Source organism: Rhineura floridana, chromosome 20, assembly GCF_030035675.1.
Source record: "Rhineura floridana isolate rRhiFlo1 chromosome 20, rRhiFlo1.hap2, whole genome shotgun sequence".
Classification (NCBI taxonomy): Eukaryota; Metazoa; Chordata; class Lepidosauria; order Squamata; family Rhineuridae; genus Rhineura; species Rhineura floridana.
The window spans coordinates 15,320,164-15,384,161 of NC_084499.1; the positions used below are offsets into that span (position 1 = coordinate 15,320,164).

Sequence of the window (63,998 nt, forward strand, 5' to 3'; positions counted from 1 at the left end):
ATATCTAGGCTCATTTTCAGACAATATCTTTGACGTTCTTGGCGCGGGTTGATTGCTCCCATGCTGACATGCCTCCCTTGGAAGCGCCTAGACACACACCGCGGCAGGTGTGTTTTACAGCCCGAGGGCCACGTTCCCTTGTCGGCAATGTCCCAAGGGCCACATACCAATGCTGGAAAGGGCAGGAGGGGAGAGTGCTCTTACACTCACGGCACCTGGTTGGCCACTATGAGAGCAGGATGCTGGATGAGATGGGCCACTGGCCGGATCCAGTGCATCCTTACGTAAACTCTGGCATTCGCTCCCATGAGTGATGGCCACCACCTTGGATGGCGTTCAAAAACTATTAGACAATTTCATGGAGGGTAATGTGGTCAGTGGCTACTAGCCCCGATGGCTTTGCTCTCCACTGTGCCTCTGGATACCAGTTGCTGGGAGGCACAAGTGGGATGAGTTGCTGTTGTGATCAGGTCCTGCTTGTGGGGTGTCCCATTATGGCAGGTGGTTCTTAACCTGTGGTTCATGGACCTCCTGTGGGGGGTAGGAAAAAATCAGTTTCCAATGCAATAAACTAAATTTTATTTAATTATTCATTTATGGGGGTCCATAGCTTTCATTAGCCTATGGCCGTACTACCCTGAACACTCCTGATCTCGTCGGATCTCGGAAGCTAAGCAAGGTCAGGCCTGATTAGTACTTGGATGGGAGACCGCCTGGAATACAGGGTGCCACAGGCTTAGAGGAAGGCAGTGGTGAACCATCTCGGAATACCTCTTACCATGAAAACCCCATGAATATATCCAAAAGTTTCATAGGGTCGCCATAAGTCGTAATCAACTTGAAGGCATATAACAACAAATGCATTTCTTAGCTGGACAACTGCATTGCAAAGTTCAGAGAAGGGTGAATTTCGAAGGACGCCGGTGTTTTGGTTCACGTATTATTTTAAAGTCTTTTGTTTTTAAGATGTTTTAGAGTGCTTTTAGTGTTTTTGTTTGTGTTCCTGGGTTTCTTCTGGGAGGAAGGGCAGGATATAAATTTAATAAATAAACAAATAATAAATCTAGGGACCCAAGGTTGGGAAAAGCCAGTTTAAGTCACTTTTTAAGTTACCTTAAGTTGCTTTACAGCCATACTACCCTGAACACACCCGATCTTGTCTGATCTTGGAAGCTAAGCAGGGTCAGGCCTGGTTAGTACTTGGATGGGAGACCTCCTGGGAATACTGGGTGCAGTAGGCTTAGAAGAAGGCAATGGTGAACCACCTCTGAATACCTCTTACCATGAAAACCCTTCGAATATATCCAAAAGTTTCATAGCGTCGCCATGTCGTAATCGACTTGAAGGCATATCACAACGACAATAGCTTCCCTTGGATTCTCAAAGGGGTCTGTGGCCCTCCAAAAAGGTGAAGAACCACCACACTAAGCCATCTGGCTGGCCATTGTGAGAACAGGATGCTGGCCTGAACCAGAAGGGCTCTTCTTATGTTCAGAGGCAAAAGTGGATGGGGACATTAATGTAAACCTTCCCTTTGTACAATAAGCTAGTTTCTGTGCACGCTCACACGTCCCTCTCTACCCTCCAGCCAAGCAGACGAGAGACATGATCAGATTCAAGGTCACCTTCCAGCCATTAAAAAACCCTGAGGATTCCATCCAGTGCTTCTCCTACTTACAGCAGACGGACCCATTGAAATGATTAAGCGTGATTCACTTATGCCCATTAATTTCAATGGGTCTACTCTGAGTAAAACTTCATTGGATACAATCAAGGATGCCTCATTTTCACAGTGGGATTTGACCCCCAAAATGGGATGCGCGTGCTGGCTTTTGGTGGGGGTGATGGGGCGAAATGGGGCAGAAAGCAGGGGTGGAGCTCTTCTTGGTGGCTGTCATTTTGTCATTTCCCAGCATCCCCACCCTGTGGAGGATGCGATGTAAGGGCATCTTGTGGCAGTGAGTTCTGTAAGTGAACAAAGGATGCACTATGTGAACACGTCCTTTCGTTGGCATGTCTGCAATCTACTACCAATCTATGATATTCCATTGGAAGACCCCCACGGTCTAGCGTTATGACCAGAGAGGCTCTCTCTACACCAGTGATGTCCTTATAAACTTCCAACATATCTTCCCCATATCATCCTGAAACACATTGGGTTTGGTGCCAATGTTAGAGTCCTGCTCAGAGTAGACCCATTGAAACTGGTCCATTAATTAGGACTTAGTTGAACACAGACCTTTGGCTTCAGCACAGGAGACCTTTTTATCATGCAACACTCTCTCTTTCTCTCTCTCCCCCCCCAATTGTCTGCACCCAGAAGATGTGTTAATTTTGAAGAAAGATGTGTTAATTTTGAAGAAAAATGTGTTTAATAAATAGTACCAATCCCAGACAACTTGTCCTCTCGGTTTAGTTCTTCTGTATATTTTGCTTTTAATATATCTGACCAGGGCTTTGTTGGCTGTTCTCCCATTGAAATTTTCACATTCGGGGATTTTGAGGTGAAGAATTAACACCTCCCCCCTCCAATTGCTAGAATATTTGCTTTTTAAAAAATTCTTGTTTGTTGCAATTCCTTCCCTTCTCAGTTTCACCATCGTTCCCCCACCCTCTAATTTCAGGGGCTGCATCCACCAAGCATTCCCAGCAGGCCAGGGGCCGTGTAGTTTATGGGATAACATCAAACCACTATGTAGTGAAGTGGATTTGGCTATGTGACTATTTTACTCACAGCAGGTTAAGCCAATAGAGAGGGAGAGCAATGGGCTTTGGATCAATGACATGCCATCCACCAACTGGGGGATCACCAAAGGATGGGGATGGCATCATGATGCTACATGGGCAATCAGGTGTCACTATGTGCCAATATTCATTTGAAATGTGGTGTTGGAGGAGAGCTTTGTGCATACCATGGACTGTGAAAAAGACAAATTATTGGGTGTGAGAACAAATTAAACCAGAACTATCACTAGAAGCTAAAATGATGAAACTGAGGTTATCATACCTTGGACACATAATGAGAAGACATGATTCACTAGAAAAGACAATAACTTCTGGGGAAAACAGAAGGGAGTAGAAAAAGAGGAAGGCCCAAACACAAGATGGATTGATTCCATAAAGGAAGCCACTGATCTGAACTTACAAGATCTAAATAGGATGGTTTATAACAGATGCTACTGGAGGTTGCTAATTCATAGGGCTGCCGTAAGTCATAATCGACTTGAAGGCATATAACAACAACAACATGTGCCAATATCTCTAAAGGCAAAATTAATTCAGAGTGAGGGCTATGCTCACTGAACAGATGAAGAGTTTCAAAGTGATCATCTTTTTCTGAAAAGGAGAGATTTTTTTCCACTACCAAAAATGTTCATTTCGAAGTGCCCTACATTTAAGTCTCAGATCTTCCAAGAATGACATTCTGAAAAGTAGTGCTCCACGGTAGGCCAGTGAGTCTCCAAGCCAAGACTTAATAGGCTGAGGGACTTCCCAGCCAGCCATCTACCCGATGCCCTTGCAGCTGTTTCAGATTTTAATTCTCAGTAAATTTTGATGCATCACATTTCTTCCTGCTTTGGATGGGCATAATTATGCCCTGCCTCCTTTCTCCCAACGCTTTCTTGTCATCACTCCTGAGAAAACTGAGAAGCTTCCAGGTGAGGAGATACAGCTAAGGATGACACAGCTGACCAACGGTGGTCTGGTTCCCCAGATGCACAAGCCAAAAAGCTACCACGTGACAGAGGCAGGTGTTCCGTGGATCACTTTTGCCTCTGGCTGTTCCACCCAATTGCCCAAGGACCCCAGACTCTCTCGGATGTCCCAGGAAAATGTCAACTCTCTGATATTCTTGTGTAGTTAATACCTGCAGATCAGGGACTGAGGATGCGAGGAAGAGAGAGGGCTCTCTTTGGGCTGTAGCTCAGCGTCAGAGCATCTGCTTTGCATGCAGAAGGTCCCGGGTTCAATCCCCAGCATCCCCAGTTAGGGCTGGGAGAGAACCCTTGCCTGGAACCCTGGAGAGACACCGCCAATCAGTGCAGACAGTACTGAGCTACATGACGCAAATGGTCTGATTCAGGATAATGCAGCTCCCTCTATGCCAGTTGCTAGAAAACCCACGAGGGAAGAGTGCTGTTGCTCATGGGCTTCCCATGGGCGTCTAGCTGGCCACTGTGAGAACGGGGTGCATGACTGGATGGGCCACTGGCCTGATCTAGCAGGCTCTCCAGATTCATAATCCCAGGTTTGAGACACGAGAAACGTGCGTTGCTCCTTGTTTTGATCTGACACGATTCCCATCGTGATAGCAAGATGGAGATTTGTAAGACCAAGGCTCCAGAATAGACAGGAAAGGAAGACAAAGCCAGGGCCATGGGCAAGGACCAAGGCGCTGATTGGGGCCACGTTCACACCATACCTTTATTCCACTATTATTCCACTTTAAACAGTCCTGGCTTCCCCCAAAGAATCTTGGGAAGTGTAGTTTGTGAAGGGTGCTGAGAGTTGTTAGGAGACCCTTATTTTCCTCCCAGAGCTACAGTTCCCTGATTGGCTTAATGATCAGTCCTACTTCCCAGGGAACTCTGGGAATTGTAACTCTCTGAGGGGAAGAGTGGTCTCCTAATAGTGGCCTCCTAACTCATGACTGTTTAAAGTGGAATAATAGTGGAATAAATGTATGACGTGGATGTGGCCTGGGAGTTGAGAAGATTGAGAACCACAGTCAGCGGTCCTGCAACTGAGGCATGAGGACTTGAGTGCTGCATCTGGCTGGTTAAAGAGAGAAGTCTCTCTCTTTTTTGGTGGCCATTGTCTTCTTCTAGACCAGGAATGGGAAACCTTTTTCCGCTCGAGGGCCACATTCCCTTCTGGGACCCCTTTTGAGGGCCACATGCCCATGGTGGGTGGGGCCAGGCAAAACTGGGTCGAGTGACAAATATTGATGTTACATTTGTACAGCCAAATACCTTCGACACACTTCCCACCCTCCATCCAGTCAAGCAAGAGGCATTCTTGAAGGACACATTCCAGCCAATCAGGGATGTGGCTGAGGGAGAGTTCCAAGGGCCAGACAGAGAGGCCTGGAGGGCCACTCTCATCCCCTTGACCCACCCCTGTGAGTGGGGTTACAAGTTGCACCAGAACTCAATTTGTGTTCCCTGGACCCCAAGAAGTGACCTCTGCCACCAGACGTCTCAGAGGATCAGGAGATATGGGGAGATCTCCCCCCACAAGCAGTCCCTTGGAGGCCTTCCCCAGCCACACCCCTCACTGGCCCTGCCTCACATGTGAGTGTTTTTGCCTGGCTGGGGCTCTACTACTGAACTATGGCCCTCCCCTTGAAGGCAAGAACCTCAACCCAACAGCAATGTTTCTGTTTCCTGTTCCAAGCAAACCATTTGTGCTTGGAAGCCTGTTAGAAACACGTCGGGACTGAGGGAAGAGCTTCACGGCGAGGATGGAAAAAATTTAAAATCTGAGACAGTGAGGGTGGAATCAATGACATCTTTTCAGAAAATAATGCCTTTTGTTACTTTTCCTACTGGGAGGTGGGGGGTGGGTAAGAAGGAGGAGAGAGTCTGTCCAGAGGTTTTAACCTCCATACCATTTAATTATCCCATCTCTCTAAAGGTATTTCTCTACAATTAGAATAATCATTCACTCTTCCATTTTTATGGGGATGCATTCAGTTTTATATCAGACCGAGCTCTCTTTTCTTATCATTATTATTGCTATCGCTACTAAGATTCTCATCTTTTGCTTTACATTCGTAGTGACCTGGCAAGAAAACACACACACACACACACACACATATATATATATACAGAGAGAGAGAGAGAGAATGCACCCAGTGCCATACGTTTCTTGAAATATTAGTTTAATAAGACACAAGAATAATATTAGGGACGCAATTCTCTCCCTTATATATTATTTATACGTGCAACATGATTTAGGGATGCGTTTGAATCAAGACAGTCACTGGCAAGGTGGGATCTCTGTGCGTGCACAGATGTGTGTGTCTGTGATTGTGTGTGTGGACACAGACATACACTCACCCCTGTAATATCCACCTAGAAGTTCTGCCCACATCTTTGGGAGATTTTGACTTAACATGCACAGTTTATCAAGGCCCATGCACTTTTCCAGAAACCTGCTATATCCCCATTCCTTTTTTTTTTAATGTAGGGGTATAAATAATCAATGCACAATGCAACTTTAAATTACCGTTAATGCATTGTACTTATGATCCCACAAGTCCGATCCCGGGACTAACAGGGAATTGAGAGGCAGATGTTGCAGGAGGAGGGGGGGGAAGAGAGAAAAATAGAAAAATACAATAAAAATAGAATATATCCATTTTTATTATTTGGAGACATTTCTTATTAAGGCAAGTGGGGTCGTTCACGATATGAAAAAGGGAACGGGTGAGGAGGAGGAAGGATTATTACAAGTGTGTGAAATGTGTGGTCAATGTCCCATTGAACAGCTTTCCCTGCCTTCCTTCAAGACTTGGTGATTCATTCGGACGACAACGGCGAGCATAGCTTGCAAAAATGTCTAAATTAGGGGAAAATAAATAAAATATTAAAATATTATGCTTGAATGACTGAACTCAGTGTCTACATGTTTACCTCCTGCTGCTATCAAACTGCTTGATGATGCAGATGGGATGCTATAATCAGGATTCACCATCTCTTCATCATCAAATGCTGATAAATTTTCACAAGGACTTTTAGAAAAATCACAACAAAATGTGAAGAACTAAACTTAAGGTTGGAATCACAAGAAACTGAGAGAAACCAACACTGACCGGCTCATCCATTCCTACTCTACACTAGAGATGGAAAGATCTGTCAATTTCAGTTATCTCGATTTCTCATTTTTCCAATCTTAAATTCCGTTCTCCACATTTCTCCAGAAATTTGTGATTTTTAAAAAAATATTAAATCCTCATGAAAATCCTCCAGCATTTTAGCGTGAATTTCTCCTAATGCAGACATTTTTTCAAGCTGTTTCTCATCCAATAATGCATTTCTTTAAGTTATTTTCACTCATATATTCATTGTCATGCATTTTTGTAAACACCGTTTGGCTGGCAAACTGCATTGCAAAATCTGAATAAATATTCAGTGCTGATTTCATGTATTTTATATGGTTCTGATTTTTATTCATGGTGTGTATATATTGATCTGTGACCAAATAAAATGTTACTTATTTACTTACTTAGTTACAAATAAATGCAAAATTCAAAGGATGGCTGTATTTCGGGTCTCATATCGTTTAGGAAAGAGTAAATATTTGGCTTGAAATGCGAAGTGAATTGAATTTTTGTCCCATCCCTCTGGGCACACACTGAACTCCAAAATGGGCAGCACCCAGACTCAGAAACAAACCAGAATCTCTGGTTTTTATCAGAGCCTCGGTTCACTCCAAATAACAATCCGTTAGGTGAACTGTTAGGATCCCACCGAACACAGCACCGGGGTGGCAAGACAGGATCATCAAACACATCCGTGATCAAAACTAGCCCCTTCCAAATGCCTTTGCAAAAAAGGTGCATCTTCAGCTATTGGCAAAATGGCATATGTCAGCACCAGACGCTCCTCTGGGGAGGGTAGATTGCTTCAGATGAAAATCAAAGATGGTGTTTTTTTTCTTTTGGTTGAAGAAGAGGATGACTGTGCTACAAATGAATTGTCACCCTTTTGTAATATATAGTAGAGCGGCTGCAGCATAAGCAATGCAAGCTACGCGGTGCATGATGCCCATTTGGCTATATATGCCCTACCTTCTTTAGAACAGGGAGGGGAACCTCACCCCCAAGGTTCAGCTGTGGCCCCTCCAAGTCTCTCCATATGGCCCTCAGAACTCTCCCCAGGCCCTCCCACACTGGTTCTGAATGTTTTTGCCTGGATAGAATATTACCTTAAACTCTGATAATGCCTGTTGCTTGCCTGGAGAGAGGACAGAGAGGGGTGCTTGAATGTGGATAGAAACTAGCATACTGTACAAAGTCAACATTTATGTGACCAGCTCCACCCACTTTTGCCTCTGGCCCCACCCACCTCTGGCATATGGCCCTTGGGAGGTTGCCCAGAAGTCAATGTGGCCCTTGAGCTGAAAAGGGCTTCCCATCCTCAGTCTAGAGCGTTCTGTAGGATTCTCTCAAAAAAGGATCCATAGCAGACCTGATTTGGACTGGGGTCATGGCGTGGGAGGGTATGCCCAGTTTTGGATTTGTGCTGTGGCCCTGATCCCAGCTGAGCTGCTTTTTTTTCAGAAAGGAAAAGACTGAAGGAGTGCCAAAAATGGACAGTGGTGCTCTGACTTCCTCTATGTAAGAGGCTCCCAAAGTGTGGCCTGTGAGCTTCATACAGATGGTTCATGGTGTGTCTGTAAAAATTAAAAATCGTACGGAATCAAAACTCCATGCAAAATTGTGTCTATGAGGAGAAATCTGCACTGAAGTGCTGAAGCGTGCCTGCGTGAAACCGGGCCTTCTCAGTGGCAGCCCCCATTTGTAGCACAGTCTCCTCAAGGAGGTATGCCTGGGGCCATCATTGTCCACCTTTAGGTGCCAGGCAAAAACATTCCTCTTCTCCCAGGTATTTGGTTCTTAATGTTGGCAGGCTTTTGGAGAGCTTCTGTTAGGTAGCCTTCCTAAGAAGGCGCTGCTTCATTGCCTTGTGTACTGTTTTTGTTTAACCTTTTATTAACCTTTTACTTTTTCATTGTATTTTTTCATTAACTGTGAGTCGCTTTGAGTGCATATATTTGTGCAGAAAAGCGACGAACAAATTGAATAAAGAAAGAAAGAACAATTTGCAGGAACGCGGAGGGCTGAATGTAAAGATTGGACATTGGGCTGAAACTGACAGAGCCGTCCCTCCCTGACACTTACAAACCATCGTGGGTGGATTGGTCCTCAGATTGCATGCATTATAGAGAGTGCTTTATCAACATTCACAGTTGTGTGTGTGTTAGTGCAAGGAAATTATCCATTACTGGAGAATTTCTTGGAAGTGAAGTGAAGGGAGGGAGGAATCCGCATTCCAGTGCAAAGTAGTGTTGGATCTTTAATTAAAAAGCAGGGTTCACAGCACCAGGGCATCGACTTCTGCTAGTTAATCTCCATCACTTCATTTTCCCACCAACTTCCATAGTCTACAAAACTGCTGGAGACAATTTTTATTGATTGCTCTTCAAGCCGTCAGAAGCGTCCCTGGCTGATCATACGTTAGCCCTCGACACCTTGTGCATTTCAGATAATAACTTGGTGCTCCAGAAAAGAAATGAATTGAATGTTCAGTCACTAACTGTCCAAGTGAATCATGTTACTATATGTCAGCCACCCTGGCGCCCGCTATCATTTTAACCAAGAGGAATCTGCTATTTTCATGGCTCTTTAAAATTATTTTCCAGATGAATAAGACGTAACAACAACTACTTAGAATCAAAAGAATAATATGAGGCCAGCTTTTTGGCTAGTCAGGAACCAATCTTTCAAGCATAATGCTGATAACTATTATTTAATCCAGAGCTGCAAACAGTAAATACCAGCATAAGGCTGTTGCGATTTGGGGGGGGGGAATACCTTTTCACACAAGACAGGAATCACTCTAGGAATTGGATTCAAGCGGTCCAGATTTCTAACAGACCAGACAAAGGCTTCAGCAAAATCCCGGAGGGCTCATATGCAAGGCAGAGACAATCTCTGCAGTCAGGGATGCCTATACTAGGACGTCGTGGGCCTGGTACACTGTATGTAGATTAGGCATTGCAAATTCCCAACAGCCCCCATCTCCTGGCAAGCTATTGGCAAGAACTGCTCCTTAGATACATACATTACCAATATGGGTAGTTTTGAATCCTTGATAACAACAACAGATGCTTCAGTATGTGCAGCCTCAGAACATTGGTGACAGAAACAACTCTCAGCCTAACCTACATTGCAGGGTTGTTGCAAATAAAAAAGGGAGGGAGAGGACCCAGGATGAACAGTGTGGTGCAAATATATCATGTCATATTCACAAACCGGGGGGGGAATGTGCACAAAAGCAGTCCCCTCCCATTGATTTAGCAGCAACATTTCACAGTCCTGATATTTTACAGCAATATAACAACAAAGAAAAGCTTGCCAGCGCTCTCTCTCTCACACACGCTAAGCATGTGCAGCTTGACTGAACTAACTCTCAACCTAACCTATCTCACAAGGGTGTTGCAGGACTCCATACACACACAATGGAGATGTTGTAAAAAAAAACACCAGTTGATCATTGCAGAACATTTTTTTAAAAAAAAAACATCAGTATTAGTTTCCTGTCAAATAACAGCAGTAATTAAGTCTTGCCTAATTGGTTAAAAACAGAGTGGGAGAGAGGGAGAGATTGCTAACAACACAATCATATGAAATGTCTACTGAAAAGCCCCACTGACTTACAGCACAATTCTAACCATGTCTACTGAAAAGTAATTCCTATTGAATTCAGTGGGCTTTACTCCCAGGTATGTGGCATTAGCATTGTAGTTTTACTCCAGAAAAGTGAGTACAGGATTCAAGCCTCATGTTGGGAAGGTTTTCTAAACAGTCTATGAATTAGACAAATAAACTGCCCTGTTCAATAGCCCAGGGAAATATATACTTAGAAAACCATAACAAACTGTAATGGCATCATAAGCTGCATGTTCTGCATTTCTGTTCAAAAATTATTTGAAAGATAAAATGTGTATGTAATTTTTTTGCAAATAATTTTAAAAAAAACCCTGCTGGTACACTTTCAGTATCTTCATCACTGAAATTGTTTACCGTGCCTGCCTACCAAGTTCCTGCTGTCCTGTGTGTGCTTCTTTGATCTTCTGGACCTCATGCTGGATGTGCACACAGAGAGAAAAGCAGGCCGGCAGGGTTATGTGCTGCTGCTGAAAGATCTAATCTTACTCAGCTCGCGTGATGTGCATATGCATACCGTTAAACAATATGCAGGACAAGCAGGAAAAGGTAGCTCTTTTCAGGACTTGCAAGGGTTTCTAGCTATTGCTTGGGGTTCAATAAATCCCTCGTCAATAGGCAAGGGGAAAAATAAGATTCAGTTCATTTTTAAAGCTGTATTTATCAAATCCACACTTACCAAAACACAGCTATCCTTCAAAATCAACTTCCTGTTGATAGGCGTTCTTTCCCTTGTTGTCTTCCTCTTCTTTGTTAAGAGATGTTGTTCTCTTATTAGTATAATTCTCCATTAAGCCACAGGAGAGAGAAGCCTCTACAGCAGCCTTTCCCAACCAGTGTGCCTCCAGATGTTGTTGGACCACAACTCCCATGAGCCTCAGCCAGCATTGCCAATGGTCAGGAAAGATGGGAATTGTGGTCCAACAACATCTGGAGGCACACTGGTTGGGAAAGACTGTCAGGCTTCTCTGCGAGATGATCCCAACCATGGACTAAATCTACTACCTACTTCTGTCTTTTCTCTGCAAGCTGGAGCCTATTTTTTTCCTGAACATATGAACAGATGTGAGTAAACATTCTTAATTCTTTTTACCAAAGAAGACTGTCTTTGTTGTTTTCATTCAGCTAGTCTGTATGAGGGGAAGGTGGGCTGGTTAATTCCCATTCTGCTTTGCAAAATATATACTCTGCTAAGAAACAGAACTACTGAACTGTTTCTCTTTCATTTTAAAGCAAATTAAAACAAATCCTGGGGACAGGGAGAAAGAACTTCGTACAGAACTTTCAAATGGAAAAGTTGAAAGTTGGGGAAGGGTCGTCGCTCAGCAAGAGAGCACCTGCCTTGTATACATCCCAAGGTCAGTCCCCGACATCTCCAGGTAGGGCTGGGAGACAGTGACTGGGCCAAGGTCACCCGGTGTCGGGAGGATGAGCTGGGCTCCTGGGGGGTTGTCAGAAGAGGATTCAAATGGCTGGCAGAGGGAGGAGGGAGGAACTTACCCTCTGTGGAGCGAAGCCGAAACAGAGGACATGCCAGAGATAGGGTCGCCTAGCAACGGGGAGCCTGAGAGCCTTGAAGTTTTAGAATCCCCCCCAGACATTCCCAGGCCCTCCCTTCTCCGCAGCTCAGAGCAAGAGGGAGGGCTGATCACAGCAGAAAGGCAGAGAGATGGTTTACCCTCAGCTCCTCCTTTATCACCCATAGGGGAATCGGACACTTCAGAAGAAGTGATGCCTCCCCCCTCACCACGCACACGCAGACGGTTGAAAAGACAGGAGAGAAGGGGGGGAAGGCGGGCAGTACCTGAGGGGGAGTTAAGGAGGAGCGAAAGGTTGCGCGCCCGTTTAGCCCCTTCTTAAAGAACAGGCGGGAAGCAGCCCCTTGCTCTGTCAACTTTCTCCCAATGTCGCAGGACCTGTATCCCTGTATTGCTTCATGAGAAAGCGCAGTCTTTGTTGGACATTACTCTAATAAAACACGAATTAACTACAACCTCTGGTCTGGTTCCTGAGTCGCATCCTGGGCCTGACACCCAGTGAACTTCATGGCTGAGTGGGGGATTCGAACCCTGGTCTCCCAGGTCATAGTCCAACACCCTAACCATTACACCACAGCAGGGCCATAGACATGATGATTGCTCTACCACAGAACGTTCTCCTCCTCCTCCTCCTCACATAACTACAGAACTGATCTATGCATTGTAGAGCACAAGTAGGATCTGTAACAAAAAAAAGTTGTGGAGTAAAGGGCTCAGGGTTCCTTCCAGGCAGCCAGCCACACCCTTTCCCAGGATACTCCATTCCATATCTGCTCCCTAGCATTCCCTCCTCCCAACACTCAGTCAGTTTTCCTTGGCCGCAGAGCAAGCTTGATCCTAATTGGGCTACTTTGGGGGATCCCCACCTTTTAGAGTCCCCTCTGATGAAATATGACAGGCTGCATCGGTATTGGCATTCCTCCTGCTCATGAAGATGCATCTGTTTAGACAAGCATTCCCCTGATCTTCTGACCTGAGCCTCCTGATCTGATCATTTTAATTGCTGTTTTAACTGCTTTAATTGTTATATTCTTTTAACAGACATGTTTTATAGTACATTTTAATTATGAGTGTTTTGAACGTTTTGATATAATTAATTACCGTGTGGACATATGTTTACAATTGGTTTGACACTTGTAAACCGCTTGGAAGCCATTTTGGCAGATAAGTGGTATATAAATTAAAATAATAATGATGATACTGATAATAGGTCTTATTCAATGTCAGTCCTATCAGAGTAGACCTGTGGAAGATAATAGACATGTCTAAGGATACAATCCAATACACACTTACCTGGGAGTAAGTCTCATTGAACCCAATGGAGCTTACTTCTGAGTAGCCATGTACTGGATTGTGGCCTAACTTAGGTTCAATAATTACAATGGGTCTGAGAAGGACATAGTTGGATACCATCTAATAATAAGTACTTCTGAAAACTTCAGGTTACATTCGACTAATTCCTACTCAGAGTAGACCCCAAGTTAGTCATGTCTACTAACTTGAATACCACCCTTTAGTTTGTGACAACACAACTGAACCAGAAAAACCAATTTGTATGTGGAATGATCAACCTAAGTGTGGGCGTTTGGGCTGGTAAAAATAAATGCTTCTGGACTTCTCTGTCTGCTTGCTACGCAATGGTGAGTGATGGGCCTCTTTCTTATGCCAGCATTTGATCAAAGAATTCCAAAGCTAAGGCAGAGCAGTCCTGGCCTCGGCTGAAGTTCTCCATCATTTCATCTAGAGCGTTGAAGATAGAAATTCAGATCGAGCAGCTTGACATCCTGAAATGCTTGAGACCATGGATCGATAGCCAGGAGGACAGATCAATTCCTGTGACAGCCTAGACTAGTATAATCACTTTCCTTTCACCTTGTCAAAGTCGCTTCGGATTTACTCTACTCTGAGTTGGGGTAGAGGAAAAGACTCAGCGGTGTTTGTTTTTGGTTTTCACACCAATGCAAACATCATTTCTTAACATTCTGCCGCACTCTCCCAAAAATCTATTGCAGTGTCACGTGACCAAAAAACCAGAACTTACTGTGGGCGCTATCCAGATGCAAGGGTCATCTCTGTTATCTTTTCAGCACCTATTGAAGACCTAACTCTTTCAACAAGCCTTTTAAGTAGAGACCTTATCCCAGTCTGTGTCTGTGTCGGAATTGCTTTCTAATATGCTTTTAAACCTTTTTCTTAAAAAAGAAAGAAAGATATGTTTTTAAAGCTTTTTAAAAATGTTTTTAAAGATGTTTTGCTTTAATATGTTTTTAATGATGGTTTTGTTTTAATATATTTCAAAGTCTGTTTTTATGATATGTTAAAGTGTTTTAGTGCTTTTGTTTGCTGCCCTGGGCTCCTACTAGGAGAAAGGGCGGGATAAAATCCTCATGAAAATTCTCCACCATTGTAGTGCGAGTTTCTCCAAATAAAACACATTTTTGTAGGCAGTTTTGACAAAGGTACCCATTTTTGCAAGCCATTTCTCGTCATTTCATGCCTTTGTGCATGTTATTTTCACTCGTATTCATTTTTATGCACACTTTCCCCTAATAGATGCGTTTTTGTAAATGTTGTTTAGTTGGCGAACTGCATCCCAAAATTCTAATAAATGCGGATTTCAAAGGATGGCCATGTTTTGGTGCTCATATTGTTTCAGAAATTGCAAATGTTATCTATTCTGCTTGAAATGCAAACTGAATCGAAATTCTCACCCATCCCTAACATATGCATATATGCATATGTATATATGGGTGGGTGGGTGGGTGTGTGTGGAAAGAGAGAGGAAGGAAGGAAGGAAGGAAGGAAGGTGTGTGTGTGAGTGAGTGAGTGTGTGAGTGTCTGTCTGTCTGTCTGTCTGTCTCTCTCTCTCTCTCTCTCTCTCTCTCTCTCTCTCTGTGTGTGTGTGTGTGTGTGTGTGTGTGTGGAGAGGGAGGGAGGGAGGAAGGAAGGAAGGAAGGGTTGGAAAAGCCTTGGAAAGGTTTTGATTCTGAATGTCTGGGGTCACCAGAAACAGGAGGCAATAGGTCTCATCACAAGGGTTGCCCTGGATTCATCCAGAGAAGGGCCATAGCTTAGTGGTTGAACATCAGCCTTGTGTGCAGCAAATGCCAGGTTCCATCCCCAATAGCATCTCCAGGTAGTGCTGGGAATGCCCCCTGTCTGAAACCCTGGAAAGCCTCTGCCAGGCACTAGGGACAATACTGAGCCGGATGGACCAATAGCAGTTTATGTTCCTATTTAATTCAGCCCTTTTTCAGAACGATGAGGACTAGAATCTTCCTCTATTTTTAGGGGAAGGGCTGCAGCTCAGTGGCGGAGCATCTGCCTTGCATGCAGAAGGTCCAGGTTCAAATGCTGGCATCTCCAGGTAAAGCTGGTAACGTCCCCTGGGTGAAACCCCCGAAAGCTGCTGCCAGTCAGAGTGGGTAATACTGAGCCAGAAGGACCAGTGCTCTGATTTGGCATAAGGCAGCTTCTTGTGCAGGGGAGGGAACAATGGACAGCTACATCACTAGTGCGAAAGATGGCAGAGAGACCCTCATTGAATCCTGGCAAGCCTTCTGAGAAGGGGCAGATAGGCTATCCTATTTCCGGTGGAGGCTGGTCCCTTAGGGCAAATGAGCTGCTGCCCCACCAGCCTCCGTCTGCCCTCAGCCAGCCCTCACTTGCCTGCCTTCTTGCTTACAACCAGTCCCAGGGGTGGCCCCGGCTGCTTCCTTGTCCTTAGTCTCAGCGTTGCCCATAGCTTGGAAAAGTTACTTTTTTGAACTACAATTCCCATCAGCCCAATCCAGTAGGCATGCTGGCTGGGGCTGATGGGAGTTGTAGTTTTAAAAAAGTAACTTTTCCAAGCTCTGCCGTTGCCCCTTGTGGAACTCAGTGGGGAAGAAGATGGGGACAGGACTTGGAATCAGTTGGATCTACCTGTCATTGGCTCTCGGTCTGCCTATCCGTGGCTCTGGCTCCGCCTACAGTTGGGATTGCTGCCTTCCACCGTACCAGTGTGTTGAGCATTCTAACACGTAGCAAATGGAGTCCATTCCCCTCCCTGCCCACCAATACGTTGACTGAAACAAACCATCCATTATGAAAACAGAGAGTGTCAGCAAATACATCCATTTCTGGCACCTTACCTAGCCGTTCTTTGAGTGTTGCGGGGAGCATAATTTATTTAGGCGATTTATTTAGTTATTTATTCCAGGGCCGGGGAACCTATTTCAGCCCAAGGGCCACATCCCATTCCGGGCAGCCTTCTGGGGTCCACCTCTCAGTGGTGGGCGGGGCCAGAGGCAAAAATGGGCAGAGCAACAAATGTACAGCAGGCTAGATTCTACATCCACCTCTCTAACTTTGCAAGCAAGAAGCACGATGCCATTGACATTCCTTGCTCCGACCACTTTTCCCTCTGGCCCCACCCACCACTTTTGTGTGGGCCCCGGAAGGTTGCACAGAAGGGAATGTGGCCCTTGGGCTGAAAAGGGCTCCTCGACCTGGCTTTACTGATTGTTTATGTTGATTGCATAAAGTGGCAGAAGAATCCGCAGTCCACCATTTGTGTGTGTGTGTGTGTCTTCTGAGACACAAGTCTTGGAATCCTGATTTATAGACACTGTGCCGTACTCCTTGGTTTAATGGTTTGTGGCTGCAAATGAATTGTGTAAACAAAAGGTCTCTTTGCCTCTGACCCATCACCCCTCATTTGCTTCTTTGGATGAAATCATTGCCCCCTCTTGGATGGCCTAACAGGGTCGCATCCAGCCTCGGAGCTCCCGAGGGGAGGTCGGGCCAGGGGGGTACGTCATGACGTTGAGCCACATAAATAATGTGCGGTTGCTGCTGACTCTGAATTATAGGAAGGCGCTGCCTGTGACATCCAGCGAGAGAATGATACAGCTATGAGAATTTACAGGCTGTGGCTAGACAATTGCCCTAGCTGACTGGCACGTGCAAGATGTTGCCACAGCCTGCTAATGACTGGCTAACAGGGCTATGTAGCAAGGCCCAAGGGAAATCCCAGTGGGCCTCACGTCAGAGGTCCAAACTTTCCAGGCAGGTGGAGTTGCTGGTTATTTCCATATGGAGATTTGTTCTTTATCCAACAGGCTTTCATAGTTTCATAGTTGGAGGGGCCATCGTAGGTCAGTGTTCTCCAACCTGTTGTTTGGACTACACCTCCCATCATGCCCAACCAGCTTAGCCAATGGTCAGGGATGACGGGGGTTCATCTGGGGACCCAAGGTTGAATAACTCTGTTGTAGACTGTCTAGGCCAGGGGTAGCCAATGGGGTACCAATGAAGTTGCTGAACTCAAACTCTCATAATCCCTGACCATAGGCCACGGTGGCTGAGGCTGATGGGAGGTGTAGTCCAAGAACAGCTGGAGGTCACCAGGTTGATTCTCCTAGATCTAGGCCAACTCCTTGCACAATGCAGGAAATTCAATGCTACAGCATCCATGACAGATGGCTGACTGGTTTTTGCCTTCTTCCAGTGGGGGAGACCCAACCACTCCTCTAGGCAATCGGTTCTATTGGTAAGCTGCTCTTACCATAAAGGTGTTTCTCCAGATGTCATTGGACTACGACTCCCATCATTCCTGACCATGGGCCATGCTGCCTGGGTCTGATGGGAGCTGAGGTCTAACAATATCTGGAGACCACCATGTTGGCTACCCTTCTTAGTGGAACATGTTAAAAATCTTTTATCTAAGGCTGCCACTGACCTCTGGCCAAAGAAGAGAACTGCAGGGAGATTAATCGTGGAAGCTACCATTAGGAATTGGATCCATTGCCGCTTCAAAAGCATTCCGTTGACCTAACGGGCTGGTATCGATTAGAGTTCATTCTTTGTCTGCTAGCTGCTACTCTAACAAATCCATTTTCCCTCCTCCCAAATGTTGATATTAATATCAATATTTTTAAATATTGATATTTTGAAAGGAAATAATGGTAAGTGAGAGGAAATATTGATTACATTATAGTTCTTAATATTCATATTTTAGAGCCAGGGTGTTTGTTTGTTTTTTTAAAAAAATCCATTTTCGAAAATAGCTGTGGAAAATCACTCCATAAAAATCCCACCCACAACTATAGAGAATAAGTAAATTAATTGAAAATTTGGTACAAAACCCAAACATGGAGGAATTCTAGCACATCCCTAGCTACTATGCACCACAGGCTGCTGTAAAACAGATGTTAATCCCTGAGCCCTCTAGACCAGGGATGGGGAACTTGAGGCTCTCCAAATGCTGCTGGACTACAACTCCCGTCATCCCTGGCTATTGGCCATGCTGGCTGGGGCTGATGGGGGGTGGAGTCCAACACCATCTAGAGGGCACCATGTTGCTGTTGTTGTCGTCGTTATATGCCTTCAAGTCAGTTATGACTTATGGTGACCCTATGAATCAGTGACCTCCAGTAGCATCTGTCATGAACTACCCTGTTCAGATCTTGTAAGTTCAGGTCTGTGGCTTCCTTTATGCAATCAATCCATCCCTTGTTTGGCCTTCCTCTTTTTCTACTCCCTTCTGTTTTTCCCAGCATTATTGTCTTTTCTAGTGAATCATGTCTTCTCGTTATGTGTCCAAAGTATGATGACCTCAGTTTCATCATTTTAGCTTCTAGTGACAGTTCTGGTTTAATTTGTTCTAACACTCAATTATTGGTCTTTTTCACAGTCCATGGTACGCGCAAATCTTTCCTCCAACACCACATTTCAGATGAGCTGATTTTTCTCTCATCCGCCTTTTTCACTGTCCAACTTTCACATCCATACATAGAGATCAGGAATGCCATGGTCTAAATGATCCTGACTTTAGTGTTCAGTGCTACTTCTTTGCGTTTGAGGACCTTTTCTAGTTCTCTCCTAGCTGCCCTCCCCAGTCGTAGCCAAAAGGTCTGGCTCAACGTGAACTAAGCACACGCCCTTGAATGCTCTATAGCCCAACCTTTGGGTCCTCCAATGTTGCAGGACTACAATTCCCATCATTCCTGACCATCAGCCATGCTGGCTGGGACTGATGGAAGCTGGAGTCCAGCAACATCTGGGGCCGCAAAGGCTGGGAAAGGCTACTCTAGACCCTTCCAGATAATGCTTACGTCCTTGTCTGAGCACTAAGCAGGACTCTGCTAGTTCATGCCAAATCTCTCCTGGTCTCGGCCACACCACAGCTGGGGCTGACATCTGGCCGCTTTTACTTGCCGTCCGATGGGTGCCATCGGAAATAACGGATGGCCTACCCAATTGAAGGCCTTAGACGAATCAATTAAGATAGCTGCTAGTCTATCGATTCATGCCCATAGCTATAAAAATATCATTGATTACCTTGAGAAGCGCCAAGCTACATGCACGCCACAGATGGCCAACCTGTCTGCAGACGGATCAATACAGTACATTTTTGGAAACTTTACCCAGGAGTCTCGTTGGATGGGGACGGGTTTGGACTGGGCTTAAAGAACAAAAGCAAAGAATTTCGCTAAGAACAGCCCATTAGGCAGCTCATCGGTTTGTCCCTCATTTCTCCGTGACTTTCGTTTATAGCTACACTGGCAGCAGTCACATTTTTTGTTTTTATTCTCAGCTGGAAGGAAAGTGGCTCGGTGGGACCTGTCATTGAATGCTGATGGTGGCAGCTTTTGCTGCTGCACGAACAGGATAAATGGAATTCAATCGGGGGGGGGGAGGCAGGGTGACAGAGCGGACTGGCAAAGGAGAGGGGGACAGAGCTTGGTGGAGGCAGCACAGTGGAAATAAAAATGTTCTTGGGATGTCCCCTCCTTCTCCCCTGTGGGTATTTTCATCCAGAATACAAGATCCACTTCAGGTTTACGGCCTCTTTTTTTTTTTTTAATTGCTGCCCTGCTAGGTCAGGAGCAGTTAAGTGGGGATGAGCTAAAAGAGACAGGCAAATGCTCATTGCTGGTGTCCTGGCCAACCCTGTTGGAATTGGAATCACTGAGTTCCAACCCTGTTGGAATTGGAATCACATCCATCCATCCATCCATCCATCCATCCATCCATCCATCCATCCATCCATCCATCCATCCATCCATCCATCCATCTATCTATCTATCTATCTATCTATCTATCTATCTATCTATCTATCTATCTATCTATCTATCTATCTATCTATCTATCTATCTATCTATCTATCTGTCTGTCTGTCTGTCTGTCTGTCTGTCTACCGAGAGAGAGAGAGAGAGAGAGAGAGAGAGAGAGAGAGAGAGAGAGAGAGATCTATGTATAGATATAGATATATAGATATAGATATATCCCACCTTTCCTCTGGCCCAAGGTCACCAGTAAGCTACATGGCTGTGACAAGGATTTGAACCCTGGTCTCCCAAGTCCTAGTCCCATACTCCTATCACTACATCACAGTGGTAAGTAGATCAGATAAGACAACTCTCTGCAACTCTCTACAAGGCATGGCTCCTCAAGCAATGACACAGCAATTTGACATGACCCCAGAGACCACTTAAGGAGACTAGGGGTGGGCTCACCACTTGCACGGGGAATGCTTCCTGGATCAGAATAATCATAATATATGGTATGAAATACAGGCTCAAGGATCATGCCCCCAAGTTGAAAAATTAGTGGGTTATACAATTTTACACACATTAAGGGTTGTATCCAATTTAACTTTACTCAGAGTATATCCATTGAAATTAATGTACCTAAGTTAGTTACACCCATCAATTTCAATGGGTCTGTTCTGAATAGGACTAATGTAGGATGTAGCCCAATGTGTTTTGAAATAAAAAGATTTGGCTGAAAGTTGAGCATTTGGGTAAAACAGTGTCACCAAAAAAGTTGGAATGCTGAATGGTTGAGTTTGATCTGCATTTTTAAATGAACTGGCTTGAACTGTACTTTCTAGACTAACACAGAGATCAAAATGTAGTTGTCCTTTAGTTCTGGCAATTCTCCAAATTTTTCAATATAATCCTTGACTCAAAAAACAAAGCCCAAAATGCATTCACAAATCTGTGTTTTAAGGACAAAATCTAGATAACAGCAGATCTTTTAGGGTAAATTATTTAAAATAGAAGACCTCTCCATTCGATTTTTATGCAGGATGGTACAGATATGTGACAGAATGGACTTACGAATAAACATCTGTGAAATGACATAGACCAGGAAGAGACGGATGCGTCCATCCCTATTTAAAAAGTGTTTGCATTCTAATGTGACTATTCACACAAGCCCTGGTCCATCCTGAAGAGTAGCCATTTCTCCAACAGAATCAAAGTGATAAGAGTTCAGAAGGATGTTCTGAAGGCATGCCAAACTCCAGGGAGAAAATCCATCTCTCTTCCCCATGCAAAACCACTGATGAGTTCATGAACTGTGCAGAGCAATAAATCAGTTTGGATCATGTCAGAGAACAGGAAGGTTTTTTCGACCCCTAATGGGCATTCTGACAATCTGATTGCACCATAATTCTTTGTAGCTGTCACCTTTACAGTCCTGTCAACACTCCTAATCTTTTCTCATTGCGATGTCAAGTTTTGGTAAAGTAAAGAGGTGGGTGGTAAAAACCTGCCTGATAATGGAAGCTGGGACCTTATGTGTGACTTTCCAGATGTGGGCTGCTTGCTGTTTCCCCCCACTTCATCATGCACTGGCAGTGGAGTCTGATCCATTTGGGTATATGGGGCACTGCCCCACCAACCTCAATCTGCCCTCAGCCAGCCCTCACTTGCCTACCCTCACTGACCTTACCAATCCAGGGGGCGGCCCTGGTTCTAAGTCTCCGCCTCCTCCTCTGTCGTCTCAGTGTTGCCATCGTAAACTCACCATGGAGGAGGATGGGAACAAAGCTAGAATTAATTGGGTCTCCCTATCAGGGGCTCTGACTCCATCTAATGTTGGCCTCCCTGCCATCCACCCTACCAATCCCAATGGGCATAACATTTCAGAAGGACATTCTGAAGGCATGCCAAACTTCAGGAAGGAAAACCATCTCTCTTCCCTATGCAAAATGACCAATGAGTTCATGAACTGTGCAGAGGAACAAATCAGTTTGGATGGTGCTGGACAACAGGAGGGCACTGATCAGGCCCCAACTGGAATGCTGTGTCCACAAGCACAAACGTATTATATATTTCCACTAAAAGAATGGATGTTCGAACCCGGTGAAAGGATGTGTTCTCTCTAGTCTTTCTTACCCAAGCATGAAAAACTAGGACAAATGATCAAATTGAGGCAACTACTTTAGTATATGTGCGTGTGTTCGTATTTGTTGTCATTATATGCCTTCAAGTCGATTACAACTTATGGCGACCCTATGAATCTTTTTTGGATATATTCATAGGGTTTTCATGGTAAGAGGTATTCAGAGGCAGTTTACCATTGCCTTCCTCTTGTTGGAAGTGGGGCAAGAGCAACTCCTGTTTGGGTTCTTTTGTGTGCATTCCAGAAGGAAGATAGAGTTAGTCCTCCAGCTGGCTAGCCTTGCCTACCTTGACCTGTGCTCTTCTCTACCTGACTTCCTTCTGTTGTAAACTGATATGCTCAGGGAAGCTGGCCTTCCCCTCCTTCCTTTGTCTTCTTCTTCGACTGTCCGAGGAGAGTGGAGACATCTTTGTCTTTGCTCCCTCTCCTGAGCCATGAGGGCAATACCCACATCTGGGCATTGCGCCTCCAACTTAGTTAGTTAGAACTAGGTATGCCTTTCCCATCTACTATGTATTTCTATAAATAAAGTAGCTTTTCTTATTTTACTCTTAAGCCTCAGTGATCTAAATGCAAGGTAAAAACCTGCTACTTAGGTAAATACACAAACTGGCACACATGCATCTCAGACTGCTGACGATCTCTGCTTATATATACAAATTTCCATAATATCTCTAAGCCTACGGCACCCGGTGTTCCCTGGCGGTCTCCCATCCAAGTACTAACCAGGCTTGACCCTGCTTAGCTTCCAAGATCAGACAAGATCGGGTGTATTCAGGGTAGTATGGCCATAGGCGTGTATTTATATATCTATATAAATAATTTTGATAACATTTGAATAAATAAAGGAAACAAAGAAAGAGTCCTACTCCCAGATCACATTCCCACTATTTTATTTATATATGTCCCAGTGGATTCAATGGGGCTATCACGTTTGGTCTTGGGATTTCCAGAACTCACCTGAGCAATGTCTATAGTTTTATCAAAACTCTCCAAACCAGGATAGGAGCTTCCAAATTCAACCTGAAATTTATCATGGCAGTGTTGATAAAAAGTCTGATGCCAACAGGGCTGAACGCCTGCAGAGAAGCTGCTACCCAATGCTGATGTTAGGACTGTGGTTCAGCAATAGGTGAGTTCAGAGATCAGATGCCTAGGAAGCAAGCAGTCAGCAATGGTGTGAAGCAGAAGTCTGGCAGGCCAGGTATCAGCACCCTGGACAGAGCACAGCAGAGTTCAATTGTCATCTAAGGATGACAAACAGGTAGTCTAGGTCAGGAGTGGGGGACCTTTGGCTGTCCAGATGTTGCTGAACCACAACTCCCATCAGCCCTAGCAAGCTTGGATAGTGGCCGGGGATGATGAGGGTTATAGATCAGCAACATCTGGAAGGCCAAAAGTCCCCCACATCTGTGGGTTCTCTGCTGGGATGCCATGATCCCAAACATAATTTGTGATCCCCCCCAAATTTATTTTTTCTACAATAAAAAAACATTTAAAATTTTTAAAAATAAAAAGTTTTTTTTACTGACTGCCCTCATAGTTCCTCTGTTGTGATCCTATGAGGCTAAAAGGTTTTTTGTGGGGCCCCTAAGATATACCTGCCAGTTGCCTTAGGCTTGGGATTGGCATGAAAGCCACCACTGAAAAGACGTAACCTGCATCAATTAGAACCTGTGGTTCTCTAGAGGTTGTTGGAACTCCAGTTCCCATAAGTCCCAGCCAACTCAGCCAATGTTCAGGTGTGATAGGAAGTCCAGCTTCATCTGGAGAGCCACAGATTCCTCATCCCTGGATTAGACAGATTTATGGATAATATGTATATTAATGCTTAATATATGTCTATTAATGTCTAAAGTGGCACAAGACTAGAGAATATGCAAGCCTTTGGAGTAGGAGCACCCCTTTTCAGAGACCTATTGGTGGGACAACTATTCTGTTGAAGAATTGTTTTTTGCCCCAAGTTTTGGAAAGGCTACAGTGAATTTAGTGGGAGAATCAAGCCTGGCTGCCGTTCAACCCAGTAGAGTCTTCTGACAAAGTATTGAAATAGAAACATAATCCAGAGCATCCATCAATATTTACTGTACTGTTATAAATAATCACTCTACTGTTGAAATCCATCTTTCATTGTTTAGATAGATAGATAGATAGATAGATAGATAGATAGATAGATAGATAGATAGATAGATAGATAGATAGATAGATAGATAGATAGATAGATAGATAGATAGATAGACATGCATCTCTATATTTGGTTTGTTTTTTTCCTTGCTTCATGTCTTGGGCTTTTTGCATGTGTCACTGAGGGATCCCCTCTTTTGGTTTATTCCCTTATGAATGTCTACTAGTCATTATGGCTGTCTTATGCAAACCCGAGGCTGAAAGGCAGCCTGCCACTGACTATCAGTTGCTAAGGAACAACAAGAGGAAAAGGCTCTTGTACTTATGCCCTGTTTGTAGGCTTCTTGGAGGCATCTGGATGGCCAATGAGGGAAACAGAATGCTGGACTAGATGGACCTTTGGCATCACCCAAGAGGGATTTCTGTTACATTCTTATGGAGGCCAATATATAATGCCAGCAGATGAGTGGGGTTTTTTGGTGGGGGGGTATGGATGTCATTGGTACCAAAGGATCTTGGAAAGAAAACTCCTGGGCAGGTCCTCAAGGAAGCACATATTAAGAACATGAGAAGATTCCTGGTGAATCAGGACAATGGCCTATCTAGTCCAACATCCTGTTCTCACAGTGACCAACCAGATGCCTTTGGGAAGCCTGCAAGCAGGACCTGATCACAACAGCGCTCTCCCCATTTGTGGCTCCCAGCAACTAGTATTCAGAGGTGTACCCTCTCAATAGTGGAGGTAGAACATGGCCACCATGCCTAGTAGCCTTGTCCTCCACCAATTTGTCTAACCCTCCAAATTTCTATGACCCTCCCTTGAAGTCCAGCTGTTTGGTGGCCTGGAAAGCTTATGACCCAAGAACAAAGTCTCAATTAATTAACTTTCAAATAGCCTGTTTCCTGAAAAAAGAATGGGAGGGAATGGGAGAGGAGAAGTTGGAAACAGCCGAACGAACCTCTCCTTTCAACAGAGTATTCTCTATAAAGTTGTCTCTTGCTGGCGTGCTCTTTAATAAAATTGGCTTAGATTTGTTGATAAGCCTGAAGCAAAGTCAATGTGAAGTGTCAATCTTGTGGTACAAGAGAACCTTCAGGGGTCAAGCCGCTTCCTCTATATGATTGCTGTATCAAAGATATGTCAGCTGCGTGTTAACCGTTTCTCCTTATGGATCTTGCTAAAGATTGGGCAGGAGGTGCAGATTAAAACATAGTCTGGTGGCAAGCTTCAGAGCCCACCCAGAGCCCAGGGCAAGAAAGGGTGAAAGATGCTCCATCCATGTGACTTGCTGAGACTGAAAAAACAGGCGAGGGTCAGCAGCTCTGTAGGAGGGATGGGGGTCTTCAGGCCCAGGGGCCAAAGGTGGATCTCCAGGCCTCTCCTTGAGGGTCTCCACAGGCCACACCCAATTTAAATTTGATGGCATGTTCCAGTTTATTCGTTACCGGTCAACCTTTAACCATTTGCATAGTTCTCACCCCGCACAAAAGCAGAAGCAGCTGAGGTGTGTTCGTCCCTCTTCTTTCTTTTAAAAGGGGGTTAATTATGTTTGTTGTTGTGCCTCCAAGTCGATTACGACTTATGGCGACCTTATGAATCAGTGACCTCCAAGAGCACCTGTTGTGAACCACCCTCTTCCGATCTTGTAAGTTCATGTCTGTGGCTTCCTTTACGGAATCAATCCATCTCTTGTTTGGCCTTCCTCTTTTTCTACTCCCTTCTGTTTTCCCCAGCATTATTTTTTCTAGTGAATCACGTCTTCTCATTATGTAGGAATTAATATTTATGCAACTTCATCTCTACATTGTAAATATTAATAGGAAAAGCCAAGGAGCTGGGCAATGCAGGGACTGCAGAGCCAAAGAGTTGTGGAGATGTATGTGAGAGAGTGTGAGCACAGAGTGTGGCGCACAACATCAGTCTCAATAATAATAATAATAATAATAATAATAATAATAATAATAATAATAATAATAATAATAAAATTTTATTTGTTAGTCGCCTATCTGTCTGACTTAACGGACACTCTAGGCGACTTACAGGAATACATTAAAATACACTGTACAATCAAAAACAAAATCATCAATTATTCTAAAACATCAATTTATACATCATAAAACTAATCCCTCCCGAGAATCCCATAGGCCTGCCTGAATAGCCAGGTCTTTAAGGCTCGGCGAAAACCAGTCAGGGAGGAGGCATGTCGGAGATCAAAAGGGAGAGAATCCCAGAGGGTGGGGGCCACAACCGAGAATGCCCTCTCTCTGGTCCACACCAGCCTAGCTGTTTTGGCTGGTGGGACCGAGAGGAGGTCCTGTGTGGCTGATCTTGTCAGGCGGCATAATTGGTGATGCTGGAGGCGTTCCTTCAGATAAACTGGGCTGAAACCGTATAGGGGATGGAGCATCTCCCCTATGAGGAAAAGATGCGACATTTGGGCCTTTTTAGTTTAGAGAAGAAGCGAGTCAGAGGAGACACGACAGAGGTGTACAAAATGTTACATGGCATGGAGAAAATAGATAGAGAAAAGTCTTTCTCCCTCTCTCACAACACTAGAACTTGTGGACGTCCAATGAAGCTGACTGTTGGGAGATTCGAGACAGACAAACCAAAGGGCTTCTTCACGCAGCTCATAGTTAGACTGTGGAGCTCACTCACACAGGAGGCAGTGAGGGCCATCAACTTGTGGCTTTAAAAGAGGATTAGACAAATGTATATGGAGGATATGGCTATCAGTGGCTACTAGCCATGATGGCCACACTCTGCCTCCACTATCAGAGGCAGAATGCTTCTGCACACCGGTTGCTGGGAACGGCAGGAGGGGAGAGTTGCTCTTATGCTCAGGTCCTGCTTGCAGCTTCCCATTAGAGCATCTGGTTCACCACTGTGAGAACAGGATGCTGGACTAGATGGGCCATTGGCCTGATCCAGCTGGGTTGTTATTATGTTCCGCCTCCTTCATTGGAGACAGTATGGTCTGTGATTGCCAGTTGCTGAGCATCACAAGTGGGGAGATTGCTCTTGCACTCAGGTCCTGCTTGAAGGCTTCCTTATAGGCATCTAGTTGATCATTGGGAGAACAGGATGCTGGACTAGATGGGCCATTAGCCTGATCCAGCAGGCTCTTCGGATGTTCTTATATCTGTTTCTCCAGTTTTAAATCAAATGTGGAAGGGCTGTTGTTTTTTGAGGGCATCTGCTAGTACCCAGAACTTGTATCAGATGGGACCTTGTTGGAAGAAGAAGGGAGAATACCCCACCAAAACTGGTGGATGTTGAGGCCAGAAGGAGTTGACTCCACCTTTTGGGAATTCCAAGAAAGCTGATCCCCTTGGATCCTGCTGAATCTGGAAATTTGAGCAAAAGTCCAATGGCCACGCCATGCCAAGATTCCTTCCTGCCACTGAATGCTTTGTCAACACCAGGGGTGGGGAACCTTCTTGAGCCTGAAGGCCACATTCCCGCCTGGACAAACTTTGGGGGACCACGTGGCATTGATGAGTGGGGCCAGAGACAAACATCAATGGAGCAATGAATGTAAATGTAACCTTTACGTAGTTCCTCCATGCCAACTACAGCTACCTGCCCTTGTAGAAGCCCCGGGAGCAGCAGCTGAGCGAGTCCGAGGACACGGAGAGGAAGACAACGTTGAAACAGCAAACAGCTTCGCTGTAACAAGTGCCTGTCGCCCTTCTGCCTCTCGGGAGCTGCCGCCCCCGCTGACACCACCCCCTCTTTCTTGCCGATAATGATAAATGTTATTTGTTATTTAATTTTATTTGTTATTATAACGTTATTTAATTTAATTTTTGTAAATTGTATTGCTTTTATTGTATTTTTATATTGTATTTTTATACCTGTGTTTATTTTTCTTTGTAAGCCGCCTTGAGGGCCTTTGGCCGAAAGGCGGGGTATAAATAAAATTTAATAATAATAATAATAATAGTAGTAGTAGGAGTAGTAGTAGTTTCTACACGGACACTCACACACTCTTCTCTGCTTTCCACCCAGGTGTGCAAGAGGCATGCCCAGAGTTCATGGAGAGCGTGGAGCAAGGTCAGTGGGGAGAGGGGGTCTGAGGAGAGCGAGTGTGTTGATGGGGAGGGTCTATAGCCTGGGAAGAGTCCCAAGGGCATGAAAGAGAGGCCTTGGGATGCCTACCCATGGTCTGCCCTGAATACAAGCTTTGGTGATGGGCATCGTCTTGGATGACTTTTCAAAGAGATGGATAGGAACATAGGAGGCTGCCTTATTCGGAGTCAGGCCATTGGTCCAACTAGTTTAATATTGTCTGTACCATGCTTTTTCCAGAGCCAGATTTAATTGTCTCCCGTCAGAAGGACGTTATCAAGGTGTGCCTTATGAAAATCGGTTATGTTCCTGTAGCGATGCAGATGTCGAATCCCTGGCTCATGTCTTTTTTGCTTGTAATTTTTATAAGGAAGAACGTACTAGATCCCTTGGTCCTATTATGGAAAATTGCCCTGGTAGGTCTTTGGACTGGTATTTGAAGCATCTTTTGGCTGATACCAACAAGTTGACCACAGAGCTAGTAGCTAAGTTCCTTTTCTCAGTTCAAAGAATACGTAAGATGGTCCTCTTTTTCAAACTGTAACATTCCATTTTAAAGTCATATTTATATTTTATTGTATATTTTAAATGTTTTATAGACTGTTTTCTTTTATATGATGATTTGCCTTATTGGGTCTGTGACCGCACAATAAATTGAATTGAAATTGAATTGAATATTGTCTGTACTGACTGGCAGCAGCTCTGTGGGGTTTTCAGGCAGAGGGCATCCTCACCTCTACCTGGAGACACCAAGGATTGAACCTGGGTCCTTCTGCATGCAAAGCAGATGCTCTGCCACTGAGCTACGGCCCTCCCCTGAAGTTATGAGCATAGGAAGTTGCCTTACATTGAGCTGGAGCCTTGGTCCCTGTAGCTCACTATTGTCTGCACTGACCGGCAGCACCTCTCCAGGGTTTTCAGGCCCGGAGACTTTCCCAGTCATACCTACAGATGTCTAGGTTGAACCTGGGACCTTCTGCAGATGCTTTGCCACTGAGCTATGGTCCTTGCTCTTAAGATTGTGTGGGGCAAACAAGAAGCCACTGTCCATCTGCCATGGGGTCATTCCATGAAGTTGAATGTTGGAAGATTCAGGGCAGCCAAAAGGATGATACTTCACACAGCTCATAAAACGATGGAATTTACTCACCTCTCGTTTAGACTACTGTAATGCGCTCTACGTGGGGTTACCCTTGAAAACGGTCCGGAAATTACAACTGATACAAAATGCTGCGGCTCGACTACTCACAAATTGTCGCCGCCGGGAACATATCACCCCAGTGTTGTTCGATCTACACTGGCTTCCAGTTATTTTCCGGGCTCAATTCAAGGTGTTGGTATTAACCTTTAAATCCCTACACGGTTCCGGCCCAGTTTACCTGATGGAGCACCTCCAGCGCCACCAATTATGCCGCCCTACAAGATCAGCCACTCAGGGCCTTCTCTCGGTCCCACCAACTAAAACAGCTAGGTTGGTGGGGACTAGGGAGAGGGCATTTTCAGTGGCGGCCCCCACTCTCTGGAACTCCCTCCCGTATGACCTTCGGCATGCCCCTTCCCTGAACGTATTCCGCAAAGCCTTGAAGACCTGGCTCTTCAGACAGGCCTTTGGGACTTCCGGGGAGGGTTAATTTTTTAGGACTAATCGCCTATTCTCTGAACTGTTATTGTTCTTTATTCATTGTTTTATTATATGTATTTTATGTGTATTTTATTATGATGCATTTATTGCAACTAAATTGTACGTCGCCTAGAGTGGCCATCGGCCAGATAGGCGGCATATAAATTAAATTATTATTATTATTATTATTATTATTATTATTATTATTATTATTATTATTATTATTATTATTATTATTATAGCAATGGTCACCAACTTGTATACCTTTTAAAGAGGTTTAGATAAATTCATGGCGGATAAGGCTACCAGATTGTGCAGTGCAAACCCTCCACATCCTGCACCCTCCCTCTTCCCCAGACCGGTCCTACCTAAACAGACTTGCATTTTCCCTGTGGGAAGAGAGTCTTCGCATCAAGCAGTTGTTAAAAGTGACACAGCCAACCTACCTAAGGCCTCTCGGAGCCTAGTAAATCTCTAGCCACCCTTAAATAAAACTTTATGCTGGCTAATAAATTTTAATGCTACTTGTCAGCCCTTGATAACTGCAATCATTTCGCTGGGCAAGGTAAAATGAAAAGGTGAGGAAAGGCAAAAAATGGGAAATCCCAGGTTTGTGGCAGTGTGTAAAACAAAGAGCTTCTGCCCACATGCAGAGCTCAGTGGGAGAACATCTGCCTTGAATGTAGAAGGTCCCATGTTCAATCCCCGGCATCTCTGGGAAAGATGAGGAGAGATCCCTGCCTGAAACACTGGAGAGCTGCTGCCAGTTAGTGTAGACAATATTGAGCTAGGTGGACCAATGGTCTAAGATTATAAGGCAGCTTCCCACGTTTAGAAGTGAATGAGAGGGATGGGAGCTGCAAGTTGCCCTGGGCAGGGTGCTGCTCCGGAATGAAGGGGAAAGTCATTGTAAGAAGCCCAAATGCCTTGTGACCTTTGGTCTGAACAGTTGGGATTTCACGTTCTAAGGTGGATTCATCCACTTGGAATGCTCAGCTGCATTACAAAATTAACACCATTCCCCAAGAAACTATCCTGTTGTTAGAGAGAGAGAGAGAGAGAGAGAGAGAGAGAGAGAGAGAGAGAGAGAGAGAGAGAGAGAGAGAGATTCCTTGCTGTTAGGCAGGCAGACATACAGGCAGATCGATCGATTGATCTCTGGTTTGGAGTATTATTGTTTTTACTGTTTTATTGAACTAGATTCAAATATTCAACATGCACAGGTCAGCAAGGGGCCCTGGGGCATGTCATTTCCCAAGGCACCAGTATAGTCACTAAGGTCATTGGAAACCTCCCCACTCCAGAAAAAAAATGTCCCAAGTCTCCTTGTTCTCGGGTCACTGTCATAAAACAGAGTCCACTGGGAGCTATCCATGGTCCTGACTTCTCTGACTTCTGCCTAAGAGATGTGACCTGACTTGGTCTGCCTAGAAAAGACTCCTGACTGTATCCACTTTCCCCACTAAACTTCCAGCCCCTTGGAACGGGATCACATCAGTGCTCCAGGCAGCTGAGTCTAGGCGTCATTTTAATTTCACACATGCCGCCTGACATAGCAACAACTCTGGATCATTGTCTGATCAAGATTCTTTCTGCTTCCTTTGACAAAGTCATTTGGACTGAGTAAGAAGCAGCCAAACTGACCCCAGAGTTGACCCCACCCAGCTGTCCATCTCTGACATTGTGATGACAGCAGGTGACTGATAAAAGTCCTGTCTAGCCATCAAAATGATCCACAGGGGTGTGGGAAGGGTCTGCCTCACCAGTGCATTCCCCACAGGGAACACCCAGGTGAAACAGGCCCCCCAGCAGGATTGCATGCTCTGCTCAGTTCAATCCTGCTGGCTGCAGGAGTCTGTTCTGCCAGTACATTCCCCGCAGCACCCAGCAGGATTCAACTCTGCCCTCTGTCCATTAGTTGGTGTCACCCAGAGACAATAGCCACTGATGGACAGGTGGGTGTGGTTTGGGGGAAATGGTCTTGCAGGCCAACTTGCAATCCCTTTGCTGGGTCCCCGCAGGCCAGAGGTTTTCCAGCCTGGTATATCTCATAGTCATCAATCTCATTTGGATGGCTTCTATTAATACAAATATATTTAAATTCTAATTGGCGGGTTATTCCTATTGAGCAGACATTCCTATTGAGAGGGAGAAATGCAAGGAAGCCTTGCCAGTTCCAAAGGGAAACCGCAGATTGTGTCATCCAGAGCAAATGGACTGCTGAAGGAGAGGAGCCTGACAATTGCTAAGAGGCATTTCTCTTGGAATACCTCTGTCCGTCCAAGCATCTCCGCACCCCCGGAGTGAACAGCGCTTGCCCCTTTGGCTGTTGCTCGTTTCCTTGCAAGAGAGAGAGAGAGAGCGTCGGAAACTCGACCGGATTCATCTGTTCTGGTCACAAGGGGGCAGCATTGCCACAGCTGCCATTCGCTCACGGTGGCTTTCAAATAACGGTTCTCCCTTTCAAGAAAACATGCATTGTCTTTCCCCTCTTTGAGAGGAGCCAGGAGAACGGCGGTGTTTCCATAAGTGAATGCGAGGGTGGGCTGGAAGGAGACCGGTTTGAAGGGGGGGTAATCATCCATTTTGAGGCTGAGCACTTTTCCAGTTGGCGATTCAAGGGCATTGCAGAAACCTAGTAGGCTGCCTTGTACCAAGCCAGATCATTGGCCCATATAGTTCAGTGCTGTCTACCAGGGATGTAGTCATCCAGGGTCTCACGATGTCTCAGAACCCTCACTTTTTTGGGACCAGGGTCTCCAGCAGGTTCCCTATATCTCCAGCATCCTATGAGCCAATCTGCACGAAAGGGGGGTGTTAGCCACTGAGAAGAATCTTCTAACATGCTTCTTTGTCTTTTCCTGCCAATCAGAGTGAAAGGAGATGAGTCAGCCTCTGAGAAGACTTTTGCCCTGCACTGAAATCACTGAGACTTAAGACAATAAAATAAGAAAAGCTACTTTATTTATAGAAATACATAGTAGATAGAAAGGCATACCTAGTTCTAACTAACTAAGTTGGAGGTGCAACGCCCAGACGTAGGAGTTGCCCTCATGGCTCAGGAGGGAGAGAGCAGAGACAAAGGTGTCTCCTCTCACTCGGACAGTTGGAGAAGAGAAGGAAAGGGTGGAAGGAGGAGGGGCAGATAAGCTTCCCTGAGCATATCAGTCTAACCACAGAAGGAAGTCACTCAGAGCATCACAGGTAAAGATAATCAAGCCTATCCATCTGGAGGACCCGAACTCTATCTCCCTTCTGGAACAAAAACAAAAGAACAAAACAGGAGTTGCTCTTGCCCCACTTCCAACAAGGAGGTGGGGCTTATATTTAGAGCAGTCAGAGACTGTAGCACTGCCAGGGGCTTTTCGTTCTCCAGTCAGAGCTTGGGAAAGTTACTTTTTTGAACTACAACACCCAGCTACAACTGATGTACAACTACATCAGCCCAATCCAGTGGCCATGCTGTCTGGGGCTGATGGGAGTTGTAGTTCAAAAAAGCAACTTTTCCAAGCTCTGGTTCTCCTTGTCCTCTCCCTCCCTTGCTTTTAAACATTTTTTGCTGCTATTTTGCCGTGGTGGCAGTCATCTTCCATCTGATGAAGGGCAGCTGTGGCTAGAAGGGCCTTTCCTTGGGGAAGGGCCGTAGCTCAGGGGCAGAGCATCTGCCTGCATGCAGAAGGTCCTAGATTCACCCCCAGTATCTCCAGGAAGGGCCGGGAGAGACCTCTGCCTGAAACCCTGCAGAGTTGCTGCCGGTCAATGTCAACACTACTGAGCAAAATGGACCAATGGTGTGACTCAATATAAGGCAGCTTCCTATATTCTCCTGTAATTCGGCTGGTCTATTCAGACCCATGAGGACTAGAATCTTCCTTTTCTTTTTAAGTGAACTGCAGCAGCATGGCATTTGTTTTGCGTGCGGGAAGTCCCAGGCGCAATCCCTGGCATCTCCAGGTAAATCTGGGAATGCCCCTTTGTCTGAAACCCTGCCAGTCCGTGTTGACAATCCTGAGCAAAATGGAGCAAGGGTTTATGACAGCTTGTTCCTGTATTCCAGGGCTGGGGAACATTTTGGCTCTGTAGGTCAGATCCTTCTCAGGATCTAGCCTCACAGGCCAAATTCGACAGGTAGGCGAGGATTCTCCCCTGTCTATCACCTGATGTAACAATGACATCTGGTGGCTGGATGCTTGGAAGTCAGGACTTCAAAAGACCATGCACAGCCAATGCAGTAGGCTTCCGCTCTACCGCCCATCAGCCTTGCGGGCCAAATTTGAACCCCTGGCCGGCCAAGATTTCCTGTGAGCCGGAGGTTTCCCACCCCAGCTTTATTCCAATGAAAGATTTTGAGCCATCATCACTGTTTTAGTTATCTTTTAAATGCCTTTAATCATTTGTTTTCAGCCGTTGTTATTGATCATTTTAATGTTTCTTACATGAAAGAAATTTCCTTACAATCAGGAGGCGTCATGACGTTTGTTAAATAAACAGCAATAGTAGAAGACTCTCAATGTGCTGCTATCTCAGTGTGTTGCTGTTTCTGGCTGCTAAAACTAAAAGCGTACATCCCCTGCCCCTGAAAGTGTCCCCACCCCCACGCACGCACACAAATGGGCTCCAACATTTCTCCTGAGAACTTTTGGCACAGCCCTGCAAAATCTTTACTTGGGCATGATGTGGAATTGTGGCATATCACAGCCCTACCTTTATCCTATTTGACCTTGCAAAGGACAACCTAGTTGTCTTCCCAGAGCTTAGAGAAGAGGTCCACATCATAGGCAAGAATGAGTAGGCGTGTGTGGACCAGGGATGGAAAGATAAGTCCATCTCGCCCCTCTCAGTTTCTCTTTTTTCCAATCTTAAATTGAGGTCTCCACATTTCTGCAACAATTTGCAAACCTTTATATATATATATATATATATATATATATATATATATATATATATATATATATATATATATATAATCTTCATGAACCTTCTTCAGCATTTTAGCATGAGTTTCTCCTATTAAACACATTCTGATACATAATTTTAACTAATGTACACATTTTTGCAAGCAATTTCTCTTAACACATTTTATATGTTGTTTTCACTCATATATTCATTTTTATGCACACTTTCCCCTAATATATGCATTTTGGAAACCACTGGTTGGAGAACTGCATTAAAAAAGTTGGATAAGTGCGAATGTAGAAGGATGGCTGTGTTTTGGTTCCCATCGTGTTTTGGAAAGTGCAGATTTGATAGATTCAGCTTTAAATGCAAACTGAATACAGTTTCTCACCCATCCCTAGTGTGGGCTCCTATCCCATCCTTGCTGGAAATGTTGTTCTAGTCTTACTGAAACCTTCTTGGCTTCATTCAGAATTTGGCACAGGGTTATTGTTGTTGTCATGTGCCTCCAAGTTGACTATGACTTATGGCGACCCTATGAATCAGCAACCTCCAAGAGCATCTGTCATAAACCACCCTGTTCAGATCTTGTAAGTTCAGGTCTGTGGCTTCCTTTATGGAATCAATCCATCTCTTGTTTGGCCTTCCTCTTTTTCTACTCCCTTCTGTTTGTCCCAGCATTATTGTCTTTTCTAGTGAATCATGTCTTCTCATGATGTGTCCAAAGTATGATAACCTCAGTTCCATCATTTTAGCTTCTAGGGATAGTTCTGGTTTAATTTGTTCTAACACCCACTTATTTGTCTTTTTCACGGTCCACGGTATCCGCAAAGCTTTCCTCCAACACCACATTTCAAATGAGTTGATTTTTCTCTTATCTGCTTTTTTCACTGTCCAACTTTCACATCCATACATAGAGATCGGAAATACCATGGTCTGAATGATCCTGACTTTAATGTTCAGTGATACACAGGGTTACCAGGCCTTTTAAAGACACGCAATGTTGGCTTTGGGTTGGGGTCCTGCTAAAGGCCATTGCTTGGTTCTGAATCCACCGTCTTCTACAAGGGGAGATGGAACTGCATCTGGGGACTAGGGATGGGTGAGAATTTCAATTCAGTTCGCATTTCAAGCAGAATTCATCAAATTCGCAATTTCCAAAACAATATGAGAACCGAAACACAGCTATCCTTAGAAATTCCATTTATTAGAATTTTGGGATGCAGTTCGCCAACTAAACAACAGTTACAAAAATGCATCTATTAGGGGAAAGCTTGCATAAAAATGAATACATGAGTGAAAAGAACATGCAAAAAGGCACACAATGATGAGAAATGGCTAGCAAAAATGTGTACCTTTGTCAAAACTGCCAAGAAAATGTGTTTATTTGGAGAAGTTCACACTAAAATGGTGGAGAAATTAGGTGGAGAAATTCGCACTAAAATGGTGGAGAATTTTCCTGAGGATTTTTTTTTTTAAAAAAATCGCAGATCACTATAGAAATGCAGAGAATGGAATTCAACACTGGAAAAATGAGAAACCGCCCAGAGAGCTTCGGCTATGGGGCGGTATATAAATACAATAAATATATAAATAAATAAATAAATAAATAGAAACCGAAACAGACCGATCTTTCCATCCCTACTGGGGACCCATCCCAAAGGATGTTGGCAGGACCACATCCTGGGATACAGGAATGGAGGTACCTGCCTTACACTGAGTCAGACCGTTGGCCCATCGAGCTCAGCATTGTCTACACTGACTGGCAGCAGCTCTCCAGGCTTTTGCTCAGGGGTCTCTCCCAGTCCTACCTGCAGGTGCTGTTGAGGATTGAACCTGGAACCTTTTGCATGGAAGGCCAATGCTCTACCACTGAGCTACTGCCCCCTTTCTGGCTGGAAGGACATGGAAGAAGGTATTGAAAGCTATACCTTTTCTTCATCCAAGCTTTCCTGCAGGGCCCAGGAACTGGGGTGTGTGTGTCTGACATTTATGCCCATTTTATGGCAGTTTTCTCCCTGCTGCCAAATCCAAGCATGCAACAGACGCGTCGTTTGCCTTGGCTTCTGAGTGGGGTGCCTGCTCTGTTCGCTTCTGGCTGACATTCCTATGGATTTTGCACTAATTGTCCCTCAGACATTTTAGCGGCAGTCTGCAAAACAATCAGCGCACGATAAAGCCCTACGCTGGCAGGCCGATCAATTAAAGAGAAATTAATCAGGTCATCAGCCCATGCATGAAAGCCAGCGATGGATGGTTCAGAACCTGCAATATCGGCGTGGGTGTTTTTGCACCTCTAAGGGTGTGTCCTTGTTGCGCAGTTGGTTTGTTGGTTTCTAAAGGGGGATTCCAGAGAAAGAAAGATTTGCCTACAATGGAGAGGGATCAAATTTTGAGAGGAGGAAGCGCTGTGTGAAGCCCATTCTTCTAACTCCTAATAGCTTGCCATGATTCAGGTGGCCTCCCTGTCGCGTTGAACTCCATGGCTCTTCTGAGAAGACATTCATTCCAAGTAGGATTGCACAGTTAATTGGCCTTTTCCTGATTTAGATGTGTGTGTGTGTGTGTGTGTGTGTGTGTGTGTGTGTGTGTGTGTGTGTGTGTGTGTGTTTTAACAAATCCCAATTCTTGATGCTATTGGATTTTCAAGGGTTCAGAAGCATAGGGGACAAATTTGTGCATTTTATAAGTTCACACATTATTATCTCTCATTCACTCACTGAATCTGAATCTTGACGAGATGGAGGCACTCTTGGGGGGAAGGGTCTCATGTCCAGGAAGTGGGAAGATGTCCTGTTCTGAACAGAGTCACACTTACTCTGAAGGAGCAGGTGTGTGGCTTCAAGATGCTCCTGGACCCAACTTTGTCAATCAAGGCCCTGGCGGCCAATGGCCAGGAATGCCTATTTACAGCTCTAGCTGGTATACCAGGTACAGTCTTTCATTGACAGCCTCACCACAGTGATCCATGCGCTGGTAACCTTATGCTTAGATTACTGTAGTGTGCTGTACATGGAGCTACCCTTGGAGACACCTCTAGAAATTGCATCTAAAGCAAAATGCAACTGCTAGCATGCCTCGGTGGTGGTGTGGGGGGGTATGGTATGACATGATTTGCGCTGGCTGCTTACTTTTTAAAAAATGCAACCTCCCTGCATGTGGACATCTAGCTCTACTAAAACACGCATCCCTAACATGTTAGCTTTCCATGTGTGTGGAGTTTTTGACACTTGCCCTGTGGAAACCACATGTGGCTCTTCCTGCCACCTGAAGTGGTTACAGTGCAGCTAGGAGAATGTCTTGCTAGATTGTACTGCAGAAGAATTAGGGAAAAGAATTAGGGAATTGGGGAAAATTAGGCACCCTTAGGATTTCATTTCGCCAGCCATGCCTGCATTTCTTCCTACTCCAGTTTTCTCCTTTCCATCCTTTCCTTCGCCTTTTTATGTTCAGCCTAGAACATTTAGCTTCTTTCATCGTATTATTTTCAAACACTGCAGTCTAGAAGCCCAGCATTTTTCACTGTCTAAGAGCCCAGCTCACTAGAAAAGACAATAATGCTGGGAAAAACAGAAGGGAGTAGAAAAAGAGGAAGGCCAAACAAGAGATGGATTGATTCTATAAAGGAAGCCACAGACCTGAACTTACAAGATCTGAACAGGGCGGTTCATGCTATCAGAGGTCACTGATTCATAAGGTTGCCATAAATTGAGATTGACTTGAAGGCACACAACAACAACAACAAGAGCCCAGCACAGGACATTCTCCCTGTTTCTGTTCCTGCAGACCTTTAATCCAATTTACTCATCTCAATAAGGTAAATAATACACTCCCTTTTAGATCCTGAGAGTTTACAAATGCCTGAGACTTCCATAACTGGATAATTTCCTTAAAAAAAAAATTCTCCTCCTTAATTTACAATACAATCGGGCGTCTGAGACTTGTACACAAAGGCTAGGCCAATATAACTTCTTAAGAGAATAAAGGCGCAGTAATCATGGATTTTAAACATGTGCCAATTTGTGCAGGGCCAGGAACCACAAGATGTGCACTGTTCATGTCCTAGGAACATAGGAAACTGCCTCACACTGTGTTGAAACTTTGGTCCATCCAGCTCACGCTTGTCTATATAGACTTGCAACATGTATGCCTGTAGTCAGAATGACTTTATTGAACACTAAAGTCAGGATCATTCAGACCATAGTATACCTGACCTCTATGTATGAATGTGAAAGTTGGACAGTGAAAAAAGGGGATAAGAGAAAAATCAACTCATTTGAAATGTGGTGTTGGAGGAGAGCTTTGAGCAAACCATGGACTGCAAAAAAGACAAATAATTGGGTGTCAGAACAAATTAAACCAGAACTGTCACTAGAAGCTGAAATGGTGAAACTGATGTTATCATACTTTGGACACATCATGAGAAGACATGATTCACTAGACAAGACAAAAATGCTGGGAAAAACAGAAGGGAGCAGAAAAAGAGGAAGGCCAAACAAGAGATAGATTGATTCCATAAAAGAAGCCACAGACCTGAACTTACAAGATCTGAACAGGGTAGTTCATGACAGATGCTACTGGAGGTCACTGATTCATAGGGTCGCCATAAGTCGTGATCAATTTGAAGGCACATAACAACAACAATAAACCTTCAGCTTCTTAACTCTTTCAACCAACAGCCTTTGCCGACTGTTTATTTCCACACACCGCTGCGATACATACCAAACTCCAGTGCCATGCCCTTCCTTCGGGTGACTGCAACAAGGATCTTCCTGTTAATCTGTCTTCTCCCCTTAGCAACCCATGCCTGCCACTCTCACGAAGCTCAGCAGCCGAGGAAGAGTTGAGGTAAGGCAGGGGGAGCTCCCGGGGTGAGGGAGATGCGATCGCATCCTGTCACAAAGCATTTGCTGACCTTTCTGTAAATATTTCTCGGAAAAGGCTAAATGGCTCGGTCAGTTCAGAGGGGGCTGCGGCATGATCAGTGCTGAGCTTCAGGCCCCAGCAGCGGCTTCCTCTGACAAATAGCAATTGACCTGCCTGATTCGAGGCACACACCATTATGCTGGGAGAGCCCAGCCAGAGGACGGCATATTTTAAATGCCGCGGTGCTGTGCTTCCTGACTCTCATTTGGTTGCGGGTTATACGCCTCGCTGTTGGTCTTCCCCCTTCCTCCCGTGGTGCATTTCTTTCTAAAGGAACACACGAAACGATATTCAGGCCAAGACACACATAATGTAGCCACTGACGATGCCAAGTCCATTGCGCAAGCAAACCAGGGTGGCTGCTCAACGAGGAGACGCGTCGCCCCCAAGAGATGACACGAATTGACATCATGTTGGCATAGGGTAATTCATTTATAGAACAGGGGTGGAGAAGCCTTTTTTCCTCCCAAGGGCTGCATTCCATTCTGGGAAGCTTTCTGAGAGCTGCATGCCAGTGATGGGCGGGGTCAGAGGTAAAAGTAGACGGAGCCATACCTGTGAATCTCACCTTTGCACAGTAGACTAGTTTCGACACACACTCACATTCTCATCTCTGTCCTTAGTCCGGCAAAGAAGAGGCATGATCAGAGTTCAAGGACACTTGGAATGAGAAGAGGGGTGCCATCTTGACCTTCACCTCAGGCATTGAGATGTCTTGGGCTGGCCCTGAATACAGGCCAGAAATTCAGCTCAGGCAAGATGGTTTCTGGAACATCTTAGAAGAGGACACGGAACAGGACAGTGAAGGTGCCAGTGAAGCCTGAGGCCTGTTGTAGCCTAAAACCTGCATGAGAATTAAGACCTCCTTCTGGATTCAGGATTCTTAAGTGACCACAGTTGGCGCCAAGCATGACTGGATCCCTGGACACCAGTGGCCCGCAGCGCCATTTGCCCCAACATCCCATCCCCCTATGTAGGCCCACTCACCGCACCTGCCTCTAGTGACAGTGCGCACATGCTGCACACTCATGTCTGCCATTGCCCAAGACGGCCTAGATGGGTAGGCACCCAGCAGCCCTCTAGATATTGTTGGACTTCAACTCTCACCAGCCCTGGCCAGCATAGCCAATGGTCAGATACGATGGAAGATGTGGTCCAACAACACCTGGAGGTTTGTTGACTCTGTATTTCTCAGCAGCTGGCTGTTGTTATCTGCATATTTTTTGGTTGGAATGCTGGGAGTTGTAGTTCACCAGTATCTCGGGGGGGGTCTACAGATTGCCCACCCTTCCTTACACAGAATTAGGAATGGGGGAGACATTCAATTCAGTTCACATTTAAGCCAAATCTATCACATTGAAAAGAGCGGAAAGAGATCCCACCCTTTCCACACACCGTAGACAGGGCCGGCCCTGCCGTTAGACAGAGCGAGGCAAGCGTCTCAGGTGGCAGATCCTAGGGAGAGGCCTGCGGTGGTGAGGTGCCGCAGGACAGAGCTGTGTGAGTCACACGGCCTGCCACAACCTCCCTTGGGAAGGGCTGTCGCTCAGTGGTTAGACCATCACGCAGAATATCCCAGCTTCAATCCCCTGATGGCATCTCCAGTTAGGGCTGGGAGAAACTCCCTGACCAAAATCCTGGAGGGCTGCGGCCCCTCAGTGTAGGCCAGCCTTTCCCAACCTTTGGGTCCCCAGATGTTGTTGGCCTACAACTCCCATCAGCCCCAGCCAGCATGGCCAACGGTCGGGGGTGATGGGAAGTGTAGTCCAGCAACGCTGGGAGGCCCAAAGGTTCTCCGTTCCTGGTGTGGACCATATTGAGCTAGAAGGGGCAATGGTCCGACTCAGTATGCAGCAGCTTCCTGGGCTCCTAAAGTAGCCTGCGGCCTGCAGATGTGGTGGAGGATACTCTGCTGCCCACCAGTACCAAAGTAGGATTCATCTACTAGCCCAGATGGCATTGCTGCATGGAACTGTGGTGGGGGCGAGGAATCTTGTCTTTTCCTCAGGCAAAATGTCTCAGGTCTGCCCTCACCATAGGAGCTATGATTCGGTAGATGAACAATCGAATCAATCCTGCCGGCTGCGGAGAACGCGCTGGCGAAGTGGCACCCAGCAGGATTGAAACCTCCCCGGAAGAGGAGCTGACGGTTCAATCCTGCTGCCTGCAGGAGTGTGCTCTGCCAGCATGATCACCGCAGGGAATGCACTGCCGAAGTGGCACTCCAGTCGGATTTGAACCCCACCCCATCACCTGACATCACCCAGCGATATGAGCTGATTGACAGGTGGGTGTGATTTGGGGGAAATGGCCGTGTGGGCTGACTAAGACTGCACACATCCGTCGGGGCAAGATTGGCACCCCCACCATAGATAATTACAATGGGATCACTGCAAACGTTCTGCAGCCGTTATCAGCCAGATGCCGTCAGCCTCCACCGCCTGCAGTCTCTCCTCCAGGCACATCCAGCCAGCCTGTATCCAAGAAGGCAGCCGAGAGGGGGGTTGGCGGGTGGGGATCGGAAGACATTGTTGTCAATGCATGAGAGAAATAGGTTCCCCTCCATCCATTACTCTCTAAAATGGTCTCCTTGTGATGTTTCCCAATCCCACTCTAAGATGATGTGCGAGGATTCTCACCCCACGCTAGCCATGTACATCACTTACTGCCTGCTCAGCCGATTTCTCATTTCATTTCCTGCAACCTAAAAAAACAGAGATGGGGGTGCAGTGTGTGTGTGGGGATCTGACTGGCTATGAAGCACATGTTGCTCAAGACCCAATCAATGGAGAGGCCAGTACAGGGATGTGTGGAGCTCCCCACCTAACTGATTCCAGTCTGTGTCTTTATGGTTTCAGAATGTCCCTCTGCACAGCATGTCACTCCTCGCAGGCTGTGTGCGCAATGTGCATTTAAAGCACATGTAAAGCGCATGGCTTTCCCACCCCAAAGAATCCTGGGAACTGTCATTTGTTAAGGGCAGTGGGATTGTAGCTCTGTGAGGGTAAACTACAGTTCCAAGGATTCTTTGGGAGGGAAGCCATGTGCTTTAAATTTACGGTGCGCATGCAGCCTTGGTTTAACTAGAAGGCTTTCAGAAATTAATTCCAGAATTGGGATGTGTAAGAACATCTGAACATCAGAAGAGCCCCCTTGTTGGTGGGTCAGGCCAAGAACCATCTAGTCCAGCATCCTGTTCTCACAGTGGCCAACCAGATGCCCCAATGGGAAGCCCCCAAGCAGGACCTGAGTGCATTGATTTGCCACATCTTTCAATCTCTCCTCTACACACACTTGATAAAACGTGGCAGAAATGCTGTCTTGATTTCATCATCTTCAAGTGGGGCCTGCAAGAAAATGTTGCAGTGTGGACTGCTCCTTTTCAGCTTTTTTTTTTTTTAATGCATTTCTATCCCACCTTTCCTCCAAGGTGTTCGAAGAGGTGCACATGATACTTTCCCACATTTTATCCTCACAACAAAGCTGTGAGGAGGGTTAGGCTGAGAGAAAGTGACTTGAGAGAAAGTGACTGAGTGGGGACTTGAACCTGAATCTTCCAAGTCCTAGTCCAACAGTTTAGCTGTAAGAACATAAGAACTGCCCTGCTAGATCAGGCCAAAGGCCCATCTCATCCAACGTCCCGTTCCCACAGTGGCCAACCAGAGGCCCCAATGGAAAGCCCAAAAGCAGGACCTGAGCGCAACAGTGCTGTCCCCTCTTGTGATTGCCAGCACCTGGTATTTGTGGGCATACTGCCTCCAACAGTGGAGGTCGAACATAGCCATTGTGGGTTTTTGTTATTATATGCCTTCAAGTTGACCATACCTATGGCGACCCTATGAATCAGTGACCTCCAAGAGCATTTGTCATGAACCACCCTGTTCAGATCTTGTAAGTTCAGGTCTGTGGCTTCCTTGATGGAATCAATCCCTGTCTTGTTTGGTCTTCCTCTTTTTCTACTCCCTCCTGTTTTTCCCCAGCATTATTGTCTTTTCTAGTGATCATGTCTTCTCATGATGTGTCCAAAGTGTGATAACCTCAGTCTCATCATTTTAGCTTCTAGTGATAGTTCTGGTTTAATTTGTTCTAACATCCAATTAGTTGTCTTTTTCACAGTCCATGGTATGTGCAAAGCTCTCCTCCAACACCACATTTCAAATGAGTTGATTTTTCTCTTATCCACTTTAGCAGCCATTAATAGCCTTACCCTCCCGAAATTTATCTAATCCTCTGTTAAAAGCCACCCAAGTTGGTGGCTGTTATACAGGGAGTTCAGGCAGTCAGTGAGCAACTGGCATTGGGAAGAGTCTCACAAAAATCCATGCTCCATCATAACAGTACCCACATCTCTAACCATACCTCCAGCGTCTACAGCCTGGCTTCACTCCCACATGCGCCCCAGTCCCAAACACCTGCAACGTGACGGTTCCCTGTGTCACAAAAGCCACATGCTGAATATTTAATGGAATTATTGCAAATTTATCAACACAACTAGGTGATAAATGATGAGCGCTCCCTAGACAATACCCAGGACAAGGGAGTTGGAGGAGTTTCATCGCATTCTTTTGATTTTTGAAACAAGTAGCATGCAACTTTAAAAGGAAAAAGTGGGGGGGGGGGAGCTACAGAATTTCTCTCCTCTTCAGAGAAAAACAATCCAGCCTTTTCCCTTCCCCATTATTACCCTTGAGTCCCATCTCTGTTGGGCTTCTTATCCACCCCAGAAATTCCATTCCGAGAGACTGGTTCTTTTCTGCTAATGTCTCCAACCCACATCTCTTGCTCTCATCCATCCATACACTTCAGTATCCTTTTACTGTATATGAAGGAGGTGCGTTTTCCACTGCCCTTTGTCTCGAAGAAGAAAAAATTAATTCTCATTTGCATTACCTCCACTAAATGTCACCTAGCAATAGTTTGTTAGACATTAGCAATGGTGGCAGAGAGGGGTGCTGGGTAATTGCATTCTGCCTAGTGCTGGGATTTACATAATTTCAGACAGCAATTAAAGAATCTCTGGGAATATTTCCTCCTCTTCTCCATCTCGCTTGTTCACTTCCAACCTCTTTGTTCAAAGAAAGTGTTCGTTTACATTAAGGCGCTCAGCTCCTCGCTGTTCATTTGCATAAAATTAAAGGTTTTTGTGTTCCGAAACAGCAGGGTAACATTTAAAATTCCTTTTTAAAAGCTCACCTTCAAATAATAAAATGTTAATATCATTTCACAGGCTCAGAGAGGTTGCCAGCTGCCTTTCACAGCAAACTTTTACCCAATGCTATCAGCTATGTATGAGTGTTCGTGCGTGTATGCATGTTTGAGGATGGATAGAAAGATATAGAAATGCACAGGAGCCAAGGTTTTTGTAATAATATTTTGCATTTGGGGGCAGGGAATGATCTAGAGCGAGCCAAGATTTCTCAGATTAACACTTCTGAGATTTTTCTTTTTCTGTCTTTCTTTCTTTACAAGATTGCTTGCCTTCACCATCAGGTCCAAGCATGGGTTGCAACCATACAATATACAATTATAAAAACAGACAAACAGACAATGATTAATAAAAAACAACAAGTGAAACTGTTTTAGCCAGAACAGCTTCTTATTCAGCAAAAGAGGTGAGTCCCACAAAGCAAAACACATTGACTGTCAATGGTAAGGATGGCTGAAACTGTGGATTGTGGTTTCTCTCCATTTCCAGTTTACCCAGTCTTAAGTTCAGTTCTTCACATTTCTGCATGAGTTTGCCATTTTGTTTTCTAACAAAAAAAAAAAGACCTCATGAAAATTAATCAGTAAATTTCTCCTAACATAACACATCTTTGTATGTCATTTTGCCTAATAGACACCTTTTTGCCAACCAATTTCCCCCAATATTATCATTGTTGAATGTCGTTTTCACCAGTGTATACATTTGTATGTACAGCTTGCCCTGGCATATGAGTTTTTGTACCCATCACGTGGCTGGAGACAGTCACTGCAGAATTTGGAGAGGTGCACATTTCAAAGGGTGGCTGTGTCTGGGTTCACATGTTGTTTTGGAAACGGCAAATTAGGTAGGATCGCCTTTCCAGGAGAACTGAACTGAATTTCTCCCGGGTCAAAGTCCAGGCTAAAGAGGTGTGTCTTCAGCATGTGGCAAAAGCTGTACAATGAAGACGCGAGACGCACCACTCTTTGTCACCTCATCCCTTAGGAAAAGAAGCCCATGTTGCTGAATTTTCTCCAAATATTCTCCACCATTTTCTGTAATGGTCACCGCCTCCACCACATACAATATCCTGGAACGACACTAGGCCCAGGGACATGGTGAAGGATGCAAAATGGTGACCAGCTGGCCAACACAGTTCCTGTTGTTGGTGCTTGCAGCAGCAGCAGCAAAACAAAATAAAAAAAAAACCACCAAAAATTAGGTCAAAAGAAAGGAGCTGTGCTGCTGTTCCTGCTGATGGCAAACTCCACTCATGAGTAGGGACAGCCAAATCTGTCAATCTTGGGGTCTCTCCACTTCCCACTCTTGTCACATTTCCACAGCAGTTCACGATTTTTTTAAAGTCCTCCTGAAAATTAATCAACATTCTAGTGCAGATTTCTTCTAAGAGAACACATTTTTTGTATGTAATTTTGCTTAATATACACTTTTTTGCAAAGCAGATTTCCCTGACAATGCATTTTGGCATGTTATTTCCACTAATATGTGAATTTGTCTTTTGTTATGATTTATGATTATTAAACTTGTATCCCACATTTCCACCAAGGCACTCTTGGTGGCTCGCAAACATGGTTCTCCTCCTCCTGATGTTATCCTAACAACAACTCTGTGAGGTAGGTTAGGCTGAGAGACATTGACTGGCCCAAGGTCATCCAGTGAGCTTCATGGCCAAGCAGGGTTTGAGCCCTAGCCTCCCAGGTCCCAATCCAGTGCTCTAACCACTACACCACATATTACCTTAGTATATGCATTTTTGGACACATTACATGGCTGGACAACTGCACTGCAAAATTCGGAGGAGCATGAATTTCAGAGGATAGCTGTATAGTTTCAGAAAGTACAATTTAAGCATGAAAATGGGAACTGAATCAACTTTCTCACACGTGAAAGTAGAGAATGTCTCCTCTCTCTGGAAATATTTGGCGAAATGATTCCCCCGCCCCCCACCTCCATTTCTCTGGTGGAGAGGCTATTTGCACACAGCTCGAAATGACAATCCGCCATTTGGGGGAAAGCCAGCGTAGTCTTTCATTGAATGAAATTTGTGTTGCCCATGAATGTTTATGTCCTCTTTTAACCTGAAGTTAAACAAAACAGAGCCTGTATAATGATGATATGAGCGATCCAGAGCCATTAATGTAAACAACCACACACTATAGTATGTCACACCTATAAATTATATCCCCAAAGAGGTGGATGCCTACAGTCAAAGCAAACGATGCATTTTGCAAAATATCCAATGTACTCACATTTTAGTAGAATGCTAATCGAATACATCATGGTATTAAATGGCACTAAAACGCATCCAAAAGGTTTTCAATAAAACTTATTGAGCACATAGACAAAAAAAACCCACAGAGAGAATGTAGCATTAGAATTCAATTTTCTGAGTATCTCAGCTTTCATTTTTTTTAGTTCTTGTAGCGCAAATACATGCTTGACGTGTGTGGGAAATGCCTGCTAAACTCTTATAAGATAGAGAAGGTTTTTTCCACTTGTCTGTGGCAGGGATTCTGCGCTCTTTATAGCTTCTTGCCCCTCCATATGCTTTTCAAAATCAGAATGTGTTCGGCACGGTGCAAATCTTCTCAAGGTGCAGCATTTAGCCAAGATGCAGCATTTGGCTTTCCTTGGTGTGGGATTCTTTTCTTTTAACAAAACGGAAAAACATTAGGGTGGCATACACAGAGCAGCAGTCGACGTGTATGCAGCCACTGGAATATTGTCAAACTTAGTCAAACTTAGTCTTTACATCCATCGTCGTTTGATGATGACACTAACATGAATCCACCTGAGAGACGTTCCTTGGCACACATAACTTGTCTCTTGACTTGATAGGCCTGCTTCAGCTGAGCAGCTTTAATTATGGAGCCACATTCGGGGTGGAGAACCTTTTCTCCTGTTTGAGTCTGCATACTGCTGCTGGTGGGTGGGGACAGAGCCAAAAGTGGGCGGGGCTGGAGCCAAAAGTGGGCGAGGTTAAGCCAAAGTGGGCAGAGCATCCTTTCTCTCTCACACACACTCAACCCTTTTCTCCCTATTTTTTTCTGCCAGTCCCTTTCTATTCATTTGTTCCCCTCCCCCTTTGCCACCTACATGACATCAGGCTGAGGATTGCATACGGACCTCTGGCTATAGGTTCTGCTGTACACCATTCAAAGCTCTTCTACACAGTTCGTTGGGAAGAGGGACTGGCAAGACCTTTCTGGGAATTGTAGCTCTGTGCGGGGAATGTGGGGGTCTCCTAACAACTGTCTGCAACCTTACAAACTACAGATCCCAGGATTCTTTGGGGAAAGCTATGTTTGGTGTGGGTGTGACCCAAAGCCCTTTCCGTTGGTGGCCCCTGCCTTTGGAGGTGAGGTGGGTGGTGACTGGAGAAAGGGCCTTTTTGGGGGTGACACCTCCATCTGTGGAACATCGGTCCCTCTATTGGCAGCAGCTGTCCAGGGTTTCAGACAATACCTGGAGCCTGGAAACATCTGCAGTCTTCTCCTGGACGTAGGTTTCCTCGTGCAGAACTTGCAAAGCATTCTGGGCAGCTGTTGAGAGTCACATTGCCATAAAGATTTCAGCAACTTTCCCCCCCCCTTCGGCTGTTCTGACCATGGGCTCCAGCGTAAGCCTATATTGATGGGACTCCAGCGCACGAGAATGGAGAGGAAAGAGGATCCCTTGCCAAGGAAGTGAACCGAGGCATTGGTCTCAGGTATTCAACTGTCAGGAAGATATATGATCTAGTAGAGAGCTTTGTACAGCTGGCACAGGGGAAGTGGCGGCCGTCCCCATGCCAAGAGAACACACAATGAGCTTGGCATCTCCCAAATAAGCCCACACGAGCAAAGCCTCAGCACCAAACCCAAGGCGAGGGTCCCAGGAGCCACCTCTTTACCATATTGTGACAGCCGTGGCTGGCAAGACTCTATGGGCCCTTCCCAAGGGAGGAGCGCATTAGCGAAAGACAGAGCGGCGAGCCCATCTTTGAAGAGGCAAGTGAGTGGGGGGAGAGAGGAAACGCAAGATATGGAGGCTAGGAGCTTCACCTCCAGTTATCCCCCATGGCTGTCGTCTGCTGAAAGGTGCAGAAGGAGCCAAAGGCAGCTAAATCAGGAGGAAACAGCTTGTAGGAAGCATTGTCCAGGAAATGGGACAGAGAGCTGAAGAAAAGGGAGATAAAAGGGACCGAGCCCTCGCTCGCAGTCAGCAAACAATGCGTGGCTGCACAGGGCATATTCTCCAAGAGTAGCGCCAGCTCCTTGGGGCCCTGCTTGAGCACACTGGTCCCACTGCAGTAAAAAAAGGATTGCACAGCTAGACCTGGCAAAGGAAGCCATATCCTACAGATGGCGCCGGGTTTGTCATGCGCACAGCAAAAAAATCGGTGGCTGGGCAAATGGGCCCATAGCGATGTGGGGATTGCTAGTAGATTCCATTATCTGGAGTCGCTGGATCTGTGTGCAGCTCCCCATGTGGTGAACCACTGAACTGCAGGTGGCAGCTTCTCAGTGAAGCATCTTTCTGACCTAGAGACCCCACACACAATCTCTGTTTAGTCAATCAGCAGAGGAACGGGAAGGGGGCCTCCTTCCCATTGCAGTACTGGGAAGTTATTCTCCTCCCAGTCCAGTGCTGCATCAGGGACCAAAATTGCTCTCTCTGAAGTGATCTCTGTAGATCAGAGAGACTGTTTTTCTTCCCTATCGCAGGGCTGAGCTAGGAGGAGGGGAAACTCTCCTCCCAGACCGGCACTGTGATGGAGAAGAAAGCCCTCTACTCAGGGCTGGCACCAGGCATGACTGGGCCCTTGGGCACCAGCCTGCCTGGGGCCTGCAGTGCCGTAGCTCAACCTCCCCACAGGTGGCATGGGGCTAATAAGCCCATATATCTCTTGTGACATGTGAATGAAGTGTGATGCAGCGTGCATAGGGCCGGCACTAAAGGGCGACCAGGTTGGGCTCTGGCTGAGGGCCCCTGGGCCATAGGTACCCCTGAGGGGCCCCTCAATAGAGTGGCAGAGTAGAGCTCCCTTTCCATGATCCGCAGCAGGGCAGCTGCCACGGATCACAGGGAGAGAGCTTGCAAGCCGACCGAGTGTTCGTTGGCTCCACTTACCTGTCTCTCCTGTCTTTTGAGGCTGAGCACACAGGGCTGCCATTAACCAAGATGGCAGCCAAGGTTTCCCTAAGGTGCCATCTTGGTTGATGGCAGGGATGAGCGCATGTAGCACGCATGCATGCCATGAACGAAGATGGCAGCTGGGGCTTCAGCCCCTTAGGGAAACCTTGGCTGCCAACTTGGTTAGTGGCAGCCCAGTACGCACAGCTGCAAAAGATAGGAGAGACAGGTAGGTGGGGCGTGTGCAGGTACACACATGTGTGTGTACAGGCGCACATGCACTGGGACCCTGGGCAAGCTGGTGGCCAATGGCCCCAGCATGCCTGGCGGCCGGCCCTGACCACACATGCCTGCCATCAACCAAGATGATAGCAGGGGTGTCAGCCTCTTAGGGAAGCCCCTTCTGCTATCTTGGGTGATGGCAAGCATGTGTGCACAGTGTGCATGGCATTCACATTGACAGGAGAGGTAGGTGGAGCGTGCATGCGGGTTTATTGAAGCCCACACTGTCTGTATTAGGGAGGTGATCCACAGACTGGGAGACTGGGAGCTCTCTGTGATCCACAGCGCGGTTGGGTTGCAGGACCCGGTGCTGGTGCAGATCACGGAATGGTAGCGCTGCCCTCTCACCCTTCAGGGGCTCCTCTGTGCTGCAGGAGCCCTTGGCCAGTGCCCAACCTGGCCACCCTCTGGCGCCAGCTCTGCCTCCACTGCCTGTGCAAAAGTGCCACATCTTTTTTTTTTGGTGCAACACCATTGCTAAAAGATCTTCATGTTTCCTGGGTGCTAAGACATTCTCGCAATGGTGTTACACTGGAGGGAGAAGAGGAAGATAAGTGGAAGGCTAGAGGAAAATTTTGGCAGAGGAGGCTGGAGGGCCACTGGAAGCAGCTTTGCAGGCTACATGTGGGCCATGGATTCACAAGTCCTGGTGTAAAGGATAATGGATCTGCTTACTAGTCTGATCCTTGGTTTAATCAAGAGAGGTTCTGTGCTTGCTCCTTGCTGGTTATGGATCATCTTTGCTTTGCTCTGTGACAGGGGCAGGCTGTGAGCAGCAGACTAAGGTGAGCCAGGAGGCAGGAGCCAGTGGCGGTGGCATAAAGCCAGAAGGACAAGCCAGGACTGAGGAGCAAGTCAGAAGTCGAGAGTGAAGGACAATCAGGACTGGGAAGCAAACCAGAACTCAGGAGTGAAGGACAAGCCAAGATTGAGAAGCAAGCCAGAAGTCAGGAGTGAAGGACAAGCCAAGACTGAGAAGCAAGCCAGAAGTCAGGAGTGAAGGACAAGCCAGAATTGAGAAGCAAGCCAGAAATGAGGAGTGAAGTACAAGCCAGGATTGAGAAGTAAGAAAGTTAGGACTGAAGGACAAACCAGGGATGACAAGCCAGGATTGAAGGACAACCAAGGTATATAGGAACATGCCTTAAGGTGTTGAGTAGGGTTTAACTGGATCATGAAGCCTTCCTTCACTCCTTTCTATCCAGGAAGATCTAATGACTATCCTGGGATGGTGGGGACAATTCAGGGCTTGGGAAGACTCTAAGCTGACACTGCAGCACTCAGTTCAGTGCCTCACCACACAGGGCAGCTATACACAGATCCAAAGTTTCCCAGTTCGAGCCCTCGTAGCTTGTGACGCAAAAGTAGAGAGGGAGCATTGTACTTAACAGGAAAAACAAAACAGGAAGTGCAGCACATACTTCCTGTTTGGTGCAGACTTGGACTCCAGCACCTCCCTAGTCCCAGTGGAAGCATGGCACAGGCATCCACCTTTGTCAGCCTACCTTCCACTTCAGGGGCCAGAGAGGTGATTCCCAGCTGTGAATACCACCGCCGCTACCCCTGACGAAAAGTGAAACATGTGAAGGAAAACCCTCTGAAGTGCCAGGGAGGTTTCTGCGTGTCACTCAGCAGCACAATGTTTGCACCAGAGAGTAATGAGTGTCATCTCAGCAGCTGACAAGATTCACCACCCCAAAGAAAATGCAGCCTGTCAGCTGAAAGACTACAGGGATGAACCAGAGCCGTCGCAGCAGCAAGGCGCCCTGAGGCCGCTGGAGTGTCCCAGAACACTGCACTACGTTGCTAAGGGGAAATGATTGCTGTGGCGGGACGCGGGGCTGGAGGGGAGAGAGACGGAAAATGGCAGTCTTAATAAGCCACTCACAGCCTCTGGGGTGACAGCAGTGAAAGATACAACAGTCCATGGGGTGCTCAACAGATACTCACCCGAACTTGCTACTGCCGCAGAAACTGTCAATTCCTTTCACTGAAGGTTTTGTTGCGAGGGATCAGGCGAAAGGCCCATCTAGCCTGCCGTTCTGCATCCGAGAGCGGCTAACCAGATGCGTCTGAATGCTGTGAAAGAGGGCATGAAGGTGGCAGCATTCCTTGCTTGTCCCTGCACCTCCTATCCGATGATAGACTGCCTCTGAACATGGAGGTTCTATTTAACTATGATAGCTAGAGGCCATTGGTTGACTTACCCTCCATTAACTTGCTAGAAAGAAAGAGACTCCATCCTAGCGCTGATATTTTCAACATGGAGACGTTCTTTATTCGTACATTTAGCTGGCAGTTCATCTACCTTTTAATGTAAAGTTGGACATCATCCTAAATATGGAGGATTAGTTGAAGTCTTGAAGGAAGTGTGAGATAATTTAATAAGCAAACACTCCTGTTATGAATCATATACCGTACATGGTCAAGGAAAAGACCATCTTTACTATTTTTTCTTGTTCATTTCAAAATTTGCCTTCATCAAAATTTGCCGATGTCAAATAAAATTGGCCTCTGCTAATTCATCAACTAGACTTTTCATTGATTATTTAAATGAAAAAATTGTTTTTGGGAGTGTTGGCCTATCCAGGGAATGTCCCCCTCACTCTGAATTTACTTCATTCATTCTTAGTGACATGAAGACATAGCCACAATTCTACATAGCTGATTAGCTGTGTAAAATCATGACACTATCATGTTCATTACATAGTCCCTGATTGGCTGGCACCATCCATAGTCCCTGATTGGCTGGCATCATCCATGTGAGAAACATAAGAAGGAGAACTGAATTGATAAACAGGAAAAGAAATGGCGCAGAAACAGGTAGAACACTCCTCTTCCACTCCACTCCCGCTCTCTCAGACAGATGCATGTGTGCACACATACATACAGAGAGAGAGAGAGAGAGAGAGAGAGAGAGAGAGAGAGAGAGAGAGAGAGATTGGGGAATGTCACTGAAGGGATGCCTTAGAAACTGCCTCACCTGGCTCTGAAGAATGGTACTTTAAAGAATCCAATATTGGCATCTCTCTCTTTGATAAACATTGGCACGGCATGCTTAGATCTTATTTATTTATCCTCGGAGAGGGGTTGATTACTATGCATTAGGTAGATGTGACACATTTATGGAAATATGGGGACTCTTTATGGAATATATTAAGATTTAATAAATCATTCACAGTGTGGTCAAGAACTACAGCAGCCCTGATGAATGACTTGTGGGCTGTGTTGTGTATGCGTTTGGTGAGTGAGCGTGTGTTTCATCTTCATTGTTGATTTGTTTGATCTCTATGTTTTAAAAAAGATGTATTGTTTTTTCTCCACTCTTAGATCAGCAATTTTCAGACTTTCCACATTCAGGGTACCTTTTCCATATCAACTCATTTCACACAACTAGGGGAGCTCTGCCCCCCTGCTCATTCTGCTCACCAACCCCCATCCCCGCCAACTCCTGACCCCAACTCTCCCCACCACCCCCAGGCAACACCATTCCCCTCACCAATCCACTTGTCTTGCCTGTTCCTCCGCTGCTGCTGCCACCACCATGCCAAACAAAGAGTGTCACTGCACAGCATAGCATAGCGCAGACTGCAAACTGCAGTCGATCTGCAGCATGACGCTTACATTTTTATTTAGATAGAAATGTTGCAGAGAATTCTGGGATACATTTTTAGGCACTTGTACATCGTTCTTGTGGGACAATGGTCAGGCCCATCGTAGGCCTGGCTCTGGTGCTACGTGACATGAGCAGGGCCACATCCACACCATATATATAAAGCAGTTTAAACAGTCATGGCTTCCCCCAAAGAATCCTGGGAACTGTAGCTTGTTAAAGCTGCCAAGAGTTGTTAAGAGAACCCTATTCCCCTCTCAGAGCTACGATTCCCAGAGTTCCCTAGGAAGAGCAGGGGTGTAGTCATCCATGGTCTCGGGGAGGGGGTCTCAGACCCTTACTTTTTTGGGAGCCAGGTCCCAATAGGGTCCAGCATCCTACGAGTCAATCTGCATGAGAGGGGAGTTTGTTGGCCGCTGATATAGTCTTCTAATATGCTGCCTTGTCCTTTCCTGCTGATTGGGGTAAATCAAAGTGAAAGGAGGTGAGTCAGCCATTGAGAAGACTCTTCTCAGCAGCTAACACTCTCCCCTTTCATGCTGATTGGCTCCTAGGGATGTCTGTTCTTGTGGGAGAATGCATTAATAAAGATCTCATTCTTAATCCAGCAGGAAAAAAAGTGGGAAGGGGGAAGATGTGTGGGTTTATTCCAGCCCAAAGCCAGGAGTAAGGGAGGAGAAGAAATAGAGATAAAGAACATGTTCAGGGGGGAAGGAGTGTGTGTGTGATAGTATTTCAGCTTTTGATGTGTGTGTGTGTGTGTGTGTGTGTGAGAGAGAGAGAGAGAGAGAGAGAGAGAGAGAGAGAATAATGATGATGAAGATAACTGCCTGAATGGTTTAAAACCCCTCTCTTTTTTTAACATTCTACATATGTGTGGGAGGAGGAGGGGGTGACACAGGGACATAGGAGAACAGGGTGGGAAAATCCCTTCCTGTCTTCTAGAAGTTGGGAAAGTTCAAAAAGTTAGAAATTCCTATGCAAAATGAGTGCCTAGCCTGTTCGGAGAGTGTGAATTCCTTCATTTTGGAAAAACAGGTTTTGTCTTAACCCAGAAGCAAAAAAGCCTCCAGAGTTTTAAAAAAGCTTGATTTTTTCTTTATTGTTGTAAAGCTTTCTGAATCAGTTATGTAGACCCCAATGAGTGTCAATTGGAAGCAAGCCTTTACTAGTTCCTATTTCAGAAAGCCAAGACAAGTTGTGGAGAGTGAGAATTCTGCAATTGCATAAGAGACAGTGAATCCTGATGGTAGCATCCCATCTACATCATCAAGCAGTTTAGTCGCAGCAGGAGATAAACAAGTAGACACTGAATTCAATAATTCAGGCAATATCACCATCAAATGGTGATGGTGATAAGAGAAACAGAAAGCAGTATTCAAGCCTGGCCAGATTATTCTATAAAAAGGTTGCATAATCTTAGAAGGGTGTGTGGCTGTGACTATCATGAAGGAACCTTGAGCTTCTGAATTTGCCACTACAATACTGGGAAAGACGAGGGATGATTGTTAAACCACTCTTGAGAATTGCAGCTCTGTGAGGGAAATAGGGGTCTCCTAGCAACTCTCAGCAGCAGGTCAGAGAGGCCTAGGCCACGTTATCATTTCAAATAATCATCTGGCAAGGCTCCTATTTCCATGCAGAGAGTCTATTGCAAGACTTACCTGTTGCAAGGCTTGCAAGGGCCACAACAACAAATCCCCTACAACATTCAGGACAGACAAAAGAAAGTACTTCTTCACGCTTTCCATAGTTAAACTGTGGAATTTGCTCTCACAAGAGCCAGTAATAGCCACCAACCGGAATGGCTTTAAAAGAGAATTAAACAAATTCATGGAGGATAAGGTTGTCAGTGTCTACTAGCCATGATGGCTATGCTCTGCCACCATAGTCAGAGGCTGTTATGCTTCCGAATGCCAGTTGCTAGAAACTGCAAGAGGGGATGAGTGCTCTTGCACTCAGGTCCTGCTTATGAGCTTCCCGTGGGCATCTGGTTGGCCACTGTGAGAACAGGATGCTGAACTAGATGGGCCTTTGACCTGATCAGGCAGGCTTTTATGCTGTTAACCTTTCTGAAATAATAGCCGGGATTGCTCTTGTCAGCTTTCTGGGTGGCAAGTCTTTGGAACAGAAGACTGTTGATGCATTTGGGCCTTAGCTCCTATTGATGCCACATTGGTGCCCCTGAATTACACCATTCCCACCTTGGCTTTATCTGCACTATACTGTTTAAAGCAGTGTCACACTACTTTAAACAGACATGGCTGCTTCCCCCAAAGAATCCTGGGAACTGTCGTTTGCTAAGGATGCTGAGAGTTGTCAGGAGACCCCTATTCACCTCACAGAGCTACATTTTCCAGAGTGATTTAACAGTCCATCACTTTCCTCAGGGAACTCTGGGAAATGTAATTCTGTGAAGGGAATAGGGGTCTCCTAGCAAGTCCCAGCACCCTTAACAAACTATCTGAACATATCAGTCACCACAGGTGGCATTCTATAATATAGATACACATTCCCACCTGCCACTTAAATCCCCCATGGCCCCAAGCCTGACCCAATCTGTGAATGGTCCATGGAACTTCCAAAAACCAAAAATGGTCCCTGCTGCAATTTGTCTTGCTCTGTGCTGGTGTTCTGGCCTCTGCTATGTGGTAGACTCTGTGATGTGAAAAACTAAATAGGATGTGAGGTTATCAACTATTATGAGATTTCTCCTGTCTAATATAAAAAATACCTTTTTGTGCCCATTTATGAGGTAAACGGTTATGAGGCTTCACCCTTCTAACTAATTTGAAAAATACCTTAGTGTACCCATTTATGAGGTAAACTGTTATGAGGTTCCACCATTCTAACTAATGGGGGATGGAAATACCTTAGTGTGCCCATTTATGAGGCAAACTGTTATGAGGTTCCACCATTCTAACTAATGGGGGATGGAAATACCTTAGTGTACATTTATGAGGTAAACTATTCTGAAGTGGGAACTGTGTAAGCTAATGTGAAAAGACCTTGGTGGGCCCATTTACAAGGCCAGTTATTATGAAGTTTGACCAATACAACTAATGTGGGAAAGACCTTAGTGTACCCATTTATGAGGTAAACTATAGCCCTGTTCAGATGTTAAAAGACCCATGCAATGAAAAGAGAGGGGGAGTCAGACATTCACTGGCCACATCCCTCCATCACATATCTTTTTCCTAGTCACATTACCTCCTGAGCATTTGAGGAGGAAGGTCCGCAGTAAGGAGCTGGCAGTACCCAGATCAGCTGACATGGTAGATAGGGCTGGAACAGTCTGTCAAGTTTGGTTCCCTCAGTTTCCCATTTTTTTTCAATCCGAAATTCAGTTCTCCACATTTCTGGAGCAATTTGTGATTTTTTTTAAAAAAGAATCCTCGTGAAAAGTCTTCAGCACGCGAATGGCTCCAAACGAATATATTTGTGTGTGCCATTTTGACTAACATACACATTTTTGCATGCCATTTCTCCTAACACGATGCATTTTCATGTTATTGTCACCGAAAAGATTCCTTTTGTGCACACTTTCCCTGAATAGATGCACTTTTGTAAACGTTGCTTAGTCAGAGAACTGTGCCGCAAAATTCGGATAAGTGCAAATTTCAAAGGGTGGCTGGGTTTCGGTCCTCATATTGTTTCAGAAAGTGTGTGTTTGATCCGTTTGGCTTTAAATGCAAACTGAATTGAATGTCTCCCCCATTCCTAATAGTAAGGATGCAACAAAGGAGCCAGGGGGAGCTAGGATGCACACACCCCACTTTCCCCACTTGCAATTCTAATCATACAAGGGCTTGAATGGGGCTTATTCTGTGGTGGAAATTGTGTAACTGATAGAGATGGAAAGATCTGTCAATTTTGGTTCTCTCAGTTTCTCATTCTTCCAATGTTAAATTCAGTTCTCTACATTTCTACAGCAATCTGCATTTTTTTTTAATCCTCATGAAAATTCTCCACCATTTTAGTGCAAATTTCTCCAAATAAAATCATTTTCTTGGCAGTTTTGACAAAGGTACACATTTTTGCAAGCCATTTCTTATCATTGTGTGCCTTTTTGCATGTCCTTTTCACTCATGTATTCTTTTTTATGCACGTTTTCCCCTAATAGATGCATTTTTGTAAATGTTGTTTAGCTGGCGAAGTGCATCCCAAAATTCTAATAAATGCAAATTTCAAAGGATGGCCGTGTTTTAGTTCTCATATTGTTTCAGAAAGTGCGAATTTGATGAATTCTGCTTGGCACTGGATTGGAACATAATCCTGAGCGGTTATGTTTACATAGGCTTGTATCTTGCTGCATTATGGAAGGATTGTGAAGTATTTTTCATAGATGATATCTGCAGCGGCAACTTAGTTCACATGGTAAGCCTTTTTTTAATTTTTTTAATATGAATTGGTATAATCTTTTATGTTAATGAAAAGTTTTAATATATTTTTTAATATTTTTAAATACTGTCTTATCTAAATCCACACACAATGAGAAGCTCTCCAAATAGATGCCACTGAAGAAGGCTTGTTTCAAGTCGAAACGCATCTGGCAAATTATTTTAGATATGTGGCGTATTTTATTAGTTATTGATTGATTGATTGCACTTGTATACCGCCCCATAGCCGAAGCTCTCTGGACGGTTTACAGCAATTTTACCTTCGCATTTTACACTTCTGTATTAGAATACCTTTGTAATTTATTACTGTGTTGTCATTGGGCGTGCATGTATGTCTTGTCAGCACAGCAAGCAGTTTACATCACAATTTGTGGGAGTAAATTGCATGTATATTAGAAATTGGTTATTATTGTGCATTCTGTTGGCTATCAGCTATAGACCATATTTCCCACTATTTATTTCTGCGTGCTTTTCAGAATACATCATGTTTGATTAGACCTTGGCTTCATGTGCTCATTTGTGTTTGGTTATTGGTCAAGGAGAAGGTTCTCCACTTTAGATTTTTGTCCAAAGACTTGGCATTCAGACAGCAGAAAACAGCAATTCCAGCTATTGTTTCAGAGCAGTTGTAAGAGAGGCATCGTCATCAACGCTTGCCCTTGCAAGCCTTGCAACAGGTAGTCCTTGCAGCCGCCTCTGTGCATGGAAAGAGGAATCTCGCCAGATGATTATTTCAAATGACAACATGGCCTAGGCCTCTCTGACCCGCTGCACAGTGAGGTATACTCCCTTGTTCCCCAGATGGAGTTCAGCTGGATGGGAGAGGCCATTTATAAGTGCTGCGGGGGGCAATTTAAAAATAATGTCAGGGCAATAAAAAGAAAAAAAATGACTCCTAAGCCATCCATTGCCAGCAACGTTTGACACGCACTAGGCTTGCTTGTTCCCAGCAAATTAAGCTAATCAATGGGGCAAGCCTGTTCCTGACTGCTCAGAGAGCAACTGCTACAGGGGAGAGTTTCTGAGCTTTTCCCAAGCTCCTTAGGTTACAAAAAGTGAAAGAGAATTTTATTGTTTTACATTGATAGCAATGTTCAAAACCTGCAGGAGGAACGCCGAGCACAAAAAAATCCATCATAAGAACACCAGAAGAGCCTGGCTGCTGGATCAAGCCAGTGGCCCGTCGAGTCCAGCAACCTGTTCTCACAGTGGCCACCGGTGCACCAAAGGGGAGCCCACAAGCAGGACCTGAGCGCAGGAGAGCTCTCTCCTCCTGCCATTTCCAGCAACTGGAATTCAGGAGAACGCTGCCTTCGCCAATGGAGGCAGGGCGTAGTCATCATGTTTGTTCAGGTTTGCTCAGTTATGTTTGCACTATTGTTCTTTTCATGATATCAGCTTTTGGCTTCAGCTGTATTGCACACATTTTATTCATTTACTTACACTGCATCATGGGCTTTGGAGTCTTAAGGCAGCAAGGTATTTAAATGCTTGTACATTTCATCCTAGATCGGGGCGGGGAACCCACAGCCCTCCAGTTGTATAGCTCCCATCAACCCCAGCCATTGGCTTTGGTTGCTGGGGCTGATGGGAGTTGTAGTTCAGCAACATCTGGAGGCGAAAGGATCCCCACATCTGTACTAGACAGACAGACAGACAAACATATACGGCCCCAAGGCCCTATATATGAATTCTTTCTTTAGAGCTGCCCAAAAGGAAGAGGAAATCTGTAGCTAGCAGCATAGCTGTCCTGCCCAAAGTCGAGAGATCCAGTCTCAGACGCAGCTGTGATTTTTTTCTCTTTTTATTAAAAGCTACAGTTACATCAAAAGCAGTGTGCCTCATTAACCAAACTGGCATTCTAGGAACTTTTCACTGACTAATTCTGACTAAGCATGACTTTGCAGCGCTGCGATGACTCAGCAATGAACCCCTTCCCTGCGTCCCCTTAAGAAGGCTTGGCTTTTGCGTGCAGCTGTTGGCTCTTCCTCAACATCTGTTGAATCTTCCGCTTCTGCCACCGGTGCATGCAGGTGACAGGGGCTGGCTCTCAGCTTCCCCCTCCGAGAGCTTGCTTGACCATGGGAACCTGTGGGGCGCCTGGCTGGGAAACGTCAAGTGAAACAGGCCGTGCCTCTGCTGCAGGCACAGGCAATGAGGGTGTGTCTAACAGAACAGTCTCCAAAGGGGCAGTCTCAGGCAGCTCTGGTTGCACTTCAGCGGAGGGGGCAGGATCTGGGGGAGTCAAGGTGTCAGTGACTTGGATTTCTGCACTCTGTGGGCTATCCCTGCTGCTTGTCTCCTCCCCCAGCTCATCCTCACAGTCCTCAATGTCAGAGTCTGTCTCTTTGAAACCTCCCCACCCAACCTGGGCCACAATGGCAGCAGACTGCGGCTTATACCTTTGCTTTCTCATAGAGACCACTGCCCTCATGGAGCAGATTAGACCCCCAAGAGAGGTCTGAGCAACGCTTAATACTCTGGGGCATGCTTCTCTGGATCCTTGGTCTAGCAAGCTACAAAGTTGGTGACGGCATGCTTAGAGCTCCACTAGGGCCTCTTAATTAGACTCTATGAACACTCGGTGATTCTTAAGGATAGTTAAGTAGCAAACTATGTGTTGATAATAAAATTTGCTTGCCTTTTGCAGATATCCAATTTGCTTGTGTCTTCAAAGGAAGAAATTGGATTGTCTGCTCCCTAAATTGTTTTAATCTTTGGCACGGAGCGCTCCTGGCAGAGTCCCTTCAACTGGAAAATAGGAAATGAGTTTGAAACTATAGACACAAACGTGAATAATGCCCGTGCTCAAGGGGGGTGGAGTTTGATCTGGCGACGTGAAGGGTAGACAGATTTGTCAGCTCCAGATCTACTTTCTGCATAGAAGGGCAGACGACAGCATAGACTGGGTGGACGGGTATTGAGTGAATAAGGGGAGACTGCAGCACCAAGAGAATCTCTGCTTAGGAACCTGATGTTGTTAGTCTCCAACCCTCATCAGCTCCGGCTAACATGACCAATGGTCAGGGATGATGGGAGTTGTAGTTAGGGACGGGCACATCTGTCAATTCAGTTCTCTCAGTTTCTCATTTTTCCAGTGTGAAATTCTGTTCTCCACATTTCTGCAGCAACTTGCAAACATTTTTTTTAAATCACCATTTTAAATGGTGAAATGTGAACTTCTCCTAATTTGGTATGTAGTTTTGGCTCATGTACACATTTCTGCAAGCAATTTCTCCTAATATAATGCATTTTCGTATGTTATTTTCACTGATATACATATTTATGAACACCTTCTCTTAATATATGCATTTCTGTAAATTTGTTTGGAGAACTGTACTCTGAAATTCAGAGAACTGCGAATTTTTAAGGGTGGCTGTGTTTTGGTTCTCATATTATTTCGGAAAGTGCAAATTAGGTAGTTTCATTTTAAAATGTGAACTTAATCAAATTTCTACCCCATCCCTCTGAAATACCCATGCCTTATGTAGAGAAATGGGTTCTCCTAAATGTTGTTCCTGACCTTTCACTGTGTTTTGTGTTCTGTGCTTTCCTAAGTGGCAGGAAATTGCAGAGCACACTTTAAAAAATATATATCCTGAAATGTAGGAATATCAGACATAAAAGGAGCCCTGCTGGATCACACTAATGGTCCATCAAATGTACCATCCTGTTGCCCACAGTGGCTAACCAGATGGGAGTTTTGTCGAGACCTCGGGTAGAAACCTGCAGGTCAACATTGAGGCAGCCAGGTGGGCCAGGGTTTCAGCACCTTGGAGAGCTCCAAGTGAGCAAGTGGGCTGGACAATGTAGGCAATGCTTAGGTAGATGGAACGATGGTCTGGCTTGGTGTAAGCCATCTTCCTATAGTTTATGATCTACCACTGAAAACGTGGTTATAGAGACACATTCTGCATAATCAAGCCCACCCAGCTAGTAGACAGACCTGGAGTCCTGTCCTCCTTTTCTCCAAGTCACCCTACCCTTCTACTCAGCATGGTGTAATGGTTAAGTTTACTGGACTGGGACCTGGGAGACCAGGGTTCAAATCCCCACTCAGCCATGAAGCTTGCTGGATGGCCTTGGGCCAGTCATTTTCTCTTGTGGCAATGACTGGGCCATGGTCACCCAGTGAACTTCATGGCTGAGTAGAGATTTGAACCTAGGTCTTCCTGGACCTAATCCACCATGCTAGCCACTGCATCTCATACTGCTGGAAATGATCTCAGAGGTCATCTATTCCAACCCTCTGCCGATGCAGGAAAAGCATCGCTACAGCATCCCTGATAGGTGGCTGTCCACCATCTTCTGTGGCAGCCTGTGTTCCATGGTTGAACAGCTTGCACTGTCAGGACGTTCTTCCTAATGTTTAGCTGAAATCCCCTTTTTCATAATTTCAGTCTGTTGGTTCGGATCTTGCCTTCCAGGACAACAGAAAGTGGGGTCATATAGTGGTTAGAGTATTGGACAAGGACTTGGGAGAGCAGGGTTCGAATCCTCACTCAGCCATTATGTTCACTGGATGACCTTGGGCCAGTCACTGTCTCTCAGCCTAACCTACCTAACAGAGTTGTTGTGAGGATAACATCGGGAGGGGAGAACCAAGTACAACACTTTGAGCTCCTGGGTAGAAAAGGAGGTACATAAATGTAATAAATACATAAAGAAATAATAAAGAAATAATTTTAACAGATATGCAGTTGAAGCAAGAGGATGACCCTTGGCCCTCCTTAAGAGAGGGAAGCATTCCAATGAGTTAAATTGTCTTCGGAGGAGAAAACAGACACATTCAAAAAAATATACCAAAAACCCTGAAAGGAAGCATTGTTAATCAGTGATTCACTAGGACTGATTTGATTTTGCAGGCCTGCAAAAGAGGGTCCATCTTTTGGTGGTGCTTTGGGAGGACTTTGTACAGGAGCCAAGTTCACACATATGACGGGGAGGGTTGCCCATCTGCAGTGGCTTAGGCCACCAGGAAACTTCCTTGCCTTCTCAAAAGTTGCTCAAAAAGTTCATTTGGTCCGCCTTTTTAAGTGAAGTCCTCTAATTTGCACTGCCCAAACTAAAACGCAGATCAAAACATAGTATGGCTACTCCTCCAGATTCTCCAATACAGTTTATGGTTCAAAAGGAGTACCATAATGCATATAAAATTTCACATTCTATGTTCAATTGTGTACAAAAAAAACATATTGTGTGGAAAAAATGTTCAAAACTAGTGTAGCTTTTTAGTGTGTGTGTTTTTTAACAAAAGAAATACCGCAGTTGCAGGATAGAATGGATTTATGAACGACTGATGCAAAACAGAGATGGGACGTAGACTGGTCCATTCATCTCTTATCTCAAATTAGCACTGGAAGTGAAGGAAGATGTCTCCCCATTGTGTAGACAATTGGAATGAGCTTCCCTTCCCCCTCTTCCAATGCTGGACCTTAAATAACCAGGTAACTCCTCATCTCTCCACTACATGGCCATCTGATTGGCTATATATACTGCTATAATATAGTATCATTCACTATGTGATCCCTGATTGGCTGGGATTATACTGTGAAGAAGGGATCCCACAATAA

The 63,998-nt window shown here is 45.3% G+C and overlaps 1 non-coding gene and 2 pseudogenes across 1 annotated transcript; 2 read left to right on the forward strand and 1 right to left on the reverse strand.

The window, feature by feature from the left end:
* Positions 1-619: 619 nt before the first annotated feature.
* Positions 620-737, forward strand: LOC133374095 (5S ribosomal RNA; annotated as a pseudogene).
* Positions 738-1,122: 385 nt separating this feature from the next.
* On the forward strand, positions 1,123-1,241 carry LOC133374061 (5S ribosomal RNA; annotated as a pseudogene).
* A 21,606-nt stretch (positions 1,242-22,847) lies between these two features.
* On the reverse strand, positions 22,848-22,966 carry LOC133374085 (5S ribosomal RNA). Its single transcript, XR_009759817.1, has one exon. It is a non-coding gene; the product is annotated as a 5S ribosomal RNA (ribosomal RNA).
* Positions 22,967-63,998: the final 41,032 nt, after the last annotated feature.